Genomic DNA, 72,089 nt, shown 5'->3' on the forward strand with positions numbered 1-72,089 from the left:
CTGGATCGAGTAGTCTGTAACATTTACAAAGTGGGCCGTATCCATAGTGTTGTCAGGATAAGGTACCCAACCTTATCCATATACTATAGACCCTTTACGTTATTCACGGGACATTATCCACTCGTATATAGGGGTATATCAAATAATAATTAGTATATCAGGAGTATATCAAATATATACCTAGTATATCAGGGGTATATCAAATATATACCCAGTATATCAAATATATACCCAATATATATATTGTCCCGGTTACATGATAATAACCTTGGATGTTTAGTTTATTGAATTTTGGACAATGCAATGCTATGAATTCAACAACAAATTTATTGAATAAAACTTTATTGAATATACATTTGTTTTTACATAAATACAAACTACGAGTTTAGGACAACACACTCAACAGTTACTTTATGAAATATTTTCATTATGGTGATAAATGTGAATTTGAGTTATAGAATCTAGAATGGTTCATGATTTATGCAAAGGAGAGAGTTTCACACATTAGGGAGATGACAAGAATTTATGTTTATTAAGTGAATTATTCTATTCTTCCAAGCAGAGAAATTCTGGAGTATGAAGAGGCGAATTGTAATTACTTAGTTGAACTTATGATTTTAGTACTATGGAAAATCAAGGTATTTATATTCATGAACGAATTGAGTTACTATGACATAGTTTACCATTGGTTGGGTCTATTAAGAGTTAAATTTAGCAACTTATGGATTTAGCATAATTGACAAAGTTCAAGTTATGTTTGACACTTTACAATTATTCGAAAATTTGAAATTATGATAGTGGTAAAGCGGTTGATTCAATAGAATAAAGAATAGCGATTGATTTTAATGAATTGTTGCTATGACATCAGATTGCAAGTTGATGACATTAGAACAATCGTGGTTATAGTGTTGTTGTGAATATGAGTGTCATGGTGGAAATCAATTCCAAGGACTAGATTGTATATCCATAGTGATTTCCACTGCACATATGTACATGTCTCATTTCATAGAGAACCTCAAAGTGGCTCTATTTCATTATATTCCATCCATATCCCAATTTCATTCATTTAATATCCTTGTGGTGTCATTAAGATAAGAGATGTCGTTTCTAGTTTATCTGTTTCTATTTCTATATATATGGAAAGTTAAAAAAATCATCATATAATAATCCAGAAATTGCAATAGAAAAGAAAAAGGGAGGTTTGTGATGATTTTAAAATCTTTTATACTAGGTAATCTAGTATCCTTGTGCATGAAGATAATCAATTCAGTCGTTGTGGTCGGACTCTATTATGGATTTCTGACCACATTCTCCATAGGGCCCTCTTATCTCTTCCTTCTCCAAGCTCGGGTTATGGAAGAAGGAACCGAGAAGAAAGTATTAGCAACAACAGGTTTTATTACGGGACAGCTCATGATGTTCATATCGATCTATTATGCACCTCTGCATCTAGCATTGGGTAGACCTCATACAATAACTGTCCTAGCTCTACCGTATCTTTTGTTTCATTTCTTCTGGAACAATCACAAACACTTTTTTGATTATAGATCTACTACCAGAAACTCAATACGTAATCTTAGCATTCAAATTTATTCAACCATTTCATTTTACCAAGTTCAATGTTAGTCAGATTAGTCAACATTTCTATGTTTCGATGCAACAACAAGATGTTATTTGTAACAAGTAGTTTTGTTGGTTGGTTAATTGGTCACATTTTATTCATGAAATGGGTTGGATTGATATTAGTATGGATACAGCAAAATAATTCTATTAGATCTAATGTACCCATAGTATATGTATGAATGGATTGCTCTGCTTCGCGTTTGGGGGTGTTCTAGACGTGTTGTATGACTAGTTTGCTCTGTTATGTATCTTGAGATTATTAATACATAGCAAGACCAAGATTTGCTCTGTTGTGTATCTTGAGATTATTGATACATAGCAAGACCAGGATTTTCTCTGCTGTGTATCTTGAGATTAGTGATACATAGTAAGACCATAATTGCTCTACTACACACCTTGAAATCTCTTGGTATGTAGTATGACCAATTGTTCTGCTATGTGTGGGAGTAAAGTTCACGCATAGTATGACCAGTTTTCTCTACTATACCCGTTAAGATCTTTCGTGTATAGTATGACTAGTTACTCTACTGTGTGTATTAATGTTACTCTATGCCAGCATGACTAGTTTGGGCACGAAGATGATGAGGAGTACTACACTCATATTATAGCTTAAATCATTTTTTTTACATGAATTTAAAATTGATATATGTATTTCAAGCTGCTTGCTACAACATGTACGTAACAAGTGCTTTAAGTAAAAAATGTGTTGTTATATATACATATTTTCATTTAAATATGGTGCTCGGTTCCTGCTTAATATTCTACCACTAGAGTTGTCAGCACACCATTTTCTCCTGTTTTTTTTTTCCATTCTACCAGGCACCTGAGTTTCAAAAACCTACTGTGATCAATATCGCCACCGAGTTCCTTACCTAGATCTAATGTCGTTTTGTATGTCCATGTAGTGGAGATGCATTACTTTATTTAGAGTTATGTTGTACCTAATTTTGGCTAGCATATCTTCAATGACGTTATCAAAATTTTGAGAGTTATGGTGAATTGTAAACTAAGCCATAGACATACTGTAGTGATTTTTGTGATGTGCCATTTTTTGTTAAGATTTCTTTTGAATTATAACTTGGTTGGTGTGTCGTGAGGCACACTTGTGGTAGTTTGGAAATTAGGTGTTTTGAAGTGTATATTCCTTTCAGGTGTGTTTTTTCCAGTGTTCAGCGGGTACCTTGCTAATTTTTTATTTATTATTCTTATAGGCAAAATTTTTGTAGCCATCTATTGATTTCCAAATGTTAGTAGTGTTCATGTTAGTAGACAATGGTTTCTTAAAGTTAGTCTGAATCTATTGTCGGCACGTCACATCCTAGGTGGATAAGGTGCCCTAGGTTAGGTCGTGTCAATTATTACAATTCAAAAAGAGGGAACATACAAATAGTGATATTAACTACTGAAGAACGCCCATGTCCATGCAACAAGTAACAATCATATGCAATGTCATGTTCTCATTTCATGAAAGTTTGTTCACACCTAAATTTTAATTACGGATATTATATTGAGGATTGTTACAAGCTTTCAAGGTGTGCTGAGTGTTAGACTTCCCCATTTGAGTCTATCTCATATAAAGATTATTGGATCCTCCATCCAAACATGCCTATACCGCGGATCCAAATTTATTGAGCTACTTGAAAGACCAAGAAGTTCACGTATTTATAATGAGATGGATTGGAGAACCAAGTGTCCAACAAAGATGCAGGTTATGTAATCATATTTAGTTGTAATCACATTTTGATGTAATTTCTTATTTAGTTATAATTTTATATAATTGTAATTTGATATTTTTTAAACATATGATGAATCTTGTTTACTCAAACATTATTTTGATTTAAATTTCCAACTATAATGCTTTATGGTATTAGATTACGAAGTTAGATCCAGGTCTTACTATCGATCCGTGTTGTATTCCTAAGCTCGATATCGATCAAAATTAGTTTGGTAAGGTCAGTGTAATGAGGAGTGAGGCAGTATTTGATCGCTCCATCTCACTACATCCTTTGATTGAGCCATATTACGTGCTTCTGTGTTTTACGAATTTGCCAGATTGTGATTCATCCAATTAGATTGAAATTTGACAACCGCACTTGTAGAATGGTGGAGGCTGGAGATGCATATATTTCACATGCCAAATGGAGAGTGTACTATCACTCTACTTAATGTAGCGGTGCAGCTTGGATTACCAGTAAATAGTGAGCCCTTTACTAGACCCATTGATTATGACTAGAAAGACACCTGCCAATCATTACTGGGGGTGACTCCAGATGATCGGCACATCAGAGGCTCTAAGCTGGGTTTGTCTTGGCTATCTTCTCAATTTCGTAACTTGGATGATGATATATATGAAGAAATCATTGTCAGATACACTTGTGCCTGTATTATATGTAGCTTATCGTAGTAGCATCTTTGTCGATAAATCTAACAACTTGGTGCACTTGATGATTCTCCCACTGCTGTCGGATTTTGAGGTAGTTGGACGTTTCAGTTGGGGTGGAACATGCTTAGCATGGTTGTATCGAAATTTGTGCAAAACATGTCGCTTTTACTCATATGACATTGCTGGTCCAATTATACTTTTTCATGGGCTAGGAATCGGTTTCAAACGATGGTTCCATAACTTCGTCACATCTCAAATCACAAGCTGGTGCGTCGACCATTAGCTGTCCGATGTGTCAATGTAACTATTGAATTATTTTACACAGTTACTTATTGTACTGATATCATAAACTAATGTTAACCTATAATATTATTGTAGATGAAGGGATCAATTTTGTGCCATGGGCTCGTTTGACAACGTTCTTGTTTCCTATTTCTCATTTTTTTGAGAAACAGGCTTGTTTGGTAACCCATCTTGTTTCGCATTTCTAAATTTTGAGAAACGTTTCTAAAAAATGGGTCAAATTTTAGAAATTCTAAAAAGTAGTTTCGTATTTTTGCTATTTCCGTTTTTCTTTATTTTATTGTTTAGCAGCATGTTTAGTCTAAATAATATACATTGTACTTTGGTTAATAAAATATTTATTTGGTCTGTTGACACTCACCTACACCTGAATTTCTTCCTTCTCTCAGGCCAAAGTTTAATCCTACCAGAATCTTAATTTTTTTTATATATTTTTTATTTGTTAAATTAAAATGAATTTGAAATTTATTCTTTATTTAGGTTATAATATCTTTTAAAACAAAAATTATATTTTCTATTTATTAATTAGAAATAATGTGAACATTTATTCTTTATTTAGGTTTTTATATTTTGTTAAACAAAAACTATATTTTCTATTTATTAAATTAAAAATAATTTGAAAATTTTCTATTTATTAAATTAAAAATAAATTTGGTCAAAAAAATTAAAAAATAAAAATAATTTGAAATTTATTCTATATTTAGGTTATAATACTTTTTAAAACAAAAAATATATTGTCTATTTATTAAATTAAAAATAATTTGAACATTTATTCTTTATTTAGACTATTATATTTTTTTGAATAAAAATAATATTTTCTATTTATTAAATTAAAAATAACTTGAAAATTTATTCTTTCTTTAAAACTAATAATGTATACTTTTATATCAAATAAATTTATATTGTGAATTATATTTTTCTTTAATGAATTATATTCTTCAAGCATATATTATATATTTTTATATTACATCTACTAAATTTTATTTTAACTATGTTCTAAAAAGATAATTATTTTAACTAAAATAAAATTACGCCAAATTTAATTAACATATATATCATTGGTCAAGAGGTCATGCGTTCGAATCTCAAACCCACAAAGTGTTTACTAAAAAAAACAAGGAATAAGGAATAGTTATGAAACATGTTTTTGTTTTTATTTCTTTTTTGCAAGAAACAAGAAACATAAATGGTTACCAAACGCATTTCTGTTTCTAGTTCTAACAAAATTAGAAACAATAAACAGGAAACAGGAAATGAGAAATAAGAAACACGGAACGAGACCATTATCCAACATAGATACATGTTGGACCTCTTGTCACTAGGCTCGGTACATGTTTAAATGTTTAAAATTATAAATATATGTTGATTGACAATTAAACACATTTTTACATTATCATTTCAGATGATCTGCATATAATAAGCAATTTGCAAGCTTACCTGACTACTATACCAATGAACATGACATATGGTGTACAGTAAGTCCACTCATATGCTTTCATATAGCTGAGTGGCATAAGCCAAATAAAGTTACAAGATAATTTTGTATCAAACAAGCAATCCTAGAAGTGCCCAACTGGGAATCGAGGATACATGACGTAGACATTCGGGATAGCACATGGCAAGACCAAACTGCACCTTATTTGGTGAGGTGGCACATGTGTAGAGATTTTATTATGGTCAATCCTCGGTAGACGATGATGGTACTTGCGATCCCGAATACATGAGTTGATATTTATCAATCACTAGACAAATATCACTCAAGAAGAAGCAATGTTTGGTGCTATATGTTCGATTCCCTCACAACTAGGAAATATAGTGCAAGTAGGGGTGTTCAAAAAACTCGACAACCCAACCCAACCCATGGGTTGGGTTGAAAAAAAAATCAGGTTGGGTTGGATTAGTTTTTTCTAGAACCGAATTCGGTTCGGTTCTCGATTTAGTAAATTTTCTGGTCGATTCAACCCGAACCGAACCGAACCACTGCTAAATAAAAAAAATATTATATATATACTTACTTACTTACTTAAGGGTTTTTGCCTTGTTTTCCCCCTCCCCCCTCCCCCATCCCTCATCTCTGCTTGATTTCCAAACCCTCATCTCTGATGTCGATGGCGGCAGAGATTCCTTCACTCCCTCGTCCCTCATCTCTCCTCTCCCCATGTCCTTTGTCCCCTTTCTTTTTCCATCTTCTTCAATGGTCGCTGCGTTGTGATAGAAGCTTTCGTAATTGTTCATTTTTGTTCATTTTGGCAGAGACTTCATTTCCGTTCGTCTCATCTCCCTCTTTGTTTCTTTTTGTGCTTGTTCAGCGTGACAGAAGCTTTTGTCTCAACCCGACGACCCGACCCGATCCAACCCGAAAATGTAAGGGTTGGGTTGAGTTGGATTGGCCATCATCTTCGGTTCTGTCGGTTCTCTAATCTATCCAACCCAAAAATTCTAGTTGGTCCAAAAAGTCCCCTTAACCCGACCCGACCCAACCCGTGAACACCCCTAAGTGCAAGTATACACTAATTTACCCGTTGTAGTATTTAAACAAGGTCGTCTCCTCACGGAAATAAGTTACAAATCAATTTAGTGATTTTGAAATACCAAAAGTAAAAATAAAAGATGCTTTGACTTGTTTTGTTAAATCTAAATGCATAAGAAGAAAACAACAAACAATAGATAAAATTTCTAATTGTACTTAAGAGCATCCACCCAAAGAACACAGAAATGATGCGAGATTACGATTTGTTATTAAATTGGGGAGGGGATTTTCACTTGCTACTTTTCTCCAAGACGCTATCTAAAATTACTTTAAAACACTGATTGCCCAGATATTCACGGCTCTCTCGAGATACCCAACACATGCTTTAACCCGACTCCCACCATGAATAAAACAAGTTGGCCACACAAGTTTAGTCAGATGGACAAAATAAGCACGCTTCTATAAAATCAGTTCTAAAGTTCTAAAACATAGCAACAATGAATATTACAGCAAGCTCGAGACCCCCCCCCCCCCCCCCGAAGGTGGGGGTTTAGTTCATAATGAAAAATAGGAAAGGAATGGAAAAGACATAAGAAGAATACATTGTTGATGAAGATGATAGAGAATAATAAGCTTCCTCAGGTATACGGTGTGACCCACGAGCAAGACAAATACGCTCCAACTCCTTCTTCGATGAAAACCACTGATGTCAATGAGGGAATGTTCCCTCAAATCAATGCTACCCAAAATGGATCAATAATGTCTCCCCCCTTTTCGACTAGGGCATAATTTTCGTATATACCGGGTCCTTAAAATTTATGGCACCCCTTGCAGGTTGTACGAATGCGGTAACAATTTAAGCTCAATGAGTTACTACACTGTCATCGCTCTGGGGCATCCGGGCGACTATAGGCTCCAGCATTAACGCTTATTTTTCAACGCTCTAGCATAATCCCCACGATCTTGGCAGCACTCCTCTCATCCTTAGCTGAATTCAATCATTCCTGCATAAACCATCCATAATTTAGCATAAATTATTAAAACCGAGGAATTTAGGAATTGTATGCATTCTCACATTTTCTTAGGTTCATTGGTAAGGATCCTCACATTTTCGCACATAAAATGCACAAAAAAAGCCATACGACACTCTCTAATTGAAAGTTATCACTACAGGATTATTTTTAATTTGGTTATAAACTATCTGAATTTAAATATATATTTATTTAATTTTTTTTTCATTTAGGCTGTGTGTTTCGAACAAATAAGTATTCTTTCGTTATTAGAAGATATTAATAGGTTGTGTAATGTTGGTAGAGATCTTTAAAAGCTTCATCAGATGTATAGTGTACCTACACCTGCTCACGGCCCCAAGCGTAGAGGACGTCATCAAGTAGAGCAGGATGCTTCAATCGAGCTTAATGTTCCTGTACTTGAAGTTATATATATCATAATGTCGAGGACGTTCCACCTTTTACCACATACACAAGATGATGTTGGCCCGTCCACGCCTATGGTTATTCTACCGACCCTGGTTAAAGTCAGTTTCACACACCACATTTGCCACCACACAATATGGTTATGGAGCCGGTCATGGACGTGGACGTAGGGAGCATGGATAGTACCTCAACCCTTCAGAGGATTGAGAGACACTGACGACACTAACAGTTCGTCGTCAGCCACCTTGTAATCGGCTACATCCCCATTGTGGGACGGATTAGATAGATAGACTACAAATTTAGAAACTAATCATTATTTTATCTATAAAAATGTAAAATATTACTCTCCAATTCATTATTTTTTAAATTTGAAGTACAACAAATAGATAACTTTACAATTCTTAAAAAATCTTGAGGAAAAATAAAAAATAATATAATTGACTTAAAAAAGAATATTTAAAGGAATATAATAAAAATATGAACTTATCAAAATAAAATAAGAATTTAATGTAAATTAAAAAAAAATTACAATATACGGGACCAGTGCACGCTTAAATGGTCGTCACCATTGTCTGATTTACCCTCTCTTTGGTGTCAAGAAAGTTTAAGAAATGATTTTAAATTCTGTGATTTGAAATTCAATAAATGATTTGAAATTTCTTATCTGGTTTGGAATGAGAATGATTTAAAATAATGTTTGTTAAAAATGAAAAGAAAATAAAAATTTAAAAATTTGAGCTTTTAATCTAAATTTATTATTTATAAATTAAAATACGACAAGGTTAAATTTGTAATTTACTTTGAAATTCTATGAAATCCTTCCAAATGCAGCCATTTTGATCCAGAATTTTTTGTACATGAAAATTGGATTTTTTTGATATGGCGCCAAACTGTGGTTGTCTCTTAGAGATGACCATACACTGTAGTTGTCTCTTGTGGAGAGACCAAACCCCACCTCAATTAAAAAACATTATTTTTGGAATAAGTTTGAGAAAAACACATTTTTTCATTTAATTTTATTTAAACCATCATTATTTTGAAAATAAAGGTAAAAAACATTTTTTTTTAAAAAAAAAGACCTATGATACATAGCATAAAATCTATAATCTATATCTATAATCTATAATATATTAAAATGCACGATCTCGGAAATATATTTTAGGACCATTATACCCCTTTAATTTTTGCTTAATTACAAATAAATAACTCAAATTAATTTTAATTTATTTTATTTGAGAAGTGGCATTTATTTGAGAAGGGTAGAAGTTTTGCTAATCACGTTTGAATTTAATAATAAACTAAAATAATTTTTTGTTTATAATAGAAGTTAAGCTGACTATTATAACTATATTTAATTAATTTATTAATAATCAATTATCAATAAATACTAAATATATGGAATGTAAAAGGTTTTTCTTACCACTTTTAAAAAATTCATTTAATTACAATTCAGGATGGAATTTCTAAAGTTTCGTAACTTTTCATCATCTTACTATATAAATTTGAGTTTTCTTCCACCATTTTGGTCACAAACACTTCTCCCTTCATTCATCTTTTTCGCGCTCTCAAAGAATTCTTCAATCTTGAAAGACGTCTTAAGACTGAGTCGTTTCAATTCCATTTTGTGATGAAATGTTTTCTGTTTGAACCATGATTTTTGATCTCTAGAATGATAATCTTAAAGTATACAATCATGGAGTTGAAAGTATTAGAGATTTCTAGAGGCGTACCATGAAGAAAATTGGTGACTTAATCATAGGAGAGCCAACGACTGAAGCCCTGCAGTTGTTAACGTCATAATTCTCGATTTTTTATGTAGTTACAATAATTTTCTTTGTTCGTTGACCGGAGTGCCAATATATATATATATATATATTAGGCGGTACTCGATTGATTTCATGTGCTGCAAATGACTTTCTAAAATTTTACCATATTGAATAATAATATTGGTCATCAATTATCAAGTGAGAAAATTTATTTTAAAGAATTAGTCTATAGCTACAATATTAGATTTTTTTGTTTTTTATTTTTCTTTTATAATTAATGTGTTTTTTTATTTAAAATGTTTGGTGAAAAATCAATAATTTATTGATAATTACAAGCTTATCTTATTTTGTTTGGAAAAAAAAAACCATGTCCTGACCAAGTTTTTAATTACTTATAAATAGTAAATTAATTAATTAATCAATTATCAATAATAATCAATCTAAAAAGTTGGAATACAAATATATTTTTTTTTCATTTCATTCCCCTGGAATTTAAAGAATTTTAAAATAATAAATATAATTATAATATGAAATCAAATAATTAAAAATATTTTTTCTTTATTGAAGTTGAAAATTTTAATATACGACAGTTAAAAAAAATTAGGTTGGAAAATCTTTATAATTTTAATTGAACAAGCAATGTGTAGTTAAAAAAAGAAGATCCTAAATTAAGTAAAATAAACTTTTCAAAATGAGAATACAAAAAAATTGTTATATTAACAATAAGAAAATGTAACCTAAACTTCATTAAAAATTGTTGTTGTATATGACAATACAATTTATATGCACTCAAAAAGATTAAATGAATAGAATGTGAAAAGTTAGAATGTAAAAAGTTACGCATTTAGTGTGCATAAATTAATTATTGATGGACAAAATACATACATGCACAGTGGAAGCGAGCAAGGATCAAAATAACAATCTAGATGCATATTCCAACCTATGATTAAACATCCATGATCATGCATTACGATGCTTAGAGAAAATGAGAGAAAATTACATACCAACGACCACCAAGAGGTCTTCCTAGCTATTCTCAATGCTTGGAATAAAATGGTGGGACTCTTTTTTAAAAGGAAAATTTGAGAGAAATATGGAGCAAAAGAGGAGTTATGTAAGCTTTTCAAAACCATCAAAATGGCCAAAGGTTCCAAGAGTTTTTAATGTTTGAACAAATGGCTTCTTAAAAAGGCAAAATTACATACAACTCTTGCATGTCTATGTTCACCAAAAGCTTACAACACATATTCCACTCGTGCATGGCATGACTAAGTGTCAAAATGCATGTCTAAGTTCACCAAAAACTTACAACACACACTCCACTCATGCATGTCATGGTTAAGTGTCAAAATTTGGATTTTTTAGATTATCTAGATGTTCCACTCAACAAGTTAGTGTAATATTCCACCAACTTTGGTTTATTTTAATCTTCTTAGTCAACCTTTGACTTTCTCGAGTCAAAGTCAACTATTTGACTTTTCCAAAATCCGACTGTTTGACTAAATTCATGCCTCTGATTATGAATCCGAATTCATAATTTTAATATTTAAATCCTATCTAAATATTTTGACCAAATTTCTCAATTGATATCATATATCAATTACTTAATTATATCTCATATGATTAACCTAATTTGAACCATTCGAATTATTCCTTCAAATTATTCCAAGTTTATTTTCCTATATGAGTTAGCCAGGGGACCTTATGGTCCTACAGATCATGAGCTCCAACGATCCGAGATTTACCGGTTAAACTCTTTAACCTAGTTAACCAACATTCGTTAACTACCGGGTCACTCCACTATAACCTGTAGCTACACTCTCCTCACTGTAGATATATTATGTCCATTTGATATAACCATGATCGGTAAGTCGACCCTTCACAGGTTGTTTGTAATTACGGTTGGGTCAAAATACCGTTTTACCGCTGTAATTACCTCTTGTTCCTTAAGTCCCATTGATCCTCTAATGAACAATGATTTGTAGTCCAACTATCAAATAAAAAAAAATCCTCTCAAACCTTTTGAAAAGGGTGGCGCCAATTGTCCAAGACCTGGATTCAGCCGTTAAGAGAACAACCTTTCTACTATCCCAGAAGTGGGTAGAAGTGAATTCCTTCTTGCACCCTATGTCCCTAGCTATCTACCTGGTCTTACCCCTGAAATGGGAGGCTTATTGAGCCAGTGTTGTTGAGCTGCTCTCACCCATGCAAATCTAAGGATAATCCCGAGTAAACAGAAGTTCATAGTTAGGTCAGGATTAATATCGAGTTACCTAGGCAATCAAAGTCGAGATAGTCAGTTTTAGACAGTAAACAGTGTTAAAAAGTAAAAGTGACTATCTCATGGTTCGGTCTTATGCAAACTCTTTGCATGGAACGTCTCCACTCGCATGTCTCCACATGAACGAATTAGGATCACATCGTTTGTACTAGCTACAAAGTGGGCCGCATCCATAGTGTTCCCAGAATAAGGTGTCCAACCTTATTCCTATACTATAGACCATTTAGACTGTTAACTCAAACTTGATCCCCATTTATGTATCTACATAAAGTTTGAGTCTCGTGTAATAGTCTATGATCCTTAGTTTATTGGATTTGGATCTAGTAAGAACATTTTATTGGATCAATAACTACTAATTGATTATAAATTTCAATAACTAGTTTATTGAATGATAAAAGTATATCTGACATTTACAAACTATGAGTTTTAGAACATAAAACCCAACAATTATATCTAAATATTTGTATATACCTATGTTTAATTGTAGAATATGAAAGTTTTAGAATGCCATAAATTTTATAATTTTTTTTTACTCACTCAAACTATAAATTTGTGTGTTCAATTTTTTTCCACAGCAATTTGAAAGTTTTATGTTAATAAAATTAAGAAAATAATTAAGAAACTTAAACCTACGTGTACTCGTAATAAACAAGAATACAGAAAATGTAAAACATCAAACAAATTATAATACATTAGATTAATTTAAAATTTAATCAAATATCATATGATGATTGATTTGATTCATATTTTATATTTAGATATATATATATATATTTTTATCATTTTTAATTTTTAACTTATTTTATTAATAATAATTACCTTTAATCTTATATTTTTACAATTACATTAATTATAAAAAAATAAAATATATTTAACAAACTTATATTTTTATAAATTTAAAGGACTTAGTTAAATAAATTATTTTTATAATATATGAAATCAATATTTTTATTACTTGTGGTATTGAACTAGTTAACGAAAGTAGTGCTAAAGATTTCAACTTATAGAAGGGGAGGAGGAATGGGTTACCACTGCCACGTATCTAAAATTTTATTAAAATAATATTTTATGGACTCCACCTATTTTGCCACCTCATTTAAAATTTAATTATTCTGGGAATTAGTTTGAAAAATCCTACTTATAGATTAATTTTTAACGATATTAAAAAAAATAAAAAACTCGGAAAAAAATCCTTCCATATATTTTATACTTATCGTAGGGAGAAAAACCCGCGAATTTCTGGGAGGAGTTAGCTTCGGATTCGAGTTTGATTCGCCCATTGATTCGCTCATCGTAGACTTTCTCATTCAAGCACAATGGAGGAGGGAAATCAATCGCACACAGTCTCCGATGACAGTATCAAAGCTCTGGATCTGGCCAGACAAGTCCGATGCATCGTAAAACTCGGTCCGTAGTCATTTGCAGCTCAAGAACATCGATTTTCCTTTTAGCTTGCGATTTGCTCTTGTTAGCATTGTAAAAATGGATCTGGGTCTGTAGCAATCTGTATCGTATCAATGATTTTGATGCAATCCAGGTGGTGCCGCTATTACTTGCAAAAATGAATTGGAGACGATACATGAAGAAAATTTGGCGACGGTTTCGTCTCATCTGAGGAAAACGATGGTTAGTGGCTCTTCTTCTTCAAAGATTATTGGAATGGATTGGAGCAAGCGGCCTGGACAATCCGACATTGCATCTATTGCAGATGATTTCGGAGAACAGGAAGTTGGCCTTGCGAGCCCCTTTATAGTTGTTCATGGAGCTGGTAAGTTAGTTCTCTGGCAACGCAAGAATAATAAAAAAAAATTCTAGGAAATTTTACGCAACTAGGTCTTGATGAGGCGAACTGAAGATAATTATCAATATATGAAAGACTGGAACCTTGAAGAAGACTGTATAGTTCTGCTGCAAAAACAATCGTGAGGGTATTATTATTCTCTATGTTTTCAGGTTCTTTTGGCCACTTTCAGGCAAGTAAATCAGGGGTTCATAAAGGAGGACTTGGCAGATCCTTGGTCAAGGCTGGATTTGTTGCCACTCGTATATCTGTAAGTTAACATGTGTCGAGCCTTGCTTTAATTGTTGTTTCTACTTTCTCATTATTGGTTTGGCAATCAATTGTGCTCATTTCATACAGTACTGCAGTCCCAACAAGGTACTTTATGTAATCCATTACTGCATTTGAGTGTCTGAACATGTACCAGTTCAGGCATCTCTTCTGCCTGGTGAACTATGTATCATGTTGAAGAACCTGTGTATACTTTGGTAATCTTATTGGTCCAATTGCATTTATTGTTTCCTAATTATATTTCCCCGTTTAAAGTCATGTTTGTGAACTCCTCGGCAGCACCTCTGGATGGAAGAAGGAAAATTGGTCTCGAAATTCAATTTCTGAATGATTTTTTTAGTCTCAATTGGAGTCAACTGGGGTTCCTTGCTGGAAAACCTAAACCCAGGATGAATGACATTGCTAGTCAAATGTTTCCAAGTTGAGGAGAGATCATGAACTAAAAAAGCAAAAAAAAAAAAAAAAAAAAAAGAAAAAGAAAAAGAAAAAAGAAAAAAGAAAAAAGGGAAAGTGAAAAGACAGAAAAAGTTGGTCAAAACAAGTGGTTGCAAGTGCTTTAAAGCAAATAGGAAATCTTAATACAAGTTTATTTCTTTGTTTTACTTTCTATTCTATTCAGATTAGTTTCAGTGGTGTTTTGTTATGAAAGATTATGATTTGAATAGAGATTTCCTTCCAAGGCCAGTACTTGAGTTCCATTGCATTAATGAATCCAACTGCCACTCGAATTTTTGATATTCCTTTTTCTTTCTCAAAACGAATGGTTCCAAAAGAAATTGACTCCTCAGAGGGGTAGGAGAACTAAGCTAAGTAAGAAAGTCTTTCTAGCGGGGGCGTGTCTAACTACCTCATAGATAGCATACACAAGACACTGAATTAGCCTTAGTTGAACAAGAAGTATTCGAGTGTCTTAAAATCGTAATGTTGCTAAATTTTCCCTATTGGTTTGAACTCTAGAAGACTAGTAGGTTTTTTGATTAAATTAATTTGTCTCTAAAAATCGGTACTGAAAAATGTTTCTAGGGTACTATAAGCTTCAGTTTTAAATACAGACTCCTGTTACCATTTTTTGAGTTTTAGGGATGAAAGCTCTAGTCTAAAACTCTAGAAGGATTTGGGTGGTCTTCTTTGAGTAGCAATATAAAACCTCATGTAGTCCATGGTTTCACACTGTATGGAGAGCGGTGCTAGATGGAAAATATTCGGCTTTTGAGAATGATATCAAGAGCTCTTGAAGGACCAATAGAATTAAGCTTGAAGATGTCTTCAATTTTCTTCTATTCAAACTAGAGATGGCAAGAAAGACATTCTTTTGACTGAAGTGATGATTGAAGTGACAATGGAAGATTCAAAGGTTGCTTTCCTAACTTTATACCATCTCCATGCAGATGAATATGAATGTGGGAGATAGGCAAGAGAATTGGTGGCGTACAATGCTCAGAAGGCCTTACCGGGATAGGATTTGAAAGAGTGGGACTCCCTTATGAATATTTTAAAATACAGCGATTCTCTATGAACTTAGTGATCAAGGAGATTCAGTACGGACCCAACTTTCATCCCAGTTAGACGGAGGATTGATGAGAGTGGACCTGTTCGCAGTCAAATTTCTTTTTGCCACTTTTATGGAGGGGGAGACTGCTCTTCCTCAATTTTGTGAATCCCTCTTGAAAGTAGAATTTGCCTAAGAAATGCAAGGTTTCCTTTGTTCTCTAGTCTAGCGGTCTCAACATGAGTGACGAGGTTCAGAAACGTAACCCCTTCTCTGCGCAACCCCAATTGGTGTTTCCAATGTTGAAGATTTCAGGAGGATATCAATCATTTCTTGTATTTGCCCAACCGTAGTTCAAGTTGTTGGAGGATATGGGTTGTGGGTCCCCTTTTTTCTTTTTCAACTTTGTGGTCTTTTGTGCATCATTTTTTTTTATGAAATTTGTTTCTTATAAAATAAAACATATTGAACTCTAATTTATTTTTTTGGGTATAAGGTTGAACTTTTAATATTATCCTTTAGCTTCTAATCTATATTAAACGAATATTTTCCTTGTTTCTTATGTATCAGGTAACTTCGCTCAATCTCCAAATTGTTAGAGCACTAGCAAGAGGTACTTCTTTGTCAATGCTGCTCTCCTTATTTAATATTTCTGTGTATGTCTCTCTCTATGTGCATACAAGTTGATCAACTACTTGAGGAATGATTTGAAAAAATATATATTTACTTGCTAAGAGATTTGAAAAATATTTAAAAAACAAAAGGTGGGCACACAAATAGAAAATTTAAGCTCATTGGTTATAATAGATATTTTTTTTTTTTTTTTTTTTTTTTTTTGATAAGAAACAAAGAGAATGCATTCAAATCAAAAGAGCCCAAAAAGGCGAGAACAACCTAAAGGCGGAGGGTAGAGAGAATCCTCCCCAAAGAGAAGTTAGAACTATACAATCGCATTCTTCCAATCCTGTGAAATCAAAATCGTCCTTTATGTTATAATAGATTTTATCTTTCAATATATGTTCAACAATCGTCCTTTATGTTTGAAATTTGAAGTGCATGATTTCTCAGATGATCAAGTTAGCATTAATCTTCTTCCTATCAAACTCACTTGAAAGCATTACAAGGGTCAAGGGAGAATTAGAGAGCTCCTGAATCTCTCCCAAACAGTCTTCAGAAAAAATAAACCAAAAAACATGACCCTGCCTTCTACCGTAGGGGTATTTACCCAACATGCCAAATACCCAAAACCACCCTTAACTAACTGGGCCCCACTCCCTACAATACCTCTACTCTCGTACGACCCCTCCCTTACGTACACCACCCTTCTTTCTTGCGTACACCTTAGTTGCTGGGGGCCTATCAGCTTCAGATTCTAGAAGATCTAGAAGTTTTTAGATTAGTGTCAGTTGTTTTTAGGATTTTTGGTTTGCTGGTTTGTTATTTAGGGATTGAAATTACCTAAAAGATTAAGCTACTAGGTTATGATAAATTTATATTTTTAATATATTCTTAAACTCTTTACACTTGTGAGCTGGGTATCAACATGAGGTCCCAACAAGTAGACTGTTAATATCATTTGTGGAGAAATGATACTGGTGGAGTTTGAACTTTTTTTTTTTTACAAGATACAAACTGGTGTAAACCAATTGAGAGAGAATTTTATTGATTGAAAAAACTACACAACAAATGAAGACAGCAGCCCTTTTATAGAAGAGGGCTAAAGACTTTTAACAAGAACTAACTAATAACAGCCAACCAACTCACTAAAAACAGCTGACCAACTAACTTCAGCCTTTAACTAATAACTAATAAAACTAATGGGTTAGTAATTACATCAGTTTCCTTCCCTCTTAAAAGAAAACTCGTCCTCGAGTTTAAATGCAGTGGAGTTAGAAGGCTGTGAACAATCTTTAAAATGGAATTTTGCCTTTTCTTGTGGTTCAAAAATACTCCAATTGAAAATGCCCTTTTTAACTCATCCAAACAAAAATACTCCTTCTCATGTCTACATTCTTGAAGTCTTCTGTGAAGGAAAGACTTTGTGGTATATTCTTGCTTCAAGCTTCTTTCATCTCCTTCAATCTTTGCACTCCTATGAGAATCATCTTCAATATCATCGAAATAATCTACAAACCCACAGCAAAATTCTTCTTCTTTGCTGGAAAAATCAGAATCTTGAACCCAGAACCCATTGTTTTTGCTTTCTTGAGGTCTATCATGGTGGAAAAACTTTGTAGTTTGTTCCTCATCTTTCTCCTTCTCATTTTCTTGTTCAATTTGTAAGCCTTTTTGAGAAATTAAGGAATTGTGCCGGTTAACTTCTTGCATTTCAACTTCAAAGAACAATGTAGCCAAAGAAAAAGTAGAATCATCATATCTTCCTATCAATTCTTTATCAACCTCATCTTCCGCCTCGAAATAATTTTCAAACTTAAGAAAAACTGGTGTAAACCAATTGAGAGAGAATTTTATTGATTGAAAAAACTACACAACAAATGAAGACAGCAGCCCTTTTATAGAAGAGGGCTAAAGACTTTTAACAAGAACTAACTAATAACAGCCAACCAACTAACTAAAAACAGCTAACCAACTAACTTCAGCCTTTAACTAATAACTAATAAAACTAATGGGTTAGTAATTACATCACAAACTTTTCATTGTGATATGAAAAGGAACAAAATTGTTCAAAGATACAAACTCCGAAAGGAGTGAATAGAAATAAAAGAAAAGCATTAAAGCTAAAGGGAAGTTATAAATGCCTCCCAGTAGGAACATATCATACTAGATGAGTAGTTAACAAATAAATTTGAAAGAGAACACTAATGAGAAACTTTAAACATTAGAAGACTAATAACGACATTCAAATAACCTTTGATTCTTTTCAAACCAAATCTAAGAAAGTACAACTTTAATGGAATTTACCCACGAAATCGAAACTTTTGAAGAAAATAGAGGACCTCCCAATAGCTACAAAATTTTCGTAGGAACACTCTTGTTGAACTCCTAAGCAATAGAGAATTGTTGAAATAAGAGCCTCCAGCAAGTCGCCAAAGCGAGCATAGCTCAGCGGTAATGCTTTCTTTAGCCTAGACATGGCTCTTCAATCTTCCATATTGAAACTATATGGCAAGATTAAACTTGTCTAAAGGCACTTCCAAGATTTTGTGGGTAGCCATGTCTTCTAAATTCCCCTGTTTTTCTCAGATTGTTCATTGTTGGGTGGGGGATGGGATCGATACCTATTTTTGTGAGGATCCATGGCTTGGGGATTGACCTTTCTGTTCGTTATTTTCTCGCCTTTACAATCTTACTTCCATGAGGGGTCCTCCAGTGGCTTCATTCCTGCCTTCATTAGGCAACCGTTCCTCTTTGTTGGTTTTCGTCGTCCTTTCTGAGACAAATTTTGTGGTCTTGATAACCTTGTTGGGGGATTTTGTTGTTAATCTGGGAAGTTTGTCTTTGGTCTCGTAATCTTTTAGAAAGGTTTTCCTATAAATCTTTTTTTTTTTGTCTGCTGGACCCATCCCTCTTGCTGGTTTATTTTTTAATTACCTTGGAAGGTTAAGATTTCAAAGAAGATTAGATTTTTTTTTGCTCGGCAGTTCTTACATAGCAGAGTTAATATTTTAGACCGCATCTCGAGACGCTCTTTTGCCTAAATAGGCTCCCGTGCTGTGGAGGATCTCAATCATCTCCTTTGGTCCTGCCAGTTTGCGTCGTTTGTCTGGAATTGTTTGCTTTAGGCTTTTGGGGTTCACCTAGCTCGTGCCAAAGAGTGTAGTTTGATGTTGGAGCGGGTTCTTCATCATCCTCAGTTTAGGGATAGGGGCCAGTTCTTATGGCAAGTAGATGTCTTAGTTGTTCTATGAGCTTGTGGATGTAGAGAAATAGCAGGATTTTTAGAGGGGTTGAGAGATCATGAGAGGATGTTTGGGCTCTTGTTCGGTTTCATGCTTCCTTTTGGGCCTTGGTGTCCAAACCCTTTTGTAATGATTCATTAGGCTTGATTTTGCTTGATTGGAGCCTGTTCTTTTAGATTGTATCCCGTTTGTTGGGCTATTTTTTTTTTTGTATCCCTTGTGTTAGTTTCATTTTTCTCAATAGAAGTTCGGTTTTTACTCCAAAAAAGAAAAAAAAGGAAAGAAAAAACGACAAGAGCACAGCTAGGAGGTAGTTTAAGACTACTACATTGTGCATGCTGTCAAGAGAGGGCAGCATGGTAGTGTGGTGTGGCCAGAGAAAACACGGATACATGCTTGAGACAAGTGCGTGCATGTGGGGACAAGTGGCACATAAGGATAGGAAGCAATAGGGCTCAATCGTGTTGCTTGGAAATATTAGTGCTACATATTTATTGCCATGTCACCCATTTTCTCCTTCACAAGGTTGAATCTTTTAACTCAAAATATTCTCCCCGGTAGCATTTAGATGTTATCTAAGTTAGCCTACTCAAACGTAATGAAGAAAGGAAGAAAGACATAAAACACAAGTACTCACTCTCTGGGCAAAAACCTTTCCAAACCTTTCTTTTCTTCTTCTTCTTCTTCTTGAAAAGGAAACGAATTTCTTCATGGAAGAAATGAAAAATTACATAAGAGTATCTTAGTTAGGCTTACTCACACATAAGGATACTATGTTTGAAGAAAGGAAGCAAGGCATAAAACACAGGTACTCACACTTTGGGCAAAAACCTTTCCAAAACTTTCCTTTTTCCTTCTTTTTTGAAAAGGAAACAAATTTTTTCATTGAAGAAATGAAAAATTACATAAGGGTAGCAACGAAAGACTAATATACTAATGAACAAAACTATCCAAGATTCCTTGTAGCTTTGGCTTCTCTCCCAGTTTTTCTGACCAAGCTTCTGGCATGTTGAAGGATTTTCTGTCTTCCTTCTCACCTATTCATTCAGTAGACTATTTATCTTGATTATAGTCCTAGTGAATCTTCCATAAGATGAGCAATTACTTTTCCAATGTTTATAATTGTTTGATAAAGAACTGAGGAGCAATAATGCCTGAAGTTCATTTTCTAAGTTTGTTGATGCCGGAATCCAGTATACTGCTGTGGCCGGCGAATGGTGACGTAGTTGTCTCCTTTGTGTGCGCGTAATCTGCAAAATCGAACTCAACACTGGTGTGGTGCTCTGCTGATTGTACTCCAAAACTTAAGTTAGAACTTGGGTTGGGAGAGTTAAGAGGAGAGCAAGTGTATGGTGCTCTGCTGAATGTACTCCAAAGCTTAAGTTAGAACATGCTCTGATAAATCGAGGCCGTACAATCGGTTAGAGTGTTCTTAGTCTACTCCAGTGTTTTTGAGGCGCAAGACGCACTTCAAGGTGACAAGCCCTTTGATCGCCTTGAGGCGAGAGGTGATAAAAAGGCGACGCCCGACTGATGCGAGGCGCACCTTAATAAATAAATAAAAATTATATATATAGTGCATAAATTTATATAGTAAACATAGTTTAAAAAATCAATACCAAAATAGTGTCATAGTAAATGTCAACAAGATACATAAAACAATCAAATTCTATTAGTTCCCAAGACAAGCAACATTAAGAAATACTCAGACTCATCTAAATTTAAATTCTCTCCATCTTGAACATCCTTACAATCTTTCTTTTTCTAATTCTTCTTCTTCGGTGTCATCATCATCACTAACCACCATTGGCATTGGTGTGAAATGAAAGAGAAGAAAAGGAATACATGAGATAAAAGAATAAAAAAAAGAAAAGAAAGAAACCTTCGAGCAAGAGTGAAGTCGAAGGAGGAGGCGGTGGCGACGACGATGGTCAGAGACCGCAGGTGGGTGAGTTGAGGGTGAAAGTCGAGAGGCAGAGATTGAGAAATTAGGGTTTGGGTATTTCTTTTGTGAGGTAGAGAGAAATAGAATAGTTTCTAAAACTATTTAAAAAAAAAACGAGGTGAGAGGAGCACAAAGGTGAACCGAGGCGAGCGCTCGGTTGAAGGTTCTCGCCTGGGCACCTTGCAAGGCGCACCTGGGCGAAATCGCCTTGCCTTGTGCCCAAGTGCACCTCGAAATCACTAGTCTACTCTTACTTGGACATGCGAGATCATACCCTCGCTCAATGCTAGTGGATCTTTCATCGGTTGAATTCTGCCCGAGGAAAGTAGACGAGTTAGACTGTCCATCTTTGGGGCACGCACACTTTCCTGCAGTTGCCTATCGAGTTTGGAGTGGGCTCATACTCCTCGTGGCATCTAGGGATTTGCCCACGTGTCTTGTTGAGTTTCAGCCCATAACAAAGTTCATTTGCATTTTAGACAACTGGTTCACAATGCTTTGCATTTCATTTAAATGCTTTGCAATTGGACTCTTATTTTTCAAATTTATTTTGTGTCAAACAAGTTTTGTTGCCTGCTGTTTTCCTTCTGCATACCTAACCTCCAACATCTTCCATAAGAAGAGTGTGTCGATATCTCGTTGACAATGTGATAGTATACGCTATCATTAACCCACTACCCATTGATATATACTATGACTTGCCTGTCCAAAAGTCATCAATCATCTTTGGACTTATTTTTTGGCTTTGATGACTCTCTCTTAAATGGAGTGAAAATTTTTCAATGAAGGAAGTCTTTAAACGTGTAGTTAGTGAGTTTAAGCACATAGGAAAATAGGAAAAAAGAAAAATGTTACTGAACAATTCCAAAAATCTTCCACCATCGAAATAGTGGGGTATACAACTTTCTTTCCAAGTTGCGAGTAGAGAATATAATGACAATCAATAATACATCAGACAATAATCCTAACAACTATTGTAATATGAAATTCCCTTCATATACAGAAAAGTGGAACTGAATAAAGCATAGAGAGATATCTCATTGAAGAAGACGACTCAAACCGAACTGCACAAAAGAAATGATATGCCTTGGCAAAGACAATTAGACGGTCTCCTCTTCATTCTGTTGGAAAAAGCAAACTAGTCTCCTTTCCTTTTGTCTTGGCATCAAGTATTTAGGCACTTTTTTCTTTCATCCTTGTGCGGCACGCCACCACTTCCTCCTCCTTCTACTTCGTCTTTTTCCATTCGATTTAATTTTTTTCCAACGAACCCTAATGGGCTTTTGGATGGTAGACTTGCACGTGAGGTAGGGCCCAACAGGAGGAACATAACAGACGTGGAACCAATGATTTAATTAAATAAAATTTGAAAGGTTTTGTGGGTTATTGGACATAGATTACACACACATGCGCATGTGTGCAAATATATGTGTTTATATATATTTATTTATTTGCCAAGGAAACCAATTTCATTAAACAGAATAAGTTTGATTAGTTTGTTTTAAATTACACCATTATCTGTATGTTTAACTCAACCCCACACAGGGAAGTTAAGTCAAATATTTTTTGTGAACCTTGTTTGGGTTTTCTTTGCAGAGGGTATTCCATCTGTTGGAATGTCTCCATTTTCATGTGGATGGTCCACTTGTGAAAGAAATGTTAGATCCATTTTAGAAGACTGTATTCTTGAAACTTATTTTTTCAACCTTTCTCCTTCTTTTAATTATTCCTTTGTTTGTCATTCAATTTATTGTTGAATGTTTTTTTTTTTTGCTCCAGATAGCTGCAGTTGATTTACATGGAGTTTCTAAAGCTATTAACTTTGGATTTGTTCCTGTAAGGTTTATATTTTAGCATTGGTGTTCCATAATTAACGATACATTTATGTTGTTGATTGTTTCTTATAATTCTTTCTCATTCTTTCTTTTTATCAGAAACAATTCCATTGATGAAATAAAATACCATTTTTTCTTATTGTTTCAAGTACTTGATTCAATTTGATGCTTTCAAAAGAGATTATATCATTAAATACCAGAGATCTCTTTTCTTTAACCTGGATTTGTTTTTGTTATGATGATGTGAGAAAAAATATGGGAGAACCGGAGAATATGTTGTACCATCCTATACACTAAAGTTACATATATATAGGCATGCACAGAAGCCCTAAACTAATAATAGTAAAATTACAATAAGGGACAAATGACTAATAAAGTCCTATTTAACAATACATACTACAACACTCTCCCTCGAACTAGAGCATATATGTTAATCATACCTAACATATATATATATATATATATATATATATATTAATTAGAAATCGAGCTTTCATTGAGAATTATGAAAGAATATACAAGGACATACAAAAAAACAGCCCAACAAAAAGAGCCCAACCTAAAGGGAACCTAAAGGAAGGGCATACAAACAAAACCATGCCTAACATGTTACAAAGGTAATCTATTTGTACTCTATTTAAAGCTTTCATAAAGATGTTCCCTATTTGCTATCTAGTCTTCATATATCCAAACACTAAATCTTGTTGTATTTTCTCGCAAACAAAACAAGAATCAACTTCAATATGCTTAGGCCACTCATGAAATATTGGGTTAGATGCAATATGAAGGATAACTTGGGTTGTGACTCCAAATCTTGGTTGGAACTATGACATTGAAATCTAACTCGGTCAAGAGTTGATGTATCCACATTATTTCACATATGAACTCTTAGTGGCCTATGTTCATGATTCAACCTGTAACACTATTTCTCATCGGATTTGTCCTCATACAATGTCTTTGGATCTAGATGTGCATCTCTGATTCTCTCCCGCCTTTAGAACTTTGCCTGCACATGGTTCAACTATAATTTTCGGATTTTCGGTCGTAGATGAACTAAAACATACTAATATACATTATTAGTTGTGAAAAAACTTTTTCTTGATTCGAAACCATTATTACAACATGAGAAAAAAAGAAAATCACAAATAACAATTATCTCCCTCGGACATTTTTGGAATACACCCTCCAGTTATACATTTGTTTGGTTAGGTGGTGGATCTCCTATTCACTCTCTCCTGCGATAATGGTTTTTCTTGGCCCTCCAACTTATCAGGGATCAAACGAACGTCCACAAAGTGAACTTCCGTCTTGTCCAGTTAGGCATGAATCAACATCCCAATCCGTAGATTCCTCTAAACCACTTGAAATGTCAATCACCTCACGATTGATCCTCTGAACTCACCTTGACGGTGCTTTTGACAATGGGTAACTTTTATTTCACGACTGCTTTGATACCATGTAGAGAAACTAATTAGTAACTTTTATTTCATGATTTATGTTAGGTTCGAGCCCTTTTTGTTTTAGTTTGACTCATTGTGTGGGCTTATCTTTTTGTATACCCCTTGTATTCTTTCATTTTTCTTCATGAAAGCGTGGTTTCTTATTAAAAAAAAACTTATATTTCATGATTTATCAACTATTGCTACCTTATTTTTTAATCAATATAAAAAGGTAACTAGAAAATAAGGAAAAATTAGCTTACAGGGAAGTAATTACAAAGGATTTGGGAAAGAGGCTGATATTTTGGATCTAAATAACTAATACATTGCGACTGTAACCTTTTGCTTAGGTTCTGCATGGAGATGCCGTTTTTGATGATTCCCTGGTTTGCTCTCTTCTGTTTCAAATTTTCATTATTTGGTCGACTATTAATTTATCTAACTTTTTTTTTTCTTGTTAATAAGGGGTGCACCATATTAAGCGGAGATGTAATAATTCGACATCTTGCAGAGCATCTAAAGCCTGATTATGTTGTTTTCCTTGTATCCTTATGACTTCCAAGATGATTTAATTTCATGCACTGATACCATGGACACAGCTACAGCATATAAGTGGACTAATCTGAGTTCTGTTTATGAATGCACCATCAGAGAGATGGTTTACAGTAGAGTAGAGTTAACCTAATCACAAGGTTCTTCTCTTCGTCTTTTGTTGCTGGTAGAACATAATTCGATAAATGACCAATTTGATTAGGGTGGTGCTATACCATGTATATGTCAGTTAACCGTAAATCCACAAACTCAGACATTCTTATGAATTGTTTTATCTTTCTCATCCTACGTGTAGGAATATATATTTCTTTTGCAAGTGTTCCACTTAACTTAGATTGAAGACAGATGTTTTAGGGGTTTATGATCGTCCTCCTTCAGAACCTAATGCAGTCCTTCTGAGAGAGATTGGTAAGATGATAAAAGATCCTCTTGACGTAATTTTAAACTACAGAAGTTTGAGACCTGAACTGACCAATTCTTTAATACTGCAGTTGTGGGTGAAGATGGTCGTTGGTCTGTTTTACAACCTATAATGCACAACAGTAATACAGAAGGTTTGAACGTTGTTTTTCACTTCACTGCATAGTCATGAGACAACTTTTTTTGGCTAAATAATGTTTACGTCAAAAAAGAAGCAAAGCACGGAAAAAACATGTTATACATACCAAATTAACTTACCTGAAGACTGGCAGATACATTTGACCTCAATATTGTTATTTATCGGAGTTGTAGCCTATGTAGATTTGGGAGAAAAGGGTCCTGAACTTTTCCATTCCTTTGAGTTATTTATATATATAATATAAGGGTGTACACGAGGTTTTAAGGAGAGGGTAAAATAATATTATTTCTCTTATATAGGAGAAAGGAAAAGGAAAATATAGGAAATAAATACGACATAATTATTAACATGAATATGAACAACTAATACACAACTAATATTTATATAACTAAAATCCAACACTCTCTCAAGCTGATTTAAAGATGTCTTCCATGACCAATTTGTCAATCAATTTATCAAATTGTCCTCTTGGGAGTCCTTAGTTAGCCATCAACTTGTTGGAAGATGAGAAAAACATAGACACTGTAAGGTATCCCTTACATTTTTGGAATTCAAATCAGCAAACAAGGCCTTAAGGCCATACAAAATACTCAGTATATTCGAGAGGACTGAGAAGCTCTCCTGCCCTAATCTTTTGCACAAGCAAAATTCAAAATAAAGCCTAACCTCCCTAACCTCCTACCTGACACTATAAACCCCACAGCCCAAAAAGGCTCCAATAGCCGTACAACACGAATTCTAACGGTCAGTGGGTGAATTCCCTTTCCTACCCTTTCTTGTATAAGTCGTTACCACTGGGGGCCTCACATACACCTACATTGGTTTTTCTTTTATATAAAATATTTATCAACTTCAATATACTTTGTCTTATCATGTAAAATTGGATTATGTGTTGAGAATGGAGCCAAATTAAAAGAAAGAATGAAGGTGGCTTAATGGGCTTAAATAAAAAAAGGCCCATTACATTATTTCTTCTTCATTAAGTTGGCAATTTTCTTTTGTTAAAAAGTAAGTGTCTGCCGCCCACGATTTTAACAACCCCTAGAGAGAGAATCAAGTGAGAGAAATTTACAGAGAGAGGGTTTTGGCGAGAGTTTCTTCGTGAGGCTTCACAGAGAAGAAAAACGTGAGCTCTGTAAGTTTTTTTGTTTCCATTGAAGAATGTTAGAAGCTTATAAGAGTGATTCGTGAGCATTTTTCTTTGAGAGAAAAGTGAGAGAAATCATTATAGAGCGTTGTAAACTCTTGAAGATTCTCCTGACATTTAGTGGAACCTGCAACGGTAGCAGAGAACTGGACGTAGCCCACATTGGGTGAACCAGTATAAATCCGGTGTCGATTTCTCTTTCCTATATTTTATTGTTCTTGTTGCTTGAGGTTTAGGTTGATTTATCTACTCTTTGAGCATAGTTCTGATTTGATTTATTTCCGTTATAATTGGAACCAGAACCTGATCTGGGATTAGTTAGCATATATTGTCTGGAATTGTGATTGAGATAATATTTGTTAGCTTGTTTTATTCCTATCATTATGTGCTACGGAGATGACAGCATTGATTTGAAATTCTCTTTAAGCTTCTTAAAGATCAACCAAACCTGCTTCATCATCTCTTTGAAGAATAATATATCATCTACCTAAACAATTAAAATTGCAGTTTTATTATTCTTAGAGTGTTTATATGGTCTGCTTGGGTCTGAATGAATAACCTGTTACCACTTTTTCGAGGTGTCCAAACTATGCTCTTGGAGACTATCTAAGACCATATTGAGATTTGCTTAATATGTAGACTTTGTTGTTCGTGAGTTCCACATTTTGTATCTCAGTGGCACGCTCATAGAAGCTTCTTCCACTAGTAAGAAAACCTTTTTTTGCCAATTGATGAAAATGGCCCATTTAAATTAACAATGAGAGAAAAAAGAATTATGAAAAAGTTAATTTTAACAACTGGAGCTGAAGTCTTTTGATAATTAATCCCAGAGGTTTGGGTAAAGCATTTAGCTATTAACCAAACTTTGTGTCTTATTTTATGGTAAACACCCACTGAAATTCTACTACTTTCTTATTATGTGATGAATATGTTATTTCTCAAATACCACTTTATTTAGAGCATCAATCTCCTCCATTCTTGTATATTCCTAGTTATCCCAGTCAAAGCTTTATGACTATTTGAATTTTGAACATTTCCAATATGAGAGATAGTTTACCTTGGAAGTTTTGGTGCAACCTCATGTACCTTTTTTAATAGCTATAGAAATATCTAATCATGGTAGCTATAGAAATATCTAAATCATATATGATAGATGAGCAATGTATTGGTACCAGAATAAGGATTTTCAGAATCTTTGGGAGTATGTATAAGATTACAATAATTTGCATTGTCATTTCTGTAGTTTCAGACTAGTTCCGTGAAGTATCATTTATACAAAAACTTGGGAGTTTGATTTGTAGAATCATTTTAATATCTCCTCCTAAATGAGAAGTTTCTACACTTGGCATCAAAGAACTAATGTAACTAGAACAAATGATATTTGGAAGAGGAACAATAGGATGATTAGATGCAGCAGGGTTTTATTTGCTATAATTGCTGGATTGTCCTACAGAATTCAGGTATATATTTTTTGTTTTTATTTGTGATTACCAGTTGAGATAACTGTAGCTGCCCATGATACAACTGGGGGAATGGTGACTAAGATATCCGAGGCGGCAATGATTGCAAAGCTTGGCATTGAAGTCTACATTGTAAAGGTGACTCTTTTTGTACTTTGTCCTTGGACGAATACCATACGATGTTATATATTACTTATGCGTGGAGCTTGATGCAGGCGGCAACAGATCACTCCTTGAGAGCCCTAAGTGGAAAAATCCGAGGCAAAATTCCTGATGACTGGCTTGGGACGGTCATCCGGTTTTCAAGATAGATCTTCAATCAGGTACGTCCAGTGGAATATCTCAAGTTATGATCTATTTCGTAAATTACTGTGCTACATTTCGGCACGAGATGAGAAAACTCAAAAACTCGATGTCTTAAGATTATAATTAAGGATTCATGGTATGAACCCCATTATGTCCAGGTACATTTTTTGACATTAAAGTTAGTCCAATTATTCAGCTGTCTGATTGTTCCAAAACAGTTATTGGAATTCACTTGTATCAGTTTCTGCAATAGGACTTACCAAAACTCCCCCTACTTTGATGAAAATTGCTAATGTTGCTTCTTAAATGTTTTAACTTATTTTTCCGCCGAATCAAAACTGAAGTAAGTCATTTATCTGCTAACTGCAATGCACTTTGCCTCTGCCAAAGCAATTGAATGCACATGCTCATAAGTTATAATGAATGAATTGTCATTTGGAATGAGTTTCAAGATTTTTATCTCAATTTTTGTAGGTTAGTAGTATTTTATTTTATTTTATTTATTTATTTATTTATTATTATTATTATTTTTTCATGAGATGTTGGTTGGTAGTTTATTGAACATTATGTAGGACATTATTATGGTGGCTTGGTACCTTTTATGGTTGATAAAATTGGAATAAAGCATATCAGGCTTAAAGCCCCCTGTAAAATATGAAGACTCTTGTGTTTTTATCTGGATAGACATCTTCACCCTCATATATAAACTTCAAGCTAAATTACAACAATACCTCTTGACTTTTTCCTTTGTTTAAAACATCCTTCTATTCTTTCAAAAGTTTCAATACCCTTGAACTTTCACAAACATTTTTTTTTGTGAAAGAAACAATTTCATTGATAATATGAAATTACAAAAGAGATAACAAAGACTCAAAGAGGGTTACATAAAACATTTCCAATTGTAAAAAAGGGAAGTGTAGGAATAATGGTGAAAAAGAGGAGAACTTTTACTCCAAGTGATAACTGTGAAGACTAATGAATCAAAAACCCTTTCAAAGGGGAGGTCTTTGTCATTGAAAGTTCGATTGTTTCTTTCTCTCCAAGTTATCCAAAAGAGGGCTCTAACAAAATGCTTCCATAGAATTTCCTTTTCTTTTGTAAAAGGATGGCCATTGAAGTTGTACTCCAGTAGAAGAGGGATATCATAAGGTAATGCCGTGAACCATCCAAACAATTGAAGAAAGTTTTTCCAGATACCAAATGAAAATGGGCATGTGATGAAAAAATGTGTCTGTGACTCAGATTCTGTCTTACACATTGCGCACCAATGGGGAGAGATAGACATGTAAGGCAGTCTCCTTTGTAGCTTATCAAATGCGTTTATGGCTTTGTGGCTGCATTCCCAAATGAAAAATTTTACTTTTTTGGGATAAGAGTCCTTCCAAATGGCCTCGTAGAGTATAGTAGAAGAGATCGGGTTGTTAGGTGTGAGGTCTTTGGTGAGGGAGCTTGTTGAAAAGGAACCGGTTGCTTCTAGTCTCCAGAAAATTGTGTCCTCTTCAGCTGTCAGGTATATATTTGAGATTTTATGCGATAGGGCGGCCCATTCAACTATTTCGGCTTCATTCAACTTTCACAAACATTTCAAAAATATTCCTTAAGTAAATATCCGTTAATATTTTGAACGGAAAGTTGACGTGGTAGCATCTGGAACAACATGGAAATCAACTTGGAACTTTACGTGACATGTAGGTTCTAATTTTGCCTCAAAATTCTTTTTCCTCAATTTACCACTTTTATCCTCCATTTACCTTTCGTAAACGTTTCAATACTACCTTTGGAATTTCTAGTATGTTTAAAAAAATACTCTTTAAGTGGCATAGAGATCCTAATTTTGTCTTAAAAGTCTTCTTTCTCCATTGTCAACAAAGTTTGTTTCTCCATTGTCTACACAATTTTGCCCTAATCCTCTTTTTAAACGTGATAGTTTCACATTTCCTCTCTTTCCGACTTTTTCCAAGGAAGCTTCTATGTTAACTGTCACGTAATTTCAGATTTGGTCACATCAACTTTCATTCAACATATTAACTGATGTTTGCTCAAAGGATATTTTTGAAATGAAATCCTTATAATTGATCAATAGTAATATTGAAACTTTTGAGAGGATAGAGGTATTTTTGAAAAAAAAGCCAAGTTTAGGGGTACGTTTGTAATTTAGCCAAAATTTTAGGGCTCTGAGTCTTTTTTTTTTCACTTCATATCCAACTCTCACTCTTAACCCCTGACCGGTCTTTTGTGTTTGGAGTGTACTTTCTTTTTGTTTACGAATAAAATTATTATTATGTTGTAAAATTAGGTCTTTTTATGTAAAGGAAATATTGGTTATAAAATAAATAAAGGGCAAATTGCACAACCCACCCCTAAAGTAGTTGTTACAATTACACTTCAAAACTTTAAATTGTAAAAAATAAACTGTTAAAACTTTTACAAAGTGAAAAAATTACAATGATGGTTACAATTACACCTCCAAACTTCAATTGCAAAAATTAAAGCCCTTAAACTTCCAATTTTAAAAAATTAAACTGGTAAACTTTCGTACATGAAAAATTCAATTTTTTTTTTCACTCTTTCTCCTCTCTTTCTATTGCCTCTCTCCTCCGTGTTCTCCTTCTCTCTGCCCTCTCCTTAGAAAACTTGCTGGTATTCTATATTCCAAAAATTTATCTATTCGAGCAAAATTGGGACTCGTTGAGGATATCAGAGCAGCGAGAATGTGGGTGTAGTTTTTGGGCAAGAATCTTCCTCAAATGACGTCAGATTCCACCTGCGACCGGAACGCCGACGAAGGAAGTAGATGTAGTACGACAATTACCTTTTGAGATATCAACAAAAACATTATCGAAGAGTTCAGAGGATGAGGTGGATAAATCTCAGCTGCAGGAGGGTGATTTTATTACTCCGCCGGCCACCCTATCGGGTATCAGAGATACTGATGATCTATCCAACTTTTTATTAACCCCTTTGACTATGGGTATGCCTTAGGGAGATGAGATAAATCGGATTGTGCATGTCATTCAGAGAGATTCCGAAGAGTAAACAAAGCCGACTATTGAATGTTACGGGAGCTAGTGCCATATATTGGCCCCAATTGCAAATCCCGTGCAAAATGAGTTTCTTAAGGCTCCAGTGGAATCCAATAGCCATGCATGGGCAAACAAGTTTCCATGTTCTGATGATGATGAGATTGAACGAGGTAGGGAGCATTCAGTAGAGTCCCCTAGTGTGGAGAAAGAGAAAAGTCCGAATGGAAAGAAGGTGATAATGGTGCAAAGAGAGGCCAGCAGATTTTAGGACATCATCTCGTTCGCTGGATTGTTCAGTAGCCTCTTCCTCACCTTCGGATCCGCAAAATATTATCGTAAGTCAACTCTCGAGTCAGATGCACATTTTTCTTCAGTACACACAGAGGCAGCTGATCAAGTTCCTATCAAGGAGCTCTTTGGAGGCCAGAGGAGGCCGAAATCAAACATCGAGGAAGAGGGTGAGAAAACAGAAGGTAGAAGGACCCACTGTATATGAACCAAAGACCCGAGCAGCCAAGACTCGTGTTGCTGCAGCTAGGAGGTAACCTTCCGCCCCGACATCTGCCCTTTAGCCTGTTTGCCCACATCTAGATGATGACAGTGGGAATTTGAGACTGAGTGGAGCAAAGCTAATCTTAAGAAGCGGTAGGGGTGGACAAAGTCTGGGGCATTATTGATTGGTTAGGTTTAGACTGGAGCTAGCGGTGGTCTCTGATATGTGGCGGGCATAGCCGGTAGCCCGAAGAAAACAATGGATGCAGTTGTTAAAGCCAGTAAGTTGTGTAGCCATCGACTTGGTAAGGGAGTTCTACGCGGCAGTACATCCTCATTCGAATATGGTAATACTACGTGGAAAGGAGGTGTGTTCGATCTTAGTCCCGATGATATTTCTGTAACACTAACCATTTGGCCGTATGTTGCGAAGAATCAGACATGCCTACCGAGAATGATCTAACATATCATTCCTGATTGGGTGTTGCTCGTCTATGCCACGATGAAGGGATTTTCAATAAACTTTGGAAAGCTTATAGAGGGAGCAGTGTTTTCGAGGCGCAAGGCGCACCGCAAGGCGACGAGTCCTTCGATCGACTTGAGGCGAGAGACGATACAAAGACAACGCCCGATTGAAGCGAGGCGCACCTTAATAAATAAGTAAAAATTATATATATAGTGCATAAACTACCTTAAAAAAATCAATACCAAAATAGTAAAGGTCAACAAGATGCATAAAATAACCAAATTCTATAAGTTTAGTTCCAAATTCTAGAGTCTGAAATAGAACAAAAAGTAAATATAAGTAATCAAACATCATCATCCTCATCTAAATCTAAATTCTCTTCATCTTGGACGTCCTCACAATCTTCCTTTTCCAATTCTTCTTCTTCGGTGTCATCATCATCATCACTAACCACCACTTGCACTGATTTTCGAACTCTTGAAGTTGTGGGAGCGGGAGTAGCGGGAGTAGCGGGCGACTTTCCTTTAGATCTTGCATATGTTCTAGTTTGCCTTATGGGCTCTCTAACACCACTGGCCTCGGCTACATTTCCCCATGTGAGGTCGTCATCATCAAAGACCAACTCATTTTCTTCTTGACCATCTTCTTCTTCGAGTGTTCCGATTAACCATTCATTACTTTCATCAATATGATCCAAAGTAATTGGATCAAGTTGGTCTTGTAGAGTGTAGCGCTCTTTAAGTGCTTGGCTATATTTTATATAAACCAAGTCATTAAGACGCTTTTGCTCTAACCTGTTCCCCTTTTTGGAATGAGTCTACAGAATTATTAACGAATGTAGAGTCAAAAGTGGATTTTTCAATCTTCAATTAACAATGGAAAAACCAAATTACTCTCACTTACGTGTTCAAAAACACTCCAATTGCGCTCCCAACCAGAAGCGCTGCACGTTAGACTAAGGACTTTCATGGTTAACTTTCGTAAAATCGGAGCATTAACACCATAAAGAGACCACCATGCAGCTGTGCACATATTAAACAAATGATTTAGAATTTTAGTAGTTCAAACTTAAATGTCTATTAAAAATTTAAAACTAAAAGTAATAAATAATGTCATTACCTGGTGTTTTAACACCCCTCGTCCTTATTGCTACATTACTCGAAAACATGCCTTTTGCTTCATTGTACAATTCTAATTCGATTGAACATTGAACTTGATCATCAATAGATGGTATTAATCGTTCTATAACTTTGATCGGACCATCCATGACCTCAGGATCTTGCATAATTCTCTCTTTGTTGTCATAGAAAAGAGATGGATTCAAATAATATCTGACTGCATGTAAAGGCCGATGAAGTTGGCAATCCCACCTTTTATCATAAATCTCCCAAATTGGTCTATACTTCGCCTCAGTTCCATTAAAACCACTCTTAATAGCCTCCTTTGCCCTATCCATAGCTTTGTAAATATAACACATAGCCGGTTTATTACCATCTACTAGCCTCAACACACGAACTAAAGGGCCCGATGCTTTCAAAGTATACACAACTGAATTCCAAAAAGATGGCATCATAACAGTTTCAGCTGCTCCCTTCCCCTTCGGGTCCTTCGCCCATTTAGAGGTGGTCCATTTCTTAGAAATAAACATCTTCCTCAAATTGGCTTTATTTCTGTGAATACTGGCTAGGGTTAAAAATGAAGTTGCGAAGCGAGTCACTGCTGGTCTTACCAATTCATGTTGGTTAGTAAATTCATTCATCATGTTTAGAACCACTAAGTGCCACAGCCTTCCTAAGACACCTTTTCACCTGCTCAATCTTTCCAATATCCTCCAAAATTAAATCTAGACAATGAGCAGCGCATGGTGTCCAATATAGATGAGGTCGCTTGGCTTCTAAAAGTTTTCCAGCTAGGACATAGTTTGAGGCATTATCCGTCACAACTTGGACAACGTTTTCTTCTCCAATCTTCTCCACCATGCCATCTAAGAGTTGAAAAATCTTTTCTCCAGTTTTGATGCATGAAGATGCATCGATGGATTCCATAAACAACGTTCCAACAAATGAATGAACTAAAAAGTTGATTAGTGTCCTATCCCTCTTATCAGTCCACCCATCTGACATCAACGAACAACCATTTCTCTTCCATTCTACCTCATGATCGCCCATCAGATTTTTTGTGTACTGTACTTCTTTTTTCAAGTACGTTACTCGAGCTTCATGATAAGAAGGAGGTATCAAACCAGGGCCAAATTGCCCCACAGCTTCTAGCATCACTTCAAAACTTCTCAAGCAAATAGTATTTAGAGGAATACCTGCTTGATATATCCAACGCACGATGAATTGCACTGTAGCATCTCTCCCCTCTTTATCATATTTTTCAGTAATAGTTGATTGCTTCAACCTCTTCAATCGATTTCTATCATCAATAACTTTTCCAGGATGTTGATAAACAAATTTATCTATTGGCCCCTTTGGTCGCGGTGGTTTTAACACAGATGGACTACAAGAGTTACTACTTCCTCCTCCATTTCCACTTCCACTTCCTCTCCCTCTCCCACCCATACTACTCACATTATGACCTGTGTTTATTCTTGTTCGCTTGTTCATTGGGGTTGATGTTGTTCCACTACCACTGCCACCAACTACTTCCATCTCATCTTCATCATCTTCTTCAATCAAAGTTAAATCTTCATACGTTGGGAGGGCATTACTCTCTTCCCTTCTTGCTTTTGTTCTTGTTTGATACTCCTTCAATTCTTCTCTTACATTAGTTGGGCATTTCAAACATGCCTTTACATTTCGATTTCCCCCAACCAAATGGTTTGTTGCTCGGCAAACTCCACCTTTGGTAATTTTTCCACAAAACATGCATTTGCACGTGTTTGTATCTTTTGGATCATCCAATATGATGTATTGCCAACCGGGATGCTTGCGTTTGTTTCCACCTTCTTCCATCCTAATATAATTCAAATTTGGACGATAAAAAAAAATGTAAAGGAAAGACTAAAGAGCCACTGTGAAGTGTGAAGAAAGCCAAAGATTTAGAAAACTTTTGTGTGAAATAAAAGAGAGGAAACGAAAAGGAGTAAATGAGATATAAGAAATAAAATAAAAAAAAACCTACGGAAGTCGGACTATCGGAGTAAGCGGTGGCGGCAACGGAGGCGGCGGCGGCTGCTGCAACAGTAGCAGACGGCGACGCCGGTTGAGACAGAGGCGACGGCGATGGTCGGAGACGGGGAAGCGGGCGACGGCCGGCGGAGATGACGGTGGTGAAGCTTGAAGGTGAATGTCGAGAGGTAATGGAGGTAGAAAGGGTTTGTCGCGCGTGCAGGGAAGGGTTTTTTAAAAAAAAACTTAAAAAAAAAAAGACGGATCGCCCCCTTGAAGGAGGCGATCGCCTTGCCTCAGGCGACAGGCGCGCCAAGGCACCCAAAGGCAAGCGCCCGATTGAAGGCGCTCGCCTGGGCACCTTACGAGGCGCACCTGGGCGAAAACGCCTCGCCTCTTGCCTGAGGCGAGCGCCCGGGTGCGCCTCGAAAACACTGCGAGGGAGTCATCCACAAGCGTGCATCATGAAAAAATAGTAAGCTCTACTACTCGGGTTTGATCGCATCTCTTTGCCTTTGTGAGGTTGTTAGGTTCCGAAAAAAAAGTAGAAGGAAGTTCCCTAGGATAGAGGAAAGGAACCTGAAAAGGCTTTTGAAGCATGCGCTCGCAAGAGAAGTGGCTCGAGGTGATTCATTGATTTCTGATATCCAAGCTTTGAGGGACACGGTTCGTCGGTTGGAAGCAATCAAAGGGGTTACACGGAAAATGCACAAGGAGTTAAAGACGGCCTAGAACTTGGTGCTTGGTCGCCACAACTTGACCCATGATCCTGCTTGTTCTTCGGCTTAAGGGATTTTTTTTTCTTTTAATATTAGATGCATGTGTAGGTTTTGGTAGGGTAGTTTTGTGATGTTTGCCGAATGTTTCTGGGTTTTAAGTTTGGAAATAAGACCATCAATTTTCAAATCCCGTTTGATAACTATTTCTGTTTTTGGTTTTTGGTTTTTGGTTTTTCTGTTTTTAATTTTTAGTTTTTAATTTTGTGTTTTCTAAAAGCAAAAACCATATATGTCTGACAACTGTTTTTTGTTTTTAAAAAATAGAAAACAAAAAATGTTCGGTAAACATTTAGTTTTCTATTTTTAAAAGAGTTAGAAAATCAAAAATACATATTAGAGAGAAAAATTGATGCAGGTAGAGATGACAATGGTGTGAGGTGGGAGTAAGGATGCCCTTTCTCATTCTTCTGCTCATGAAAATTTTTAGTCCCACGTTTCCACCTCGTTTTTTTCAGTCCAAAGATCGAGATCCATGTTAACGAATCCTTATTTGCAAATGGGGATATTTGCGAGAAAAATTATCAGTTTTATAATTAATTTTAATTATTTTTATAATTTAAAAAATAAAAAGTGTAATAAATATATTAATTATTTTTAGAATTACTATTTGCTAGTATAAATAATTAGTTTTTAAAAAATATTTAATATTTTATTCACAATCTAGTAAATATGTTAATAAAAAATATATTAATTATTTCCTATTTTTGGAGCATAGTCTTGACCCTCCGGAAAATTTTTTGTATCTCTAATGTATTAATTATTTCCTATTTTTAGAGGCATAAAAATATAAGTTTAGAGAGATGAAATAAACTTATGTTAGAGAGATAAAGAAAAAAAATTAGTAAAAGGAGAGTTAAAAAAAACAAAAAGAGAACCATTTTAAAGAAAAATAGTAAAGTTGGGAGGAAAAGATATGTTAAAGAAAAAAAAGAAATTAGAAAGAGAAAAATTATAGTGAAAAAAAAATATTAGAGATAAAACATATTCGGAATATATTTTTTGGAGAAAATAAATAAATATAAATAGAAATAAAAGTTACGGTGAATGAAAGTTGAACAAGAAAAGAAAATATGATTTTGTTAGAAAAAGAGATTCAGCTGAAAATTATAAAAGGCGAAATTTTATAGAGATAAGAGTTTAAGAAAAATATTATTTTTAGAGAGAGAAATGCGGAGTGATTGTAAAAAAAAATTTATGAAGAAAAAAATTTAGATTGAGAAAGAAATTTGTTAGAGGTAAATATGTCACAAAAAAGAAAAATCAAGTATTAAAAGAAAAAATGAAATTTTGAAAAACAGAAATCTGTTTTTGAAAACTAATCATTATTATTATTTTTTTTGAATTTACATAAAATTTCAAAATCGTTTTTGAAAAACAAAAAATGGAAACCAAACGAGACTTTAATGTTTTGACTGTGTTCTCATCCTTGGCCTTAGCAAAATTTTTTTCTTAAAATGCATGTTGCAACCATGATTTCATGTAACATTTTGGTGCGTCTTTTCTTATGTTTCATGTCCATGATGATTTTTAAAGATGAGATAGACTTTGGATTTTTTTATCTAGAGAAGTCATTGTTAAGACTAATCACTAGGCCCGTAAAATGATAGAAACCTAGAGGCCCAATGTCTATATTTAAAAGTCCAATAATGTAAAGCATTATGTCTTTCTTTATAAAAGGGCTGCAAACTATATGGTAAGTGAATCAATAATACAAAATTCACTTCAAGATTCAAGATTGGTGCACTGTTTTCATGGTATCAGAGCGTACAGTCTAACTAACGAAGTCCTGAAGAAAAATACTGAAGAATGACAAAAGTTACAAAAGACAACTCAATAGTCACCACGAATTCCAATGTACAAGTGATAAAAATCCAGATAATAAAATCACTACTGTAAAGTTAGGAGATGGAAGCTTCTTATTGTGGAAATTTCAAGTTCTTGCTGCCTTAGAAGGTAATGGATTAGATGACTATATTGATGATAGTTTTGAAGCTCCTCCTCATATACCTAATAGTAATACAAAATTCAATATCATCTCAAAGACTAAATCAAGAATACACATAGTGGAAGAAACAAGACAGGTTAATAATGTCTTGGATGCTAGGATCCATGTCAGAAGAAATCATAGCAGCTGCTTCATTGCAAGACAGCAAAAGAGATATCGAGGAATCTTGAACAGATGTTTGCTACAAGAAATCTCGCAAGAGTGATGGAACTAAAGACAAAGTTACAAAATATACGTAAAGGCAATCTTAGCTTGAAAGAATACATGCACCTAGTTAAGAACCTCATTGACTCATTGAAAGCAACAGGCAAAGTTATTACTACTGAAGATCACATATTACACATATTATCAGGACTGGGATCCGAATATGAATCCACCATCTCTGTCATCACAGCGAAAACAAGCTCAGTTTCAATCCAAGAAGTCACATCCCTACTTCTGTCACATGAAAGTAGAATGGAAAAGGACTCAATAGTGCAAGCCCCAAAGGATCCTACGTTCCAGTAGTAAATCTCATGCAACATCAGCAGAATACAGCTTCACAAATCCCACAACTCACAATACTATGATAACCGGAATTATACAGAAAATAACAGAGGTCGTGGAAGAAGCAGCATAAGGGGAGGAAGACACTGGTATCCAAGGAATAGGGTACAATGTCAGATTTGTCATAAATTTGGCCACACAGCTGATAGGTGCTACTTTCGAGTACCGAATCAATCAAACTTAGGAAACGCTCACAATGTTAGGCCGCAACATTCAAATACCTATTCTCAACATCAGAATATTCAGCTATGTTAATGACACCTGATTTAAACAAGGATACTAACTAGTATCCAGACTCGGGTGCAACCAAGGTTCGAAATGTCAACGTCGATGGAAATGTCGAGGTCTCGATTTTACGGACATGTCGATGTCAACGGATATTTGGGAAAAAATCACGGAAATTGTGGAAATTGATGGAAATTTTTTGAATTAGTAAATAAAACTTGCATTGAAGCTTAATTAGCCTATAATTGATCGCATTTAACCATTAAATGTAAGAATATGACCATTTTACTTTGAAAATGTCGACGTCGATGGGGAGATAAAAAAAAAAGAATTCTTTAACGAAGATTGATGGAAATTTTTTGAATAAGTAAAGTAAACTTTAATTGTATCTTAATTTGCCTATACTTGTTCACTTTTGACCATCATATCTAAATTATTTATCTATAAGCTTCATAAGTAATATTACTTATGGAAATGTCGTTGCGATGAAAATGTTGAAACAAAATATTGTATACATACATGGAAATTATTTGAATTATTAAATTAAAGTTCATTGTTACTCGATTATGTTTTATTGATAATTTATAATACAATCTAGTCTTTAGTTACACAATTGAACAATATATATGAAATACTGATATATATATAAGGATTAAAATAATCGTAGAAATTTTAAATGTGTTTGAAAAATGTGTGAATTCAAATTTGAAAAGAGAAGTAGGTATGAGGTCATTAAAATTTAGAAATACGTTTGAAAACCAAGTCGGTAAGTATCTAATTTCCAAGTGAATTCCTATTATGAAAGACACTAAAGAAGTAGTCAAACTACCATTTGCAAAAAAAAAAAAAAAAAAAAAAAAGTAGTCAACTACTTCTAATAGAACATAAAGTAAATTCCGAATCTTATATTTATAAGGATCTCGTTAGTTATACTTATTACTAAATTTTTATATTAAAATATGAATGTTACATTGAACAGACTAAGATTACAATCATCGAGGTTGTGAAAAATTATAGATCAGTAAGAAGAGAATGGAAATAAAATAACCTAAATTAAAAAAAAAGACATTTGAATCGACATGTCGACGACATTGGGGGAAAAACGATTTTTCCCCAACATGCCGATGTCGAGCACCTCGACACGTCGACATGTCGACGTGTCGCTCGAAATTTGAAACCATGGGCGCAATAAATCATATCACCAACATCACAAATAGCAAAGAATTCACAGATGGACAACAGATTCATACAATTAATGGGGCAGGTTTGTCTATAACTCACTCTGGCTCATCTTCTCTTATTACCCATCTAATCATATCTTCCATTACATGATCTTGTACGTGTTCCTTCTGTGACCAAGAACCTACTTAGTGTTAGCCAATTCACAAAAGAAAACAAAGTCTGGTAGAATTATCCTACAAGAAAATCTCTGTGATGGACTATATCCATTCAAGTTGACAGCATCGTCACCAGAGTCTGAGGGCTTCTCATATCCAAGTCATATCCTTCACACTATTGTCCCTCTTCAATCCTACATTCCACCAACTTGTAATTCCCCTATAGATATATGGCATCAGAGGTTAGGCCATCCATCTACTGAAATTACAAACAAAGTTCTTCATGATTGTATCCCCAAAATTCATATTAATAAAAAGCACTCTTTTTGTTCTGCATGTCCTATTGGCAAAAGTCACAGTCTACCTTTTTCTTCTTCTCAAACTATATATACTGCACCCCTTCAATTAGTAGTTTCAGACCTATGGGGACCAGCTTTTAAAAGCTCTCGAAATAACTATAAATACTATATTACCATCATTGATGCCTTCACCAAATATACTTGGATCTATTTTCTCGAAAATAAATCTCAAGCATTCTTAGCCTTCATACGATTAAAAACCTTAATTGAAAAACGACTTAATGCTCCTATCCTAACTTTCCAATCCGATGGTGGAGGTGAATTCCAAGCCTTTTCTAAATACCTAAAGTCAAATGGAATAGAACATCGAATATTTTGTCCATATACCTCACAACAAAATGGAATTGCAGAACGTAAACATCGTCACATTGTTGAAATGGGCCTAACCTTACTCTCTCAAGCCTCAATGCTTATAGACTTATGGGAAGATGAATTTTCAACAGCTGTCTATCTCATTAATAGACTCCCATCACCAACACTTAAATGGATTAGTCCACTGGAGAAGCTTTTCCATAAAAAACATCCTATTCTTTCCTAAAGACCTTTGGTTGTCTTTGTTTCCCATGTATACGATCCTATAATACCTACAAACTCCAAACTCTTTCCACCCCATGTATATTTCTTGGGTACAACAATATCCATAAAGGCTATAAATGTCTTTCTTTTATAGGTCGTTTATACATACCACGTCATGTCACCTTTAATGAAACAGAGTTTCCATTCAAATTTCATCAATCTCCTTTCTCTATACCTAACAACTCAACCGGAGTCCAAAATCATCTACCTATTCTCTCTCCCTTATCTACTCTACCTACATCCCCTATTCCTCAGTCTACTTCCCCAACTCTACCTACTTCCCAAACTCTACCTACTTCCCATCACCAATTTTAACCAACACTTCCTCTCCTATTGTACCCAATCCAACAGTATCACACCCTAACTCTCCCTTACCTTCATCACCTAGTCAAAATCCTAGTTCTCCCTTATCCTCAACACCATCAACTAATTCTTCAACAGTTAGCCTGGATCCCACCTCTATCTGCCCTAACCAGAATCCAACAACTGTTCCAATTACACCAAATTCCTCATCTATACGACCTACACCCAATTCAATATCTAATGCTAGTACATCTGTGAACACTCATGCTATGGTCACTTGTGCAAAGAATGGAATTTTCAAACCACGAATCTATCTAGCTGACTACAAGGAAGTAAAACCTACCTCTGCCAAGGAAGCTATGAAACACAGTCATTGGTGAAAAGCTATGGAGGAAGAGTACTCTGCACTAATGAAAAATGAAACCTGGGAGCTAGTACCACCATCCACTCATAAGAAAGTTGTTAGATGCAAATGGGTCTTCAAGATAAAAAGGAATACAGATGGGTCTACATCAAGGTACAAAGCATGCCTAGTTGCAAAAGGGTCTCATCAGACTGCAGACATAGACTATTTTGAAACCTGTAGCCCCGTGGTTAAACCTATAACAATCAGAGTACTATTAACTCTGGCTTTAGCACATGAATGGACACTAAGACAAATAGACATTAATAATGCATTTTTGCATGGTCTCCTAAGTGAAACTGTCCTCATGGATCAACCAATAGGTTTTGTACAACCACACGCCAAACAACATGTCTGCAAACTTCGTAAGACACTCTATGGGCTAAAACAAGCTCCACGGGCTTGGTTTGAAAGACTTAGTTCATTCATGATTTCTCTTGGATTTGTTGGTTCCAAAGCAGACCCATCCTTATTCTTCAGGTCCAAAACAATACTTGTTGCTACATATTAATCTATGAGGATGACATAGTTCTAACAGGCAGCTCTACATCTGAAATTCAACAACTAATTCATACCTTAATCAGAAGTTCTCATTAAAGGATTTGGGAAAATTGAGTTACTTCTTGGGAATTGAGGTATCCTATCCCTCAGCTGATAGTTTATTTCTTTCTCAATCAAAATACATCACTGACTTACTACAACGGGCAAAAATATTTGAGGCTAATGTAATATCCACACCAATGGTTAGTGGTTCTATACTATCAGCTCGACAAGGGGACCCTCTCCCATACCATTTTTTATACAGAAGCATAGTAGGTGCCCTCCAATATGTGACTCTAACCAGACCTGAGTTGTCATTTTCATTCAACAAAGCATGTCAATTTATGCATGCCCCTACCATAACTCACTGGCATATGGTAAAGAGGATTCTCAGATATCTTAAAAGGTCATTTTCGACTGGACTACTCCTTACAAAACCCACCCTAATGACTCTACAAGGATATTCTGACGCCGACTGTGCATCTGATCCTGATGACAGGAAATCCACCTTTGAATTTTGTATCTACTTAGGGGACAAACCTATTTCTTGGGGATCGAAAAAGTAATCAATTATTTCGAGATCTAGCACAGAAGCAGAATACCATGCATTAGCCCTAGCTGCCTGAACTTGTATGGCTGAAGACCTTGTTTCGTGAGCTTCGCATTTCCATCTCCCAGCCTCCTATAATGTGGTGTGACAATCTCAGCTCTGTTCATCTCTGCTCGAATCCTATTCTGCACTCAAGGATACAGCATGTTGAAATTAATATATACTTTGTCAAAGATCTTGTACTTTCAAAACAGATTCAAGTTCAACACTTACCGTCGACTGCCCAAATCGCCGATCTGCTCACAAAGCCGCTGTCACCTCTCCATTTTCATGACCTCACCGACAAGCTCAAGGTTCGCGCTCCCCTCTCCCTTGGCTTGAGAGGGGCTGTTAAGGCTAATCACTAGGCCCATAAAATGATAGAAACCCAGAGGCCCAATGTCTGTATTTGAAAGCCCAATAATATAAAGCATTTTGTCTTTCTTTATAAAAGGGCTGCAACTTTTGTATATGGCAAGTGAATCAATAATACAAAATTCACTTCAAGATTTAAGATTGGTGCACTATTTTCAGTCATGAGCCATTGTCACTTAGTTCTTTTCAAAAAAAAAAAAAAAAATTCTTTACTTTTCTTGTTTTTGAAACGTTAACTTTTTCAGTAGTGGTATAAAATGTTTTGTAACGACTTTGTAACAACTTTTTTTAACTCCAATCTAGTACTTTTGTATATGAATGTTTTGAATGGTAGTTTCAAAGTTGGACATGAGAATTGCTTAATGAGTATTTTGATACTCATTTATTTTTTCCAAATATTTTCAAATGAGGGATTGAATGGCAATTTTATTAGAAGTGAACTAGCATTTTGATACGAAATTTGAAAGTTGTCATCCTGACTAGTTAGATTATTTTAGAATTCTTATTTAAGAAATTTCTTGTGCTATAAATACTTTTAGTGATCTGAAAACAAAAATTTGAAAATAAGGGATTCAATGAAAAAATATTTGTCTAATTTGTTTTCATTGTTTTCAAATATGTTTGGTAGTAGATTTGGAAATTGAATATCAATTTAAAAAAACTGTTACTAATATAGTTGTAAACTAAGAGTAGTTACTAGCTAAATATTTAATTCAATATAAAATAATATTAATTAATTTATTAACATTTTTCTTATAAATTTTGTATAATTATTATTTTACAATATTATATAATTTATGATATATTATATTTTACATATTTTAATATTAACAAAAAAAAATGAAATGATTTTATAACACGAGATAATATATTTATCAAAGTTTTTATTTTTTTTATAAATAATTTTACATTTTAAAGTTTGAAATTCAAAATTTGATAACACTTGAAACAAAAAAATATTGTTTTAAGAATTTTTACTATTAGATCACATCATTCAATTTTTTTTTGTATGTTACGGTTCACATCATTTATATAAAACGACCATATTCAAAAGTATGAGCTTTTATAACAATCTAAGGAAAAAAAAAAGTGAAAAATGAGGTCATGGGTGATGAAGGAGATGTGAATGCAAAACGCTAATGAAAAATGGCCATAGGTTTTTTAATTTTAAAAAATGGTCAAATCAATATTTTCAAAAATTATGGAAGAGGTAAATTTCCATATTTACCCTACCCAAGCCACATATTCTGGTTAGTTGTGAATCCCTAAAATATATACGTACTTAAATGGTAATCAAACTAATTTGAATATCTTTCAAACTAATTAAAAATCATATTAAATCCTCCATAACCTACATAACCGTAAATTAATTAAATTACAAAATAAATCCAACTAATTCTTTGTCAATCTAACATTGTCAAGTTTCTCAAGAAATGGAGGGATCAACAAATCGAACAGAGAACGACTTGTACAGATTGAGCCTCTGATTCCGTGATCGAAATTCATCTAGTAAGCATTCGGATTATAAGAAGAATTCAACTCAATAATAGAATAACCGAAGAATTTCTTCTTCTCCTTGATAGTTTTCTGCCACAAAATATGTCATCCAAACCGTTTGTTGTCACATTCGTTTGTCTACCCTAGCTTGGTTCTTTGGTTGTGCGACTTGTGCAATTTGATTCCCATATTAATCTGTACATTTTAGCTTTAATTTGCAAAATTTATAAGCAAACATTGGAGGATATTTAAAGTAATATAATTGTTAACAGTTGAGAGAAAGAAGTAGAAGATGTAGAAGATGATTGGAAAAGACAATGAGAATTATAAGTACAACACCCGCCAAAAGAGAAAATCATATTTTTCAGACTGGAAGAAGTTAGAGTGTGATAGTCTTTAAACTCGACATAGATTCTGTAAGGGGAAGCACATACCCGTTCTAGACGCACCAGCAGACGCGTTCTTCAAGGTAGGGAATAATGAGAAGATTCGTATAGAGAAAGGGAAATGGGAATAATTCTATATACAGAGTCCGAATGACATATGTTGTATATGCCCTAGAGCTCTTGTATAGTTGTGGATACAGATCCCGTACATAGTTCTATATACCAAGACATGTAGATGTACGATTGCAAACTCATTAAAAACTTTGAATGGGAAGCATATACTCGTGCTAGACGCACCAGCAAATGTCTTCAACATAAGACATGGTATGATTATTTAGTCTCGAGATGTACTTACTCCTATATTTCAAAAACTATCAAACTTCATTCAAATTAAATCTTCATTAAGTTTATAATTCATCTTTTAGGTTTTGTATGTATATATATATATATATTTTGTATGAATTTAGGATTTTAAAGAATAAAATCAAAATGATCTTCAAGTTATTTTTTAAATATTGATTCTATATAGATCGGTGATCTACTAAAACTATTATCTACGTTTTTAAACATGCATAGTTATGGATACAGATCCCGTGGATATTTCCATATACAGACGAAGCAAAAGTGTGATTGTCATTTAAGACATGCAGACGCACGATTGCAAACTCGACAAAGACTCTGTAATAAGGAGCATATACCCATGCTAGATCCACTAGCAAATGTCATCGACATCAGACATGGTATGATTATTTAGCCAACCCTCAAACTTCATCCGAATTAAATCTTCATTAAATTTATAGTTCATCTGGTAGGTTTTGTATTTTTTTTAAATTTTTTTTTCATGAATTTAAGATTTTAAAGAATAAAATCAAAATCATCTTAACATATTTTTTTAAACATTGATTCTCTTGGTGATCCCCTAAAACTATTATCCACATTAAGTTCTTGAACTATAACTGTCTGGTAGATATTTTTATGATATTGGATTGAAAAGGTTCCAAAAAGTGGCAAGCGATCGAAAACAGATGAGAGTGGAGGGCAACAGCGACCAGTTCTAGTTTGTGGTGGGACGACCGAATCTGGTTCAGACGGTGCGGCGGGGAGGGCCAGAGTTGGGTTCGGGCGGAAGGACACGACGACGGGAGGGGATGGTGCAGTGACTGGAAGGTGCGGCGCAGCGGTGGAACTGGTGGATCTTAGTTGGGACGGGCGACGCAGCGCGAGAACAATGGGACGCGGAGTTGAGCTGCTGCGGGAGATTGATCGGCTGCGTGCGGCGTCCTGAGGCGAGTGGATGGGGAAGATCGACGGTGTGGAGGTGGTGTGCGGCTGGATCTGGGTTGGGACGGTGCCGCGGCTGGAGATCGACGCAGCGGAGGCGTGCAGTTGGATCTGGGTTGGGACGACGTGGAAGATCAACGGTGCAAAGTAGAACTGAACAAATTTTTGCATTTACTTATCATTTCACTCATTTATAGATATTTGTTGTGAGACTTTCCTATTTGTTGGGCTGATAGTGTTTGATTTATGTTTCTCATTTGACTCATTTATGGATATTAGATGTGAGACTTGTCTATTTGTTGGGATGTTAGTGTTTGATTTATGTAGATTTTTGTGTTTTGATTTATGGAACTGGGCACTTAAGATGACATCACATATTTTTCTTATCGTTCTGATTTATGGGCTATTAGTCTTCGATTTTTTAATTTTGTTTTGTTGTAGATGAATTATAAAATGATAAAGAATTGGTGGGAGCATATTCTCATAATAGTCACACGAGTATTGGAAACTCATGTGGTTAGGTTTATAGACCAAATTGATGCAAATATTTATATATATATTGATGCAGATATATAAATTAAACTATATTATTTGATAGTGATAGGGCAGAATGGGTGTGGTAGTTAGGCATATAAAAAAAACAAAAAAAAAAACAGTTAATATTGCATTGGAGTAATAAATGACCCTGAAGAAAAATAGTTGTCACATAAATATCCAAACTTAAAATATAAAAGCAAGCTTAAAACATATTCAAGTGGCAGGTGGGTTTTTGTAACGTCTGTGATTATGGTCTAGTTTATGACATCTGTCACATCTTACTATGGAAGTAGCTTCACTAGGAGTAATAAGTCTTTTTATCGTGGTCTACCAGCAAATCGTTTAACATTAGGAGAGAGAATCTCTGTATTGTCTGGTTGAATTGATGTATATATGTTTTGAGTCTGACCAATAAGGTTCACAGAGTATAACAATTATAATGTTAAAACATGGCAGAATTTGGGCACAAATGAGTGTAGCTCTAATCCTGTACCACTTATGGCAAGCCATGCATGGGAGCATGGAATGAAGTTTGGAATGAAGTCTATGTCCTACTGTTTGCAACTGCACGTACAATGGAGAATATTTACATCGAAATATCTATCGCCGTTGTGGACCTCGTAAACGTACTGGTCCACCGGGTATATCTGTATATTGACCAATTGAAGTATTAGTATGTAACATTTAGAACAATAAATAAAATGATACAAGTATATGTAAAACTTACATCCATCGTGCGTCTGTCTTTTAAGGATGAATGTAGAGCATAAGTGGCACATGGTGTAATGTCTATTTGTTGAAAGCTATAGAAAGATCTACGCACATAAAACCATCTTTGCATCAGGTCTCTTATATGTTTAAGAAGACGAATAATCGGCATCTCACGAGCTTGTCTAAAAGTAGAGTTGATACTTTCTGATATATTTGTTATCATTAGACTATGACGATTCTTAGTAGAAAATGCACGAGCCCATTTTTCATATCCAATTTCTTGCAACTCCTTCCTTATTGATGGAACTACTTGTTCCAGATGTTTCATATGTAATTCGAAATCAAATGTTGTGTATGCCCTCGCACACCTATTAAATAATCGATCGATCTATTTGCATTTATGCCACTGTTTGCGATTCTTTAATAAATGAAAGATGAAAATTCCATGATGTGCAGCATCATATACGCTATAAGCTCCTTTCGATATACTGTTGTGTCGGTCGGACACTACCACTAGGTCATTAGGTTCTCTAGTTGCAGACTTTAAGTTACGAAAGAACCATTCCCATGATGGATCATTCTCAGAGTCGACAATAGCAAAACCTAAAGGGTATATTTGAGAATTTCCATCCAAAGTGCAAGTCGTTAGTAGTGTTCCCTGGAACTTGTTTTTTAGATATGTGTCGTCGATGGATATAACAGAAAGCAGTGTTTCCATAATTCTATAGAAGTAGACAAACTGATAAAAAAATATTTGAATCTACCTATGCCGTCGACCTCATAGGCTGTATACGTCCCTATATGATAATTATTGGTAAATATACACATATACAATCAAATTGAAGAATCAATAAAAAAAAATAAATGGTAATAATAATGTTTGGTACATATACATATATACAGCAAAACTACAGTATCAATAAATATATTTACATTACCTAGATTTTTCTCAATCAAATTTAATGCAAACGACGAAATGAGCGTGTACGACTCTTCGAGTGACCCTATAATTGATTCTAGTGCCTTCTATTTTCCTTTCCAAGCTTTGTAATAACTAATATTAATCTCATGGTTCTTTCGAGTGTAATTAATAAGGTCCCAAGGACTACAGCTACTTTTCATGTCCATGATTGTCTTTGCACGCGGACTAACCATTATTGAGGTTGTCTGCCTATGATCATTCTTTACAACATCAATAGAACAACTATAGTTAATCCACAAATTTCATAATAACTCATATTTTACCATCTAGGTAACGAGACGAGCGGAGATATCAATTGCATGACTCGTAGAGGCATTTTAATACCAACTATTTTTTGTTGGATTCTACTGTTTTGAACTAAAACTACCTTTTAAGGCTATAAAGTAAACTGTCTTATTCAATTCTTCATTGCTTAGAAAAACACAATTTTTTTCAGTACAAAGTTGGATGGGGAACCATGAATTTTTTCAGTACAGACCATATAGCACATTATACTTCCCATTGCTTAAGAATAATACACTCACTCCATCTCCCTTTTTATTATGAAGTTTAGGCGACTGGTCTGATGATAATTTAAAATGTTGAGGTAAGAGAACTTTTTTGAATCAATTTTCTAACGTAGTCATTTTGCTTCAAAAATAAATTCTTTCCGTTTGATCATTAGAATTTCTACTCCTAAGATCTTCCTAACTACACCAACATCTTTCATCTCAAACTCACATTTCAAAAGATGTTTTGACCTTTAAATTTATAAAAATCTTGAGAAATCAGCAGCATATCATTGTTATCTTCACCCAATTCCGTAAAAATAAAGCACAAGTGCATGCTTAAAATCGATTGTAGCAAAGAAAACAAGGTCGTATCCACAGAGACTATTATTAACACTTCAAAATAACTCAAGAATACAAAAGTACCAAACCATAGCAATATTATGATTTTTAACTAAAATTAATGATTAACAAGACTGCAAATAAAAATAACTATAAATAAAATGCTGAAAACAAACCATGCTAGGACAAATGATGCAGTCACAAGGGAATTGAAGGTACTAATAAAAGAAGAATGAGGAAGGTTGGTTGTTCTTTTTCTCTCTATTAACACCCAATGTTCTAGGATCGACGTCCTACTATGGTCCAAATCGAAGTGATTCCTTTTGAAACACATAGATTATGATTTCCACAACTTCTATTGTTTGATCAATCAATAAACACAGTCTCTAAAGAATGTTAGGTGAATCTTATTCCTAGGCATCCACGCTCTAACTAAAAATGTAGATCTAACATTAAATAGAGCCAAACATGCACCTCGTATATTCTTCCAAACATACCAGAGCAACTAATTCAAGAATGGTGGCCAACATTCTAAAAAGAATAAGAAAGACAAAACAACTCTATTTGACAGCAAAAACATCAATACTACAACATTTTTCTATATATCTTTTTCTCCTCCCCCTCTTTCTTACAACTAGTTGTTGCATGCTATCGGATCTCAAGAACGATTAGTGTCTGTTCTGCATAACTCTGGAACGTTATAGCTAAGGAGCGGATTTCAGGGTCCCGTGACATCCTGAGTCGAGTCCGCATTGCCATACGAATCAACATCAGCCGATTCCTTTCCTCTATTTTCTTTCTCCAGTGCCAATCAGCATAAGTTACCTCGTTCATGCTCCCGTCTTTCCCGCTGCCATCTTCGGTGGATGGCCCCATATCTTTTAAAGCTTCTATGCGACCCATGTAGCTATTTATTGGTGCCTTTGCTTCCCGCAGCTTCTTTTACTATAGCTCTGCTGTCATCCCTACTATTACTTATGGGACTAAATCAATAGAAAAAACAACTCGATCAAGTGCGCATAGTCCTTCCGCTGGGGAACCGGGTATTCAATGGGCTATGATCCACAGCAAAAGAGTACAACCTCCCCAAAAAATGGGTTTATCTCATAATGGATAGGAAATACAAAATAGTAAAGGAAGACTTACAACTCATTTCAACAAAAGTTCAGAGCACAGGGAGATATCCTTCAACTTTCTTCCAAAACCAATGGGTCTCCGCTGTCGTCATGCATCACCTTCAAAAAATCCGGGTACTCTTCTCTCTTGGTCAATTTTGTGGTCTTTTTCTTCCTTGGTATTGATTCCCATTGGGGATTGATGATTTCGGTTCTTTCATCTTATTGCTTTCATATCTACACTAAAAATGAGGGCAAAAACAGATAAAACCTGTGAGGTACAGACATGAGTAAAAGCGTAAAACGAGTTATTGTTGCTGTTTCTACAAAATTGATGCTTCAGCCTCGCATGCGTTCTAGCACAGCTATCCTACTTAACTGCTTCAACTTTGACACTCCAACAATTGCCTGCATGAGAGATCAAAAGAAGCAAGAAGGACAAAGCTAAATCTTTTTAAAAATATACAAATGCAATGACTAAGGGACGATTCTCATATTTCTTCCATTAGAGATCAATTACCACGATATTATAACAAGAGCCCTCACAATTATGCTCATGTAAAACCAAATTTCTATTAAAATAAGTCTCTTTCAAGGAGTTATCAATCAACTACATAAAAAAGCAAATGTACTAATACAACACATGATATTCTTTTAAAATAGACACGATGATCATATGAAATTCTTTTAAAACCGTTGATAGGATAAAAGTATCAAACCTTTTATTCCACTACCTTGGAGACTTGCTTCAAAGCCATAAATGGATCTCTTTAGCAAGCAGACTTTTGATTCTTCACCTTTCTTTTCAAAACCAGGTGGCTGCTTCAAAAATATAGTTTCTTCCAGTTCACCATTAAGAAACGTTGTAGTTACGTACATTTGCTCCAATCTCCAATTAAAATGAGCGATTGAATGTCTTACAATAAGTGAATAAACCTCGTTATAATTTATTCCAGCTTGTTGAGTAACTCTTCGAGCAACAAGCCTTGCTTTGTAACGTAGTATGCTTTCTCCTGTAATTTGAGGCTTTATTTTGTTACAACCTTTTGTCCATGACGTTTATCAACTAATATCTAGGTGTTATTTCTTTCTAAAGAACTTAACTCTTGTTCCATAACATGTAACCATAAGTGTTTGTCTTCTGATGCTAAAGCTTCTTTTAGATTAATGGGCTCCTTTTCTATTGTTGGGTAATTGTGGATTCAAAAACAAGTTTATTGGGCCAAGAAGAAAAAAACCTAAAAGCCCAAACCTAATGTTTTTTCTTGTTTCACTGAGTTGGCCGCGCACACAAAATATATATTGTGTTTAAGATGTTTTTTACGTTGGCCGAGAAGTTGCAAAAAACTAAAATTGCGGCTGCAGTGAAGTATGTTGACTTGTAGTGTGTTGTCGACAGTGGTTCTCTTTGATGTTAACGAGGTTTTTGGTTCTGTATTCTTAAGTATCTATTGGTGTTATATAAAGGTACATAAAATTTGTAATTTTTCCATGATTTCATTGTTTTCGAAACCGATGCTGAACATTGTTGTGATGTCTCTTCTATCAATTGATTCATGGTACCTGAAACATGTTTTCCTAATGAGAGAAATTATTGTATTTTCTCGATAAATTTCATCGAATTTAGGGTATTCATCATAATTTAGACCTCCTAATTAAATATACTAGAAATTGTGAATGACATCTATTAATTCCGAATGATAAAAAATGTTCAAAGAGTGATGCTTTAAACAATTCCATTTTGGTTAGGGAATCTTTTTTTATGATATTGTATGAAATTTATAATTTTGAGTGAAACTAAACTTTCCACCCATAATTCCAAATGATTTTTTTTTAGTAAAATGTAACATATCAACATTGAAGTATATCATGTATATCATCAAACATATATATTAGTAATTAAATAAGATATATCAATGATATATATTAGAGGCTTAATAATATATCAATGGTATATCAAGATACATATATTTCAGTAATTAAATAAGGTATATCAATGATAAATTAAGAACTAAATCATATGACTTTGAAGTATATCATTGGTATATCGAAAACTAAATGATATGACTTTGAGGTATTAATTACTAATAATATATCAGATACTAAATGGTATGAATATAAGGTATATCAATAGTATATTAAAAACTAAGACCATGAGGTATATCAATGGGAGAGACTTCAGGGTAAATGGGAAATTTCTATATTCTCGATAAGTAGGGCCTTGCCAAATTTTGCTCCTTGCAAAATTGTGCAAAATTGAGATGTGGTTGCAAATTCACACATATATATTAGTTTTTAGCTAATTTTGCTGGTGCTTTTTTTTTTTGAAGTTATAAATGTAATAGTTTTATTTATTATTTTTTTTTATTAGTGCAATAAATGTAAAGAGAACTCTCTGATCTCAAGAGAAGATTAAATAATTAATCGTTGAATTATATCTACATTTACAAAAAAAAAATTATTTTTTATAATTGTTTTTGTTTCTTGATTATATTATTGACTATAAATTTCATGTGTGTTTTATATCTATGAGTATTGTCATTGGCGGATCCAGCATTTTCGTTTAGGAGGGACTTCACAGAGTTTAGTAAAAACAATTTACAAGTTAACAAACAATAAGTATAATTTTTATTTATAAGAATTATAGTTTTTTTTGCGATTAATTAAAAAATAATTAAAATTTTAAAAATATTTTTATTGATTTCTATTTATGTTTGATATAAAAAATGAAAAAGTAAATTATAATATTATATATTAAGCAGTTGATAATTAATATTTCACTTATTTAGACTACAAAATTCAAAAAAATAATTTTTCTAAGATGAGACATCACTAAACTACTAAAATCGTGGGTTTTAAATATAAAATTAAAATTAAATTTATATAAAATAATAACATTTGAATATTAAAAAAAAATTAATGAGTCATAGAGAATAGAAAAAGATATGCGTACAATAATTTAGAGTAAAGATATAACTTATATGTAAAGGCAATCTATAAATTGAAAATTGAAAATAAAAATAAACCGTGAAATTGTAAACGCAAAGTGAAAATTTGAACAAAACTGGAGCACTAGACGGAGAGGAAACAACTCAAAAGAATTGTCTTGAAAGCTTACTATTCATTATTGATACAATCAAATTTATACACACTGGAAGTTAGAAACACTGACCTTGTAATCCCACTAACTACAACAGCACTAACTTAGTGGGTTCTAACTGTTACTTAAAAAATGACAAACCGACATTACTGAACAAATAATAATAAAATACAGATAATAGTACAAAAGACAAATAACAGCATATAAAAGAAACGGTGCATTTAATGAGAGATCTTAACATCCCCTCAAACGAGAAGGTGAGGGAAGAACACCGAGTTTGCTTCTCATCATAGTAAAGCTATGTTCTGACAATGGTTTGGTGAGTCCATCTGCTAGCTGGTCTGCGGAAGGGACGTATCTAACATCAAGTTTCTTTGCAAGTACTCTATCCCTGACAAAATGAATGTGTTTGCTTTTTGAGTGAAATACTGGATTGGCTACAAGAGATAAGGCACTAATGTTATCACATCAAACAACGAGAACTTTTGTGTGAGACTAATTAATTTCAGCAAGTAGTGACTGTATCCAACTAATTTTAGCAGCTGTATGAGCAAGAGAACGATACTCGGATTCGGTACTAGATCTTGCTACGACATGTTGTTTCTTTAAGGACCAAGAAACTAAACCATTGCCAAAGAATACACAGTGAGCTGCAATTGATTTTCTATCATCAACATTACAAGCCCAGTCAGCATCAGAAAAAGCAACAATATCTAAAAAATCAGACTTCGGAATGTGAAGACCATAGAATAAAGTTCCCTTTAGGTACCCACCCTTTTTACTGCTTGCCAATGAACCAATGTTGGTTTCTGGAGGAATTGGCTTAGCTTATTAATAATGTATGAAATCTCAGGTCTAGTGTGTGTGAGATACTGCAACGTGCCAATAGTACTTCGATATTTGGTTGGATCCGTCATTGGTTCTCCTTCATTAATAGACAACTGTTTGCTTGTGACTGCTGGAGTAGGACATGATTTCAAGTGAGACATATCAAGCTTTTCCAACAAATCAAGTATATATTTAGTTTGAGATAAATAGAAACCATTGTTGTTCCTATGAACCTCAAATCCAAGGAAATATGAAAGCTCACCTAGGTCCTTAAGAGAAAACTCTTTGTTCAAATCAGTCACAAATCGGTTTATAATGCCATTATCATCACCTGTCACTAGTATGTCATCCACATAAATCAAAACATATACTTTGACTTTTGCTGTAACATAAACAAATAACGAGTTATCAGCTTTCGAATTCTTAAATCCCCATTTGAGTAATACACTTTTCAGTCTGTCATACCAAGCTTTTGGAGCTTGTTTTAGTCCATATAATGCCTTATTAAACTTGCACACATAGCTAGGTTTCTTCTGATCTACGAACCCATCAGGTTGAGCCATATAAACAGCTTGTTCTAGATATCCATTTAAAAAGGCATTGTTTACATCTAGTTGTCTCACACACCAATCATTACTTGCAGCTATAGTCAAAATAATTCTAATTGTTGAAGATTTTACTTTCAGTAAAATCAATACTTGGATTTTGATGAAATCCTTTAGCCACAAGCCTTGCTTTATACTTTTGTATGCTTCCATCTGAATTTCGTTTGATTTTAAACACCCACTTGCATCCAACAAGGTTGAAACTAGATGAATACGGTACTGGACTCCAAGTGTTATTCTTTTCCAGTGCCTTCATTTCAGTTTCCATAGCGTCTTTCCATTTTTCTGATTGCAAGGCTTCATTAACTGACCTGGGTTCTTGATTATCAGAAGCATTAGAATGACAATTAGCATGATAAGAGAGAAAACTATTGATTTTGGGTTTGAAAATACCACTTTGGACCTTGTTTGCATTTGATGGCTAGAAGAGACTTGTGTGTTTATAAGATCAGTAGAATGTGCAGGCTGCAAATTGGTAATTGGTATATTCTCAAGATGGTTTGTTGGTAAGTTTTCACAAATTGAATTGTTGTTGTTTGTTTGAGAAATTGGAAGCAAGGATGGTTCTATTGCAGTAAGTCTTCTTTCACTGTGTTAGTTTGCTTGTGAAGAATACGCTGGTAGAGGACTTGGCATAGACTGAAAATTTGGACTGGAGGATTGAATTGTTGTTTTGGTTTTTGAAGACTCTGACGCACATGAATTCTGAGTAGGAAAATCAAACCAAGAAACTATAGCATCATTAGACTGCTGTTTTGACAGAGAAGTAGTAAGGAAACCTGTTTTGAAAGGAAAATCCTTTTCATTGAAGATGACATGTCTAGAAATATACAACCTTCCACTTGAGCTTAAACACTTATAACCTTTCTGAGCTTCACTATAGCCTAGGAAAACACACTTTGTGCTATGAAATTGAAATTTATAAGTTTGATAAGGTCTAAGACAAGGAAAACAAGCACTCCCAAACACTCTAAGTGTTGAATAATCTGGAATTTTTGAATGTGCCTTCTCTAAAGGTGATACATTCACTATCACTAATGTTGGAAGTCTATTTATGAGATAGACTACTGAAGAGAAAGCATCCCACCAGAAACGAAGAGGTAAAGCTGCTTGTGCTAGCAAAGTGAGCCCCATCTCCACTATATGCCTATGTTTTCTTTCTACCATGCCATTTTGCTGACTTGTATGTGGACAAGGGTGTCTAAAAGCAATTCCATTTTCTTTTAAGAAGTTAGAGAAAGATCTAAACTCTCCACCCCAATCACTTTGAAGTGTCTTTATTTTGCTTTCTAACTTATTTTCTACTAAGGCTTTGTATTGAGTAATGCTTGAAAAGCTTCTCCTTTATGTTTCAAGGGAAATATATGAGTAAGTCTAGAATAATCATCTACAAAACTAATGTAGAACCTAAAGCCAGAAGTAGATACTATAGGTGACGGTCCCCAAAGATCACATTGTACAAGCTCAAGTGGTTTAGTTGTAATAGAGACTGAACTTTTGAAAGGTAAAAAGTGAGACTTACCATATTGACAAGCATCACAAAAACTGGACTTTTCATTACCAAGAACAGTTACATTGATTTTTTTAAAAATAGAAGACATAACTTTTTCTGATGGATGACCCAATCTTTGGTGCCATACATCATTAGAAACATTACATTGACTTGGAAATGCAGTAGCAACAAAGGTATTTACAGATACTTTAGGAACTTGAATTCTAGAAACTGACTCCTTGACTCTAGCAGAAGCAATAGACACATTTACAGAAGACTTAGATATTGACTCTTTGACAGAAAAGGAAGACTTTAACTGCTCTTTGTTGGTAGACACTTGATCACTTCGTTGACGGGGCTTTGGATTTCCAAGGGGTAGCTTGAGTTGATATAGTCCATCTTTAAGACTCCCATGCAATAGAACCCTTTTTGTTTCCTTGTCCTTGACCAAACAATAAGAAGGGTGAAATTCCATAAAACAATTATTGTCAGAAGTGAACTTTGCAACACTCAATAAATTTCTTTTAATTTGAGGAACATGTAATATATTTTTAGTTTAAAACCAGGGTAAGGGTGGTTTGTATGCTGGAGATGTACAGGTCCAACATGTGATATTAACAATTGATTTCCATTACCAATAGTTAGTATGCTCTTACCATTATATAGTCAGACTTAATGCTCAGATTTCCAAGATCTGCTGTTATGTGGTTAGTTGCTCCACTATCAACTAGCCAATTTGGATAAGCAACAATCTCTGGGGTTGCAAGATAGACTGCATTACGATTTCCACTATCTTGAGATGACGAGGAAGAACTATTAGTATTAAATCCTGAAAACTCACGGTTAAACCTCTTGAAACAAACAGCAGCAGTATGACCATATTTGCCGCATAATTGACAAGTCGGTTTGGAGGATCCTCCTCTAAAGTTAAAATTTTTTCCTCTGCCTCTTCCTCTAAAATTTCCAGAAGGTGACTTACCTGGAGATTGAGTCTGTTGTTTGTAACCAGATTGCTCTTGTCTATTATAAGCATAATTAGCACTGAGATTTTCCACACTATCATTTGGACTAACAACATTTAGTCTCATAAGTGTATTCTCGAAAGTAAGTAAAGTGTCATATAATTCTTGCCAACTGATAGAGTCCTTACCATCAATTTGACACACTATCGGTATATATTCAGCCTATAATCCTGACACAACACAAGACATCAGATAATTAAGAGTGACTGGCTCACCTGCAAGTTTTAAGTTCTCTGAAGTTTGTTTCATGAAAGTCAAGTACTCAGACATCCTCATCGTGCCTTTCTTTGTAGTTTGTAAAACTTTCCATAATTGAATCATTCGAGCTTTGCTTGCTGCTCCAAATAGATTCTCAAGAGCTTGTCAAACCTCTCGAGAGGTTTTGAGTTCAACAACTTCACATGCAACCAACGGCATCATGGACCCAAATAACCATCCAAGGAGAGCTTGATCAGTAGTCCTCCATTCTTCATACTCTGGATTCAGCAAAGGGTCTGATGTTCCTTCTTCATCAGTAGGGGCAACAAATACATCAGGTTGTAGTCTTGTTCCCAAGACAAAACCATCCACCTTTTGTCCACGAAGTACTGCTAGTACCATACCTCTCCACAATGAATAGTTCTTGTCATCCAACTTCAGAGTGAGTACAGTTCCCAAAGGATGACCAAAAGAAGAGGAAATTACAGATGCACTGTTCTGCTGATTTGCTATAGTATTTCCTTGAGTAGCAGAAGAAACTTCCTCGGTGGCCATTAAAGTGTTTGCTGTGATGGCTCTGATACCAAGTGAAAATTTGAACAAAACTGGGGCACTAGACGGAGAGGAAACAACTCAAAAGAATTGTCTTGAAAGCTTACCATTCATTATTGATACAATTCAATTTATACACACTGGAAGTTAGAAACACTAACCTTGTAATCCCACTAACTACAACAGCACTAACTTAGTGGGTTCTAACTGTTACTTAAAAAATGACAAACAGACATTACTGAATAAATAATAATAAAATAGAGATAATAGTACAAAAGACAAATAATAGCATATAAAAGAAACGGTGCATTTAATGAGAGATCTTAACACGCAATAATTAGACTAAAGAAACAATGAATGTATATATTAAAAGAGAGTAGGATTATTCGAGTAGCACCATTTAATAAGTGTTTAAAAAAATTGACATATTTATATAAAAAAAATTCAAATTTTTCTATAAGAAATAAAAAGAAATATGAATTTGGTGATTTTTTTTCCTTTTTAGAAACTTACAAATAAGGTAAGTTTCATTTCATTTGATTCCCCGTGTAAATTATTGACAAAATAGTTTGTGAGTAAAAAAAAATACAAATAAATTAAAAACCGAGGTTTAAAGGATTATGAAGCCAGGAAAACTGACAAAATAAATTAAAAATAAAAAAATTGAGGTTGGAGGGGGTCAAAACCGTGCGGTCAGAGGGGCTGTGAGGGCAATTGCCACTGCGAAGGCTTCTTATTGATTAAAATATTAACCAATAATATACATATTATAAAAGTCGGGGGCTCGAGCGCCCCTCGACCCTACATAAATCCGCCACTGAGTATTGTGATAGTTTACGGACGTCTGATTTTATCAATCCAACTTATACACATTCTCTTACATACCCATAACTATTTTTCCACTTCTTATGACTTTCATGTATCAAATCATTTTGTTGCATGGTTTCAATAGGAGAGTGGACATCACGTCCATGTAAGACGCGTATGACGTAAATAAATTTAATTTAACTCTGGATGGAGATGTAAAAGTCAAAATTTCTAACTTAGAAATGGGGATTGTCTTATAAATTATAGTTTTTTCGGATATAGAAATTAAATAGATGAAGTTTCATTTTAAAAATTTTTATTTGGGGCACTCGCATGTACATTCAAAATTTAAAACAATCTCAACTAAATTCAAATATAGCAACAACATTTTAGATTTACCAATATAGCGAAAAGAGAAAAAAAAAATCCAACTCAAGTCTATTCATGAAAAGGTTAAAATAGTCGGACTCATGTTCCATGTCAAGCTGACCTAAGTCTAGCACCTCGACTACCTGAGTTATCAGCCAAGCCGAGCCCAAACTTGGTACATCGGTCGTCTAAGTTATCAGCCAAGTCGATCAACACCTACTTCTGCAGGCCTTGAATTCTTACACCATTCACGACAACACGCCCATTTCTCGGACTGTCAGAGAGCCGTTGGAGGCTTGTAGAAAGTCCTGTCGGAAGCTCTGCCTATGAATAGAGACCTCATACCTCATTTTCAATACACGAAACTATATTGTCTTTCGAGTATAGATCGACCAACTACTGACTTGAGTGTGAAGTACTTGCTCTCTTTTGTAGGTCCTCTACTTGCTAGCACCTTAGCTCGTCTATAAAGTCAGTCAGTTAAAGTTGAGCTACTTTGCGGTCTCGATCAAATTCTTGATCAGTAAGTCAATGTCTAATTATTGCTGTTATTTAAAAAATGTGTAAATAGTGTCCTCAATTCAGAAAGTCAATGTTTGAATCTTTAGACAATTTTCCTTGAAAAATATTGTGACGACCATAAATGCGATTTTCCTTGGCAACGACTTGGTAATTTTAAAATCATCGACGACTTTTGAATTTATTGATTGGGTCGAAACTACAATATAACGGTGGAAATTACGAGGAAGCCAATTCGATCCACTTTAATTTATAGAGAACAATAATTACCACACGACTTGAGGCCGACCAAATTTAGGGTTTGGATGAAGCCACGACGGAGGGTGATCAGAAGAAGGTGTGGCCAATTTATTTGATCCGTTGAAGGAAGAAATGCTTCCATCACCGCAACATCCGGAGGAAGGGTCCATCGGACAAACCAATCCGCCACGGCCACCGTCCTATCTGTTACGGGTAAATATCTTTTTTTAAGTAAAACATCGAACTCACAACCTTATGGTTGGAGATATATGCCAATTACCGCTGAGCTATGATCGCTTTGGCACGAGTAAATATCTTAATCCATCTATGTCTCTGCTTTTCTATGTTCTTTTTAGTACAATAAAAGTGGAAATAGATTGACCCTCTGACTTCGAATAAAGAAGAATGAGGTCTATCGAGCTATCATTGTTCTATCCCTACTTCTTAGCTTGTTAGGGACTCTTTGATGGGAGAGTTTCTCGGTGGGAATGGATATGGGCAAGTAAAGTCTTGTTTGTTACACAGGCATCCCTTATTCCCTCCCATGGACAAGGGCTTTTTTTTTTTTTTTTTTTTTCTTCTTTCTTTCTTTCTTCTAGTTTCATGGGTTTGTCCATGAGTTTTGGGTAGGACTCTTATCTCTTTTCTTTTATTAAATTATTTACTTTATCTTATTCAAATTAATTAATTAAAATTAGTAAAAATATTTAAATTACATTTATAATTAATAAAACAACATTAAAATTTTATATTGTACTAAATTAATTATTCTATTGTAATAAATTAATTTATTAAAGTGTATATTTATTTTTTTTATTAAAAATGTAATTAATTGATGCAATTAATAAGATGAAAATGATTTATTTTGTTAAACACATAAAATGATAATTATTAAGACTGATTGTTAAATAAAATCAACCACATAAATTTAGATATATTATTTAAAATATATTTATTAACGAGTGAAACTTAAATTAAAACTTAATTGCTATTACTTTAACTTAATAAAGATAAATTAATTAATGTTAATTAATTATTGGAAATTAATTTTGATTGATTTTAAATCTTTATACAAATATATCATTTTGCTAAATATGTATATATTGATTTTTAGTTAAATAACATCTAATATTAATTATTCAATTGATTATTGTGCTAAATTGTTAATTTAAAATTTATAATGTTGATGTAAAACAATTTAATTTATATTATTTATTTTTTGATTGGTTATTAATCAATGTCTACAATGACATAAAATCTATGACCAACTTGAGATATGGCAAAAAAAAGTTAGGAAAATAAGCAAAATAACAACAAGGTTTGAGTTTTTCAAATATAGCATTTTTTTTTGCAAAAAAACAGAGGTCCACGTTATAAATTACAAGTATACCCTGCAGGCCCGAACAAACAATAAATTACTTCGGATTGACTTTTGATATATTAATGATTGACAGATATACTTCTGATATATATGTGATATATGTTTGATATACATATGGTATGAAATTGATTTACTCCTGATATAGCTATGATATATACTACTATAGGTGATATAGAATTGATTGACTATACCGTTGATTTACTTATGATATAACTATGATTGACAGATATACTCCTGATATATATGTGATATATGTTTCATATACATCTGATATGAAATTGATTTATTTATGATATAACTATGATATATACTACTATAGGTGATATAGAACTGATTGACTTCTGATATACTATTGATTTACTTGTGATATAACTATGATTGATAGATATACTCTTGATATATATGTGATATATGTTTGATATACATATGATATGAAATTGATTTACTTCTTATATAACTATGTGATATCTACTACTATAGATGATATACTATTGATTTACTTCTGATATACTATTGATTTACTTCTGATATAACTATGATTGATAGATATACTCTTGATATATATGTGATATAGGTTTGATATACATATGATATGAAATTGATTTACTTCTGATATAACTATGATATCTACCAATTATTTCGAACATATTAGCTCTAATATATGTTTTCTGATATACTACTAATATATGAAATAATTTTTTTTTCAGATAAAAGCAATGGTACAAACACGAAAAATGAAATAAAAAAGCATCTTCGAAAATGTTGATGTCGTTCGTCGCAAAAGACAACATAAACCAACGCCAAAAGTGTTGTCTATGGAAAAACGGAAAGCTTCAAAGATATTATCTCTGAATACACGACAATCACCAAGAACGAAGATTTGATGTCCCAATCTTTTACTAAAAGATTATACAAGAATGAAACTTACGCTTTTCTAAACTGTTGGAACTTATGCTTCTTCATTTATAGAATTTTAAGAATGACAATGTTAGTCTACTTTTGGTTGATGCTACTAGTTCGTTTTGATGTTTAAACCTTTAAGTTTTTGGTTGATGCTACTGGTTCATTTGATGTTGATACCCAAGAATGATGTTTAAACCTTTTAAGAATGACATTGTTGCTGATTTTGTTTTGATATTTAAAACTTTAATAAAACTTAATTGTACTATTGATATATGTACGATGCATACTTGATATATCATTGATATATTATTGATATACAGAAAAACCCTAAATTTCTATTTACCTATAATTTCTAATTGATTTCTCATTCACAGTAACTTCGAAAATCACCATTGACGTTCACATTCACGTTCCTTTCAAGTTTTCTTTCTCATTTTTCATAAGTATCAAATTTTCTCATGCATGCCAATACCTACAGATTTCTAATTGATAAAAAAAAAATACAAGACAAAGGGTTAAAGCAGGTAAAATAGTTATTTACTATTATACAACTGATATAGAACCGATTGATTTCTGATATACTATTGATTTACTTCAGATATACTAATGTTGTCAGATATACTCCTGATATATATGTGATATATGTTTGATATATAATAACGAAGCGATAACTGAAAAGGGTAATTTAGGAATTCTGAAAATTTTAAAATCAGAATTTTCAAAAAAATGCTATATCTGAAAATATCAAAAAGGCATGCTATTTTGTTAAATATAGAAAACTTATATGCTACCAATTACAAATCCCCTAAAATCTATATTTCTAGAGTAATCACACAAAATAAACATATATATAATTTATTTTCAGACATTTTAATCCAGGAATCTTAATCCCAGACATATATACAACCAAACACAGTTATCTTTATTACATTTTTTTAAAACATTGAACCAAACGACCCCTTAAAGTTTAATTTCTAATGATCTATTTGATTGACAATTCATATTCCATTTATTATTTTCAAATTTACTTAATCAAATGGACTCACATTTGACAGCGTTGACAAGATTTGTTTTTAGAACTTTTCAGATTCAAATAAATTTTGAAAACAATATAGTTTTTTCAGATTTTTAATTTCAAACATTAAAAATGCATAATTATAATAAAAGAATAGAAACATTGATAAATATATTATTTCATGTTATAAGCTAATTTTATTTTTTTAATTAAAACATTTAAAATATAATATATTATATATTGTATAACATGGTAAAATATTAAATATACAAAATTTATAAAAAGTGTTTGTAAAACTAAATATTTAATTGATAAATACTATTAGTTTACAAATATATTTCTAAATACATTTTGGACCATTTTTTAATTTGAAATTCAATTTTCAAATTTGCTACCAAACACATGTCTGAAAATACGAATATAACTCTGTTTTTTTATTGAATAAATTGTTTTAGGTTTATGTTTTCTAACTACCAACCAAAAGCACCCTAACGTATTTTTATAATAAATTATTTTTCAATGTATTTTTTAAAACTACTTTTTTGGTAAAAAATTTATTTTAAAAAATATTTCATTTCGTAAAGTAATAATAATGAATCAACACTTCAACTTTTTTATTCGAAATTTGAGTGATCAAAAGACTCTTAGTTTTACATTACTTTTATTTCTTTCACAAAAATTTGAAACCTAGAAAAATAAAAATCTAAACCTAAAACCAATAAAAGATAAAAATTTAAATATTCTTTATTAAGATGAAAATTGAAAGAGAATTACTCTAATTATTTTCCGCTTTGATTTTTTTTCTTGGTATGTTTTATATTACATTTGACTTTCACTTCTAATTATGTTATTTTTAATACATTAATAAATATTTATTTTATGCTATTTATGTAATTATCGAAATTACAATTTATATAATACCTTTTTAAAAAATTAAAATTAGATGTGTAAATTTAAAAATTTAGGCCAAGTTTTTATAAACACTATAGTCTATATGTGATTATTGTGTGTGATCTATGTTTATGCAAGGATATGCACAACAGTGTATTTCAGATTGCAGCTCGAACTCGGCCTCCGGACCGATCTGAATACTTGGGCGAACCTGCACAAAAAGGTGAGCACTCCGACGATCAAGTCAGTATAGGTCGGATTCCCAGTTTAGTTCGAGGTCAGAAATCATCGTACCTGATCGTGGAGTGAAGTCCTCTACTTATGGGTGGTAGTCCCGCTAATCTCGCGACGGTTACACCCGGTAATCTCGGGACCGTCGGTTACACCCGGTAATCTCGGGACCGACGGTTATACCCGATAATCATGCCGCTGACAGTAGCTCACATCGGCCCCCACCGAGCTTCCCGGTAGGTCGGACCTCGGCCAGGTTCACCTCGGCCCTCATACTTAGCATCTGTCAACGCTAGTGGTGGTGATCTCGGCCGTCCGAGCTGGGCATGACTCATGAGTCATCTTGGAGCACCAATAGGGGTCCTCCACGTGTCTAGGGTATTCTCTTCCCCAAACATTGGCCCCCTCTCTGTCTGGTCCGATCTCGACCTGGCAGAGAAGTTCATTCGACTTGCTTTGGACGCGTGGCGACTTCCTATTCGTGGGAAAATATAACCGTTGCGGTAGATTTATCGTCGGAATATTCAAATATTTCGACGCTTCGGATCTTAGGGAGGATCCTAGCCGCTCGTTGATTACACGTGTACGGTGGGGAAATTTTTCCGACGAGCTATAAATACCCCCAATCCTTCAGGTCATACCTTACGTTCCCTGAATTCTTGGAGTTCGATCTGAAGGTAGCTCGAACCCTTGGTAGGTCGGTCTCTTCCCTCACTTTCTCTTTCGAACGTAGTTGCCATGTTGTCCTCTTTTAGCAGCAACTTAGGATCCGATGAGGATTTAGCCGTAGGTTAGAGTCCGAGCTCGAGGAGATAGAAAACTTTAGGTTCTCCGATGACGGGGAGGATAATGATGCCTCCACCTCGGGTCAGGGTTTGGAATACCCGTCTAGGATACCTGAGCACTACCTCGGATCCCTTCGTAGGGGGTTCGCTATCCCTGAGAACATCCTCCTTAGGATTCCGGAGGAGGGGGAGAGAGCTGACAATCCTCCAGAGGGATGGGTCACTCTCTACTTCAAAATGTTTGAGTACGGCCTCAGACTTCCCCTTCATCCTTTCGTCCAAGAGTTTCTTTTCCGAACTGGGCTGGCTCCGGCTCAAGTGGCCCCCAATGGGTGGGGTGTCATTTTCGCTTTGGCCATCCTTTTTTGGCTACGAGCTCGGGATAGTGAAGAGGCCGAGCTGTTAGACGTAGACCAGCTCCTCGCGTGCTTCGAAGCGAAAAGGATAGCTAAGAAGCCTGGTCGGTTCTATATGTGCGCAAGGAAAGGCGCAGGCGGTATAGTTAAGGGGCCGACCTCCATCAAGGGATGGGTGAGGAAGTGGTTCTACGCTTCTGGGGAATGGCTTGCAAAGGACGAGTCAGGTCGTTCCTTCTTTGACGTTCCCACTAGGTTTGGGAACCTAGGTACAGAGTAGTTCTTACTTCTTGTGATAACTTTCTTTCTTGTTATTCAGGTCTGACTCAAATTTTGTCTTTGTGCAGTTTCAATCCGACCAGTCCCCGAGCTTACGCAAGCCTCATTCGACACGCTGAAATATTACAAGGAGCGTTTTCCGAGGGGTAGGAAGGTCGGAACCTTGGTGACCGACAAGCTGCTGCTTGAGTCCGGGCTGCTAGATTACAACCCTGCAGTTCGTCCCATTGAATCCTCAAGGCCGAACTCCGAACTTGGTATGCCGAGCTTGCTTCCCCCCTTTTTCCTCTAACGTTGTGTTGACCCCTGTTTTTATTTTGCAGCCATGGTTTGCGGATTTGCAAGCAACGTGAAGCGCAAGTCCAAGGGTCGAGCCCATGCTCTTGAGGCCGCCAAGAGTTCGAAACCTGCCACCCCTGCTGTGGTAGGGCCAGCCTCGGAAGATCCAGCCCCAGTGATCGAGCTGGAGTCTTCTGAGGGTCCTTCGAGGGAGAAGCGTCCCAGGGATCAGACCAAGGCGGTGGACGTCTCGCCTTTGGGCGAGGAGGTGAGGGAGGAAGTCCCTCTGAAGCGAAGGAGGAAGAAGAAGAAGACCACCTCCCCCTTGGAGGTCGGAGCTCGTGGGGTCTTGCCTGCGAGCTTCGCAGATCGGGTGGACGATCCTGAGGTCAGGATGGGCAGGACGTCCGATGTGACGGCACGGTTCAGAGTTGAGCCGTCAAGTTTTGGGGTGAGGGACCAGGTGTCCCGCATCTCGGCCGCAAGTTTGGACCGCTGCCTAAGGAGGGCGTCCAAATTTGTAAGTGACCCAGGGTCCGTTCTGTAGAGGACCATCGACTACGCCGCTGAGGTAAGATTGGTGTTTTTGCTCAATTTACCTAACAGGTAGCTTGGTCTAACTTCTTATTTGTACCTTTTCTCAGGGAGGGAAGTTCTGGCAGCGAGGGAGAAAGAGGAGTTCTCTGCTGCCTTGGAGGCTGCTTCCTCCACCATGAAGGATGAGCTGCTGAAGGCTCACTCTGAGGTGGAAATTTTGAAGGCCGAGGTGGAGACCAAGGCCGAGCTGCTGAAGAAGGAAGAAGACAGACGCAAGGCCCAGCTCCGAGCTGCCCATGCTATCACCAAGGGGTTGGAGAAGGAGAAGTTCCAACTCCTCAAGGAGAAGGACGACATGCTCCAGGCGCTTGAAGCGAAGGAGGAGGAGCTGAAGCATGCGACTGCCGAGTTGGAGACGGTGAAGGAGCGTCTCAGCAATGGAGCCCTATTGGAGGAATCGTTTAGGCAACATCTTGACTTTGATGGATTTGCCAAAGACTTCTCTGACGCGGGCTTCAAGTTTCTCATGAAGGGCATTGCTTCCGACATGCCTGACCTTCAGATCGATCTCGGTGGTCTGAAGAAGAGGTATGCTGAGCAGTGGGCGTCTGGGCCTAGCGGCACCCCTGGCCCCCAATCGTTGGTGGATAAGTACGTCAGAGATCTGGACTCTGACTACTCCGACCTCGAAGAGGATCAGGTCGGCACCACTCAAGAGGGCGCTCCTCAAGCAGGCTCTTAGGCGACCACCCTTCAAGAGGCTTTTCGCTGTCTTTCTTTTCTTCTCTTTTGTTTTTTGTTTGTAAATGTCAGGGCAGAGCTGCAAGGTCTATAAGTCTTGGCTCTGCTCTCCATTCAATAAAGAAGCTCCCATTTGTTTTTACTTTGTTGTTGGCAACATCTTTCCTTTCTTTGCTTTTTTCTTCGAACTGCAGCCATTGTCACCTCGCACCTCTTACTTTTGAGGTCGCGCCTTCAATTAAAATAATTTGAAAGTTTGAATTTGAATCTCTGTCTAGCATTCAATGCATTGCACCAACTCTGGATTTTTAACATCGCACCCTTAACTTAAAAACGTTAAAAGGCTAAAATCCTAAGTCCGTAGCTGTTCTTCATATCGTACATCGTACCCTCAGGTTCAGAGGCTTGATCATTTTGAACTTTTCACATCGTCCCTTTACCTTGAAGGTTTGAATTTTAAGTTCATCAGTGGTTTTGGCATCGCACCTCATACCCTTAGGTTTTGGAGGATTGAATTTTAACCGACTGCTGGAATGTGATCGCGTGGGAGTCCGTGGCCCCCATTTAATTTCTGGTCGAACTCGGAATCATGAAATTAAATCATCACATTTATTCCGATCATAATTCTTTTGAAACAGTTTTTACAGATCCATTGAAAACCCTTTGGCATTTCAAGGATAATAACGCTTCAGGTGCTCCGCGTTCCACGGGTGCGCGAGGACGTCTCCTTTCAGATCGGCCAATATGTACGTCCCAGGTCGGACTATGCCCTTGACCTCAAACGGGCCCTCCCAGGTCGGATCAAGGGCACCCATATGGGTTTGGACCCTCCTTAAGACCAGATGTCCGACCTGAAAGGTCCGAGGTCGAACGCGGGCGTTGTAATGTCTGGCCATCCTGCCCTGATATTCCGCCAGGCGTAGCTGGGCCATTGCTCTTCTTTCTTCCAACAAGTCGAGGTTGAGGAGCAGCTCTTCCTCATTTGCCGTAGGCTCGTAATGCTCTACTCTGTCAGATGGCATGCCAATCTCAACCGGGACTACAGCTTCGGAGCCGAAGGCCAGAGAGAACGGGGTCTCACCCGTCGATTCTCTTTGGGTGGTCCGGTACGACCATAGAACCTCTGGTAGCTCCTCGGCCCACCTGCCTTTCTTGGAGTCCAGTCTAAGTTTGATGCCTCGCTTGATGATCTTGTTGATTGCCTCCACCTGTCCATTTGCTTGCGGATGTGCGGGGGACGAGCTAAGGTGACTTATGCCAACCTTGCTGCAAAAGTCTTTGAACTTGGCGTTGTCAAACTGCTTCCCATTGTCTGTCACAATGGCCTGCGGTATACCAAAGCGACATATGATATTTGTCCATACGAAGGACGTGACTCTGGCTTCCGTTATGTGGGAGAGCGCCTCGGCCTCGGCCCACTTTGTGAAGTAATCCACAGCAACCACAGTGAACTTGGTCTGGCCCTTGCCTAAAGGGAAAGGACCAATGATATCTACCCCCCACTGCGCGAATGGCCACGGGGCCGAGATGGGGGTGAGCAGCTCGGGAGGTTGGTGGGTTATGGTTCCGTAGCGTTGGCAATTGTCGCAAGTTCTAACGAATTTCTTGGCAACCTGGCTGAGGGTCGGCCAATAGTATCCTTGTCGGATCACTTTGGCTGACAGCGACCGGGCGCCTGAGTGATTGCCGCACACTCCTTCGTGGATTTCTCTGAGCACGTACAGGCCCTCTTCAGGGGTTAGACATCTCAATAGAGGCAGGGAAAAGCCGCGTCGGTACAATGCCCCACCTCGGACCACGAACCGAGCTGCTCGCCTTGCCAACTTTCTGCGCTCCTTGGGGTCTTGTGGTGAGTTGCCCCTAATGAAGTCCGCAATCGGGTCCATCCATGAGGACTCTGGAGCGCCGATCTCCATCAGATCTGGCTCTGAGATCGAGGGATTATCTAAGATCTCGACGGGGACCGACCTGGCCAGGTCGGTCTGGTACGCCGATGCTAACTTGGCCAAGGCGTCAGCATTAGAATTTTCGGCTCGGGGAACCCGGCTTACTTTGTAAGTTCGAAACTGGGCGAGGTACGATCTGACCTTGCCCAAATACTTCTCCATTCGGGAGTCTTTGGCTTGGTACTCTTCCTTGATCTGGCTCACAACCAGCTGGGAGTCGCTGAAGACCTTAACACAAGAGGCCCCCAATGCTCTAGCGATTCGCAGGCCGGCAATAAATGCTTCATACTCAGCCTCGTTGTTAGAAGTCCGGAAGCCGAACCGCAAGGCATGCTCAAATCGCTCGCCTCCTGGTCCGAGCAAGAGGACCCCGGCCCCGCACCCCTTCTCATTGGAGGATCCGTCGACATAAATTGTCCATGGTAGGTCGGACTCGCTCAGCTCGGAAGGTGGTGTGAGCTCGGCTATGAAATCTGCCGCTGCTTGTCCTTTCAACGCAGTTCTGGGTTCGAACTGGATGTCGTACTCACTTAGCTCCATTGCCCACTTCATCAGGCATCCAGAAGCTTCTGGCTTATGGAAGATGTTTTTTAGGGGCAAGTTAGTGAGCACCACCACAGTATAGGCTTGGAAGTATGGTCTAAGCCGTCGGGCCGAGGTGACTAAAGCAAGAGCCAACTTTTCCATTTGAGGGTATCTGGTCTCGGCTTCGATCATAGCCTTGCTTGTATAGTAGACCGGGTTCTGCCGCGCTTCCTCTTGCCTGATTAGGGCCGAGCTGACGACGCTGTCAGACACTGCTAAGTACAATTGAAGCTTGTCCCCTAGCATGGGCTTGGCGAGCAAAGGTGCCGAACAGAGGTAGCTTTTCAATTGCTAAAATGCTTGCTCGCACTCCGCTGTCCATTCAAACGACCCTTTCCTCCGTAGGACTTTGAAGAAAGGAAGGCACTTATTTGTCGATCTTGAAACAAACCGGTTCAGGGCCGCAATCCTGCCATTGAGGCACTGAAGCTGCTTCAGCGTCTTAGGTGCCTCCATCTCGAGCACGACTTTAATCTTTTCGGGGTTGGCCTTGATTCCCCGGTTGTTCACCATGAAGCCAAGGAATTTTCCCGAAGAGACTCCAAAGGCACATTTAGCTGGGTTGAGCTTCATTTGATATGTCCTCAGAACCTCGAAGGATTCGGTCAGATCGGAGAGATGCGACTTAGACTGCTTGCTCTTGACAAGCATGTCGTCCACATACACTTCCATATTCCGGCCGATCTGCTTGGCGAACATTTTATTCACCATTCTCTGGTAGGTCGCTCCTGCGTTCTTTAACCCGAAGGGCATGACCTTGAAACAGTACAGACCTTGGTCTGTTATGAATGCGGTATGACTTTGATCTGAGATATGCATCTTGATTTGGTTGTACCCAGAGTAGGCGTCCATGAAGGTGAGCAGTTCGTGCCCGGCTGTGGCGTCCACGAGCTGATCAATCCTCGGCAGTAGGAAGCAATCTTTCGGGCATGCCTTATTTAAGTTCGTAAAATCTACGCACATTCTCTACTTTTCGTTAGATTTTTTAACTAATACAACATTGGAGAGCCACTCGGGATACGAAATTTCTCTT

At 35.5% G+C, this 72,089-nt stretch overlaps 2 protein-coding genes and 2 long non-coding RNA genes across 4 annotated transcripts; 1 reads left to right on the plus strand and 3 right to left on the minus strand.

Moving 5' to 3' along the window:
• Window positions 1-7,147: 7,147 nt before the first annotated feature.
• Window positions 7,148-11,122, minus strand: LOC111025261 (uncharacterized). The gene is made up of 3 exons (XR_002603491.2): window positions 10,986-11,122; window positions 8,129-8,506; window positions 7,148-7,783 (listed from the first exon to the last, which is right to left on the minus strand). It is a non-coding gene; the product is annotated as an uncharacterized LOC111025261 (long non-coding RNA).
• A 2,326-nt stretch (window positions 11,123-13,448) lies between these two features.
• Window positions 13,449-29,120, plus strand: LOC111025262 (Amino acid kinase family protein). The gene is made up of 12 exons (XM_022303102.2): window positions 13,449-13,669; window positions 13,800-14,030; window positions 14,216-14,313; window positions 16,393-16,435; window positions 23,224-23,285; window positions 23,407-23,463; window positions 25,252-25,287; window positions 25,367-25,444; window positions 25,795-25,861; window positions 25,945-26,007; window positions 28,654-28,757; window positions 28,835-29,120. The coding sequence occupies exons 1-12, from the start codon at window positions 13,579-13,581 to the stop codon at window positions 28,928-28,930; spliced, it is 1,026 nt and encodes a 341-aa protein (XP_022158794.1). The 5' UTR covers window positions 13,449-13,578; the 3' UTR covers window positions 28,931-29,120.
• Window positions 29,121-29,254: 134 nt separating this feature from the next.
• Window positions 29,255-37,512, minus strand: LOC148209738 (uncharacterized). The gene is given in 4 exon segments (XM_088126972.1): window positions 29,255-33,723; window positions 33,810-33,928; window positions 34,014-34,687; window positions 34,689-37,512. Coding segments are annotated over 4 exon segments (2,442 nt in total). The 5' UTR covers window positions 35,864-37,512; the 3' UTR covers window positions 29,255-33,249.
• Window positions 37,513-38,492: 980 nt separating this feature from the next.
• LOC111025260 (uncharacterized) lies at window positions 38,493-44,071 on the minus strand. The gene is made up of 3 exons (XR_002603490.2): window positions 43,916-44,071; window positions 43,695-43,827; window positions 38,493-38,805 (listed from the first exon to the last, which is right to left on the minus strand). It is a non-coding gene; the product is annotated as an uncharacterized LOC111025260 (long non-coding RNA).
• Between the last annotated feature and the right edge of the window lie 28,018 nt (window positions 44,072-72,089).

Source organism: Momordica charantia, assembly GCF_013281855.1.
Source record: "Momordica charantia cultivar OHB3-1 chromosome 8 unlocalized genomic scaffold, Mcharantia_2.0 BLBB01000008.1, whole genome shotgun sequence".
NCBI classification, from domain to species: Eukaryota; Viridiplantae; Streptophyta; class Magnoliopsida; order Cucurbitales; family Cucurbitaceae; genus Momordica; species Momordica charantia.

Excerpts from the sequence above, each read along its gene's own strand:
- LOC111025262 (XM_022303102.2), top strand. The coding sequence starts at position 13,579 with ATGGAGGAGGGAAATCAATCGCACACAGTCTCCGATGACAGTATCAAA. Across the intron at positions 23,286-23,406 it reads GGTCCACTTGTGAAAGAAAT|ATAGCTGCAGTTGATTTACA; the intron begins GTTAGATCCATT and ends TTTTTGCTCCAG. Across the intron at positions 28,758-28,834 it reads TTGAAGTCTACATTGTAAAG|GCGGCAACAGATCACTCCTT; the intron begins GTGACTCTTTTT and ends AGCTTGATGCAG.